Here is a 72,089-nt window from a genome sequence, read left to right on the forward strand (position 1 = left end):
GCAATACCTCGGGACTCGAGAGCTTAAGAAGGTAGAGGCGGTCCGTGAGTGCGAGAACGGGGACGGTTATTGTATCAATAAACGAAATAAGATTAATAGAGTTGTAATTTACTCATATAATATTCCACTTCCCTGTCCGCTGCTAGAGTATCAAAATCGTTGTTTGTAGGTACGTTATACGTCGGTAAACTGTCGGTAAATGACTTTCCTGCTACACCTGCGATCGAATTATAGGGGCTAACGTCGGCAGAAGTACTACACGTCGGTTGTACGTTGATAGTTGAGTTTCCTTTATTCGCGATTAAAGTATTATAAATTCCATCAATTACGCGGTCTGTCGTTTGGTTATCGGTGTGTAATTCTTCTATTATATCATCAATAGTTATTAATTGTGGAGTCGTCAATGTGAGAAGGACTTCTTGTAATTCGGATTCTAATGGATCGATTTTAATCTGACTTGTATGTTGTACGTAAGTAATCAAGTCGTCGTAATTTATAAATGCTGGCGTCGTAGAATCAAGTTTTAGTTTGGTATAGAAATCTATTTCAGCTATATTATCTTCAAGAGTTATCTGTTCGATTGTAGAGTTTATAATTATTTCCGATTTGATAATATTATAATGTTCCGATTTAATTATTTGTTCTTTCCTATCTCTGTCTTCGATGTCCCGTAAAATGTCATATGCGTTTGCTTGAATGGGAATATCTATCAATTCTGAAATTAATGCTTCGAAAGCTATTAATTGCTTCTGTGAAAGTTGACTCGATTTCCGATGTTTCTTTGCTACGCGGAGCTTAGATCTTTGCAATTTATAAGTTTTTCGTTTCTTATGGCGTCTAATTGTGTCGATAGTCTTTGTCATTTAGTAGCGCGTTAATATGTCAAACGGAAGAAAATAATGTATCACTTGGTTAACAGAAAATTATGAAAGTAACTTACTTGGTTCTCAATTCCGTGGCGTTGATCTTACTCGCTGTGATTGTAAGAATTTCAATTATCGTATATCGTGATCAAAATAAAAGGAATTTAATATATAGAAAAATTATGTTAGTCGGTGTAAATGCGCGTGTGCGTGCGTAATAAAAGATTAAAGTTAGATAATTTTGTCACTCGGTTTCTTGATGTAGAAATTTTATATTAACTTGTACGATTGGGTTATGTTCACCATTGATTCTCATGTTTCAATTAATTTGCATTTATTTGTTAGTGCTGATTTTACAATAAAGGATTCCGGACTTACAGATTTTTGATTTTTGATTCCGCTGTGTTCGCTCGGTTTCTTAGAGTACGATGTTCCTGTTGATCGGTCGTTGACTGACTCGTAGCTGCTTCCTGATGATGATGATCCGTCGGCTGAAAGGAGAGGTTCCCGTTCTGATGTGTCTTCTGTTGAGTTCCTTGATTTCTTGAAATTTAGTAGTGGCTTCGTAAGTTGTTGACTTGTAGATGGTATAAATTTTCCTTGCCAAATTCCCATAAATAATTTCGAGTTCCATAAATTTTATGTTAAACTTTGAAGTAGCGATTGGTTGATATAGTTGTAGTGGCAGTATGTCGATTAAATTTTAATGTTCAGCTTGAGTATGGTTCCTTGATTTCTTCTTTATGCACTTCTTGCGTTATTTTTCTATGTTCTCATTTCGCAATGCTCGCGAAATTCTATGTTCTTGATGTGTCGCTGATTTCTTCTAAGTTCTATTTCGCATTGCTCGCAAAATTCTATGTTCTTATGTAGTGCTTCGTAAAAATTCTAAGTCCTTAGATCGTGCCGCTCGAGTTTTTCTAAGTTCTTATTTCGCATTGCTCGCGAAATTCTATGTTCTTGATGTGTCGCTGAGTTCTTCTAAGTTCTATTTCGCATTGCTCGCGAAATTCTATGTTCTTATGTAGTGCTTCGTAAAAATTCTAAGTCCTTAGATCGTGCTGCTCGAGTTTTTCTAAGTTCTTATTTCGCATTGCTCGCGAAATTCTATGTTCTTATTCGTTGAATATGGCTTCCCGACACTGCTGATTCTTTCGTACTGCTCCCTTTTCCATACTGCTGCACTGCTGATTTTTTCCATATTCCTTCGCGGTGCCGTCGGGTACCCTTTTTATAGGCAAAATAGACGGGACTAAAGAAGACGTGAGGCGCGTGTCAAGGTTGATCTTTGTTCTTCGCAGTTCGATACGTGATCGGCGATGATATTCCTTTGTCGGCGAGTTGCATCAGTCAACCCTTCTCTGTGTTGAACTATATGCGTGATTTCGTAGAACGTCGCTGGACCTTCAATTTCTTTCGTCGCATCTCGGATGTTTTATCTTGCAGGTGTTCATGAGTCAACGTATTAGCGGACGTCGATGTGTTCGATGATCTATTTTATGTTCCGATGCGAAATATTTTATATCGTATTTCCTTATTTACAAACAGTTATTAACATTTTAACATTATCTCGTTTGGATATTAACATTGCTCATTTTCAGATTCACAACGACATATAAGTTTGATCTTGGAAAAATTCCGTATTCCGCACTTAAAATTAATTATTGTTTATAAATTGTTAATATTTAACTTATTTTAACGGAATTTCATCGCATACAACAAAGCGCAACACTACAAATATATAGCTGTAAGTGTGTACAATAATTATTTATTATATGCGAGAAATTTATATTTATACTAATAATTCGGAAGCATCGACAGTGTATCTTAATTAAGAATAAAAAGATATATAGTTCTAAGTAATAATATATATTAATTTCCTTATCCTATCTTATGCTCTATAATATATATATATAACAATAAATAATTATTTTTAATAATTTCATAAATATATTCTTATCTTATTCGCCTTCACTCGTTGGTTAAGTATTTCAAGTCAGTTGGTCGTTTAAAGTTAGCTGTGAAGGGGTCTATAGAGAGACATGTATAGATATATATATATATATATAGCATATGTGAAAAAGGCGATTTTGTTTCGAGGGCTACAGGTTAAGTGTTAGCACTTAGGTCGAATCTTTTCACGTAGGCAACTTTCATTTTACGTCTTCTGACGAAGGGAATTCAAATTGAGCCTTCATACAGGCTCTTTCATAGAGTTGCACTTTTAAGGTAGTACTATAAAGTTATACTACAGCTTTAATTAGTCAAGTTTTTAATTAGAGTTAATTAGTAAGATATTATTGAAGAATATTGGGTGATCCCGTATTTAAAAGTGGTTCTCAAAGTTTGAAGTCTGTAGTTAAATTCACTTTTGAGTTATTCGCGATTTTGTGTGAAATATGGATTTATAGATATAAGTGCGAAAATAATTTTAGATTCCGTTATACTTATCGTAGGACGTTCGGGATTGATTCTATTAAATCGGCGTCGTGAATTTACATATTATAGTCCTTTTACAAAAATCAAAATATTGTTTATTGTTATTTTTATACCAAAAAGGTGTTTATTTTATTTTTTAAATAATTAATTTAAATATTTTTTCTTAATTTTAATAACTAGTCCTGATATAGTTTGTCGACAAAATATTACTTTTAATTCAATTGTTTTAATAAATTTTCTATTCAACATTTTAAGTGTTCAGATGGGCTTACATATAAGAGTGAAATTATTTTTATATTTCTTTATACTCGTCGTAGGACGCTCAGGATTGATTCTATCAGATCGGCGTCGCGAATTTACATACTATAATTTATTTATAAAAATTAAAGTATTATTTATTATTATTCTCATACCAAAAAGGTGTTTATTTTAAATTTAAAATAATTAATTTAAACATTCTTTCTTGGTTTCAATAACTAATTAATATACAGTTCATTGACAAGATATTTTTAATCCAACTGTTCTAGTAAATCTTTTATTCAATAATTCAAATGTTCAGCTCTTGTGCTTGCATTCACAGGTACAGTCTGAGCAAGTATTATTTTTAACTAGTGTAATCGCTTATTTCTTGTTTGTTATTCAATTATTTAAAAGTTTTACTAGTTTATTAATTTAGAATTAATTAATTATTAATTTATTTCAGCAAATTTATACGGTTTATTAGGGTCAAAATATTAAATTAAATTATTTCTTAGCGGACACTTGTCGACCGGTTTTAAGGTAGCTGTACCTCGCTGCCAGAGGGCGGCTAGGTAAGTCACTTGTTGCTTGCGTGCATGCAGAGAGAAAGTATTAAGAAGAATATTATTTCTTTTGTAATTTTCTTGGAAACGGTAAGTTATTGAAAATTTTGACCTTTACCATTATTATTGTTATTTTTTATAGATTATTTTAACGCATAGTGGTTTTTAAAAAATGTTGATATCTCGCGAACGGGACGTCGTAGCGATGTATTATAAACACTAATAACCTTAATCCAGCTTGAATATTCGAATTATAGAGTTTTACTAAAAATTTTGAGTTTGCTATAAATCGGAAACGTTTAGAGATAACTATTTTGAGTTCGGTCCGTAAAGTTCGCTTGAGTCGCGAGATTATTCTGGCAATAAAAAGTTTTGAAAATTTTAAAAATTAAAATTTTTGAGTTTTTGTAAAATTTAATAATTCGTTTTATTTTTAGGTAAATTCAATCTAGAGGCAATACTAATTCATTTTTGACTGTTTTCAGATTATCAAGGCCATGGAACATCAGAGGATAAATTTAACGTTGACTGCTTACATTGGACCAGAGAAGGACAGAAGGGTGCTGTTAATTGGTACATTAGTGGATTTGGACGACAGATTCAGAATCGTGCTCCAGCTCCCTGAGGATGTACACCAAGGAGAGGCGCGACTATTCTTTGAGGCACTGGGAGTTTTTACACAGGGGCTCGAGGAGCAACTACGGTTCCCGGTGGAGGAGCCGGCGATACTTCAAGGGGCTGAGCCTGCGGGGGGGCTGATTATTCAGCCCAATTTCTGGGAATGCGCGTGGAACCTTATTAGACTTATTATTCGTTTTATCTTTTAATTTTATAATATATATATTTTGTTTACCTTTTATTGTTATTGTATTTTATAATTTTATATATTTTTTATATTAATTTTATTATTTTTATATTAGTTTATTATTATTTTATATATTTTGTAATTTATTAATTTTTATATTTTATATCTCATAATAATTTTTTAGAATATATATATATTTATTGTTTAAACCGATTAGTTCAATCACCTTTCTCCAATAATATTAATTTTGCGTTAATTTTTAAGCGCGTTAAAATTAAAATTCAAGTAATTGTAATATTGTTGAAGATCGTAAGTTGTAATTGCCTGCGTTGTACAATTTATATGAACACATAACGGTAGTTGCAGTGTAAGATTTTGTCGATGATTCGAATTGCTTCCTATACATTAAAACTAGAAATCTGTTATTAGAATTTTATAATTTTTCTCAATGTATTCCAATAGGTCTGTTTTACCGGCTTATGTTTCATAGTCGATAACTAAGTCTTTACTCTCCCGTCATAGTATTATAATTTAAATATGACTCTAAAGCGACTAGATTCATTATTAATGTATGAATATATTTATAGATTTCTGTCCTTAGTGTATTTATTACAAGGAAAGTAAATTTTAATAAACGAATAAGGTAAGGTTAGAGATCCGAGAATAAATTATATAGCTTTGAATTTACTGGATAATTAGCAATTGAGAATTTAACGTTTATAATCTATTGATGAAACCTTATGTTTCACGATAGCATTATTATTTAAAGATAATTAAATTTATTTATTCCGGGACATCCACCTTAAATATTATAATCTTAAATTACTAGATTATATTTGGTCATGCAATTTAATAATTGAGGATATATCTCTACTGACAACTAATTGATTATTTTATTTTTCAGAAATTTTACGGGACGTTACACCTCCCCCCTATTTTAGAACAAATTCCGATGCGATCGGAGGAATTTGTTCCATATTATCAAGACGGTCGCATAAGTCTTTATAAGAGTAAGTAGCGCTGTTTTTAATTATTGCTGACTCGATGTCACGTGAATGAGTTCGAAAAGTAGTAGGAGTAATTTGAATTACCGTTGGTTGTTCTGGTAAGGGCGGTGCGTTTGCGATTCTCTCGGGTGATGTTTCTGTGGCTTTGTTTGACTTTTTTTTCGTCTCTACAGGTCCTCTGGCGAGATGAAGTAGAAGATGAGTGAGTGAGCTCCATAATGCTCCCAACAAATGCATGCTGCATCCATAGACCGTGTGGAGGGCGTATCTGTGAATGGCGGTGTCGATTACAAGCTTCACGATTCGGGCTATCAGGAAGATACCAAAGATTCCGGCTGTTGCGGAGCCAAAGGTCAGGAATCCGTTCCATATTCTGGAAGCAGTAGTGTCAACAATTTTATTTAAAGATGCTTCGTCCAGTAGATTGTACATGGAGACGGCTTCGGAATTGAACGAATGACCCGTGAGTCCCCTGGCGACGGAATTAAGTAAAGCTGGCCTTTCAGCAGGGAACATGATATGTTCACGCAGTCGTTCAATATCCTTTTCAGAGTAGATTCCACTGACGGCTAATGGTCCAGGTGTCAAATATTTCCAGGATAATGTGGTCATAGGTTGCAATTGTTGAGGCGGAAGTTGCCTTATTTGTGGTTCTGGTGTGAACTGTACCCAAGTGTCTTCGATACGATATAACGTAGGAAGTTCGTAGCTGCAATCGCGTTGATTTCCATATTTGGTAAGTACATGCGATTTAGGCGTTAGAAAGAATGATTGATTATGCACCATTATAAGTAATTCGACGTAACATTCTTCTGTTTTTCTTACAGTGACGTCCACTGGTATGCATTTGATAACAAAGATAGCTTCTCCAGCTGTAACAGCCATGTAGCCTGGTCCTTTCATGAGACGGTACGCGAATTCGTCAGGTTGTAAGGTAGCAAAAGATAAAGTATTTGTGATTACTTGTCTCTCTAATTCGCATTTTTGTTGCATAACGTTGTGATATAGCGATGTCATCTGATGGCGTATATGTTTTTCAACATATACAAATTTAGAATTCATGTATGCAAAGATGTCTAAGTTGTCCATTGGAATCTGGCCTCGATTTGGAAGTGTGTCTCCCTTTTTAGTTTCCAGTATAAATAATTTTGGATGTTCGGTGCGATATAAGGTATATCCGCACAGAGGTTGCTCCTTTGTTTTAGTGAGAGCAAAGGTAATATCTTGAGTAGTTAAGGTGTAAACAACTGATGATGTAGCATTAATATTATCTTGAATTTTTGTAGCTGGTCCTTCGTAGAGGACATCATATTGATGAAAATCGCAGGATGTAGTTGGTACGGGTTTCCAATAAGTGTATCCGTCTTCGGAGTCGATGCAGAATCCTTCTTTCAACGGACAGATCGTACCAGATTTCAACATGATTTTTCCAGAATTTAATTGTACAGGTACGTGTGAAGTTTTTAGAGTTATTTTTACTACTCCTTGCACGACTACATCGTCCCATGTACCATAAGGATCCGAATATTGTACTCCTTTGCAACTACCGTCGTTGTTAATTCGACCGGCTAATGTAATACTCCGAGTTGTGGTTTGGTTGACTCGTATTTCATGTAGTGGACTGTCAGTTCCAAATGAGAAAACTCCGTCTTGGAAGAGTCTTAAGCACTGAGTATATCCGGTTTCGTGTAAATAATCAGCTCTTCCATTGTGTACCACAGATATGTGTGAATGCATTTCGCAATGATATATCGTTCTTGATATTTCCACCTTGCATTGTAAGACTTCGGCATAATTGTATTCCGAAAGTTGTAAGAGTTGCAAATATGTGTCAGTAACATCAGGATTGTGTACTCGTAATTCACATTCTCCGACATCGAGCAGCGATATCGTAGTAATGTTTAAGTGTTGTCCACTGCAATCAAATCCGATAAGGGAAGTGACAGGTCTGACGGACAATAAGACAGCGACGATTATGAACATGGTCTGTAACATGTATAAATAATCGAATCAGATATAGAATACAAGCATATAATTTCTGAATTAATCTTGGCAATACATATCTATATAGTATATGTATATAATTAGCAGAGATAGTATAATAATATAATAGTATAACGATACAATATAGCGGCGTTAAGTATAAGATACAATGGATATACGTGTTGCGTTATATATATGGTTCTAATTCTGGTATGGCGTTTACTTCATCATCTCTGTATATACTAAGTCCCAAAATAATTTCATCTTTTATACTGTACAGAAGATAAATAATTTTATCCACGGGAATTCCTTGAACTTTCAATGTCGTGATGCAACACATATATTCAACAGTACATTCGATACATCTTGAGCCTGGTCGTATTTGTGCTAGAGCACCTTTACAAATTATACAAGATGCAGAAATTACATTGCCGTCCACGAATCCGTGATTTATTTCTAATTGATAATTCTGATGATTTTGTATCATAGTTTCGTCCCAACATTCTAAACAAACACTGCCGTTTACGGAGTAATATTTAGAACTTTTCACACAAGACATTCTGTATAATCCCGGGTAAGCACGGATTAGTGGGTGTGGCTGAGGCCTATTTCTAGCCCTTGACAAACACATCTTGTAAATAGTATTATTATCTATATGGCTCGAATTCTGGTGTTGTGTCATTTTCGTTTTCTTTAGATAAAGTAAGTCCCGCTAACATTTCGTTTCTTATGTTATATGAAAGAAAAATGATTCTATCGCCTGGGACGCCCAAATCTCTCAGTTTAACAATGCAACGCGTGTATTTAATAATACATTGGACACATTGCAAGCTTGGTTGTAATTGTGCGAAAGTATTCTTACAGATCATACAAGATGTAAGAGGCGCGTTGCCGTACAAGATTCTGTGAAAAAGTAGATATTGAAAATCTCGGCGGTTAGGTATCTCAGCATTATCCCAGCAATTTAAGCAAATACTACCGTTTACGGACCAATATTGTGGTTCTTTTGTCACGTCCCGTGGCGACGGAACGCACAAATGGTGTATGATTCCAGGAGCAAGAGGCCCTTGTCGTCCAAGTTAATGGAAATGATGGTTACCCGTCTCCCGGTTACTATTAGGGTTGTTTTAGCCGCTGTCACTAGTTTTTTTTATGTGGTTTGCTCCACAGGTGGTCACTTCCAAGGTCGCGGGCCAACTGGTTCTGCAGAAGGTGTTCGGTCCTTGAAGGATATGGGTATGTTTTCCACAGGTCGAAATAAAGATCTCGATGAATGGTTATTTATTTATTATATATATATTTTTTATCTCATCCTTACTTTCTTTCCTTTTCTTTAATACGCTAATGGGGCGTTAACAAAATCCTAAAATTTATCTGTAAATGCTAAGTTCTCACGATATATATATATTTGTTAATATTACATTATGTTAATCTAAGAGTATTGATTAATGATTCTAATTCGAGATAATTATCACTAAAATTATTGGTTACTGCAATAGTTTTATTTTTGAATTGCGATATTAAGATAGGATTCTCATGTAATTGTTCATATATTATTTTTAGATGAGAATCTGGTTTATGATTAGCAAATTTATTGTAATATGCACTGCACAAAGCACATTCCCAGATGGATCTTGTTTCATTTAATATTGTTATACAATGGTCACACCTCTTTATGAACATGCGATGAGCTAATAGAAAAAAGTGAAACTCCTTATAGAGGACTTGACTGTCTTTGTAAAAGTTTGTTTTGCACGTGTTGCAAATTTCTTTACTTGTAGCCCTAATTATAAATGAGGAACCGCGATGGCACCTCTCTTTATATTTTAATAATAATCTAATTGATGGGTATACGATGCCGCGATGTTCTCCCATCTGCACAATAGTCAAACGATAGTTTATTCTGTGGGAAAAGTAGCCTGGCCGATAGCGATAACTGTTGGCTCTCCGTCAAATATCTCTAGGAGTTGCTCGGGGTTCTTGTTTGAAGAAATCCTATTGACAGACTGAAACATTGTACGCATGATCTAATGGTTCTGATGTAAGTTAATATGGAATTACAGGATGAACAAAATTCTAATTTGGGGGTAAATCCCAATACAACACTATGTCTACGGAATTTAAAATAATTAGTCGATTCGTAAGTCGGGTCAGCAGTCATACAGGTTAGACACAGTATTTCGTTTTGACTTTCTTTATTGACATAAATGGTGTCTAAAGTGCACCTTGCTATATTTAGTAAAATTAATCGCAGGGGATTAGTCATGGTAACTAATAAAATTTGAGAAGAATGTAGATAAAATATTCATTTTTATTATATTATATAAATATTAGTCTCGCCTCCGACCATTTCGCGGTAATCTAGGAACCTTAAATTTAACCTATCCTTAATAAATTTCAAGATGATTCTGGTTAATATAAGCCTGTGATATTGGTATGCGTTTCTTAAATCTACGTTTGTAACAGTTATAGACCTAAGGGTTATATTTTGGGAAGGAATATATTGATAGAATCTTTTAAGTTGGAGGTCAGAAAATAGGGTTAGAAGATGATTATAGTGATAAGTACACGCATGGCATTCCCTAATGTTCCTTACTTGGGCGAGGGATGATTAACAAATGGCACATACATAGACTCTCTTTTCAATATAAAATTTGACTTTGTGGCGCAGTTTTAATATGTGCCCTGCTCTAAATTCTGGAGTTTCTTTCGCCAAACAAGTGTAGCAGATCGCTGCTGCATCTCTGGGCGACTTTTGTGCATAATAAGACTTGACGCAATATATGAATCTGTCTATGAATATTCTGCTTAAATTTATATTAAACCTAGGAAATAACTCTATGATGGGATGTCTCTTATGATCTATGGTGATCTGCTGCGTCATCTATTAAAAAAAACAAAATTTGGAATCTTACTGTTTGCCTGTTCAATTTAATAATAATAATTGATATCATAAAAATATTGTTTATAAAAAAAAATTAATCAATAAAAATAATTGTTTATAAAAAAAATTAATCAATAAAAATAATTATTTATAAAAAAAATTAATCAATAAAAATAATTGTTTATAAAAAAAATTAATTAATAAAAATAATTGTTTATAAAAAAAATTAATTAATAAAAATAATTGTTTATAAAAAAAAATTAATCAATAAAAATAATTATTTATAAAAAAAAATTAATCAATAAAAATAATTGTTTATAAAAAAAATTAATTAATAAAAATAATTGTTTATAAAAAAAATTAATTAATAAAAATAATTGTTTATAAAAATTTTATTTAATAAAATTATATATATATATATAATTGTTCATATGAAGGAATTGTTTAAGGGAACACAATAATAGTTTAACCTTATTTCCTAAATTTCTATCTTACCTTTAAATGGAAATGGTTAATAATGATTATCAAGCTGACAATTAATTAGGATCTTCGTGCCCTTCTTAAATTGGGACCGTATACGTATGCTCCTCTTTCTTAATAGTGAGTAGCTGCTGGCTGATGTCAGTGGCAGATCTCGTTCGCTTACTGCACTTTTATTTTTTATTACTTTAAAATTCTTAATATAGGAAAAGAATCTAAATTAGTCAACTATACTTTATTCTGATTACACTTTATTAAAATTATAGAATAAAATGAGAACGTACACCTTTAATTCAAATTAAATGCTATTTCTATGCAATTATTACAATACGATTGACGTAGAAATTCAAGTTACATTTCTTTCTTTCAAATAACAATTCGCGGGACTCGAATTAGACTTAATAAGTCTTACCGCAATAAATGTCGTCGTCTTTTATAATTATTTCGCGTCTACGCGTACACTGGAGCGTGTGCTGAAACACGTCCGACTTCTACGACGTCTATCTTTTAAATGAAATATTTTAAGCGGAGCGTACTAACCGGCACGTCCGTACTATTCAGTAGTTAATTTTCGAGTGTCGCTACAGTGGGGGCCCGCGCTACTGCAGAGCTCTCCCGGCGCGTTCAGTGGAGGGGATCCCTTAGGCTAGTCCCCAAATTATGGCATGACTTATGCATGCGCTACATAGAGGGTGAACTCGCATCACCCTTTTTAATTAATTTTGGCATGACTTATGCATGCCTTACATAGAGTGTGCACTCACACTATTTTTTAATTAACTCTTTCTTGAGTCATGGAAAGAAGTCGAGACATATATGGGCGACTCTTAGTGAAATTCGATTTTTGTTCGTCCATTAGTTTTTTATAATATTAATAATTTTATCAATCATATTGTTGCACAGCGGTACTGCTATACTTATAATTAATTAAATTTTTATGTTGTTTTAACAATGTTAACTAAGGTTTCGCTTGCTCAAAATTATAAAGTCATGCATAAATGAACTAAACGATATTTCCATAATTGTTAATAATAATTAAATAATTTGTTTATAAAATTTTTATAAATAAACAAATTTTCGAAAATCTTAAAATTTTTATATTTTTTCATTTTTTGTAAATAAACATTTTTTGTAAACAAACTTTAAAATTTTCTAAATTTTTGTTTTTATTCTTTTAAACATGTTTTCAAAAATTTTGTAAACAAACTTTTTGAAAACTTAGAATTTTCATATTTTTCATTTTTTCATAATATCAACATTATTTGTAAACAAAGTTAAATTTTCCTAACTTTCCATTTTTATACCTTTAGGCATATTTTCACAACTTTTAATAATTTTTCATTTTTGTTCTTTTATACATACTTTCACAACCTTTCATAACTTTTCATTTTTCATCCTTTAAACAACTTTTCATAACTTTTCATTCCACATTCTTTACACATACTTTTATAACTTTTCATTTTTCATTCTTTATAACATTTTTCATAACTTTTCGTTCTTTGTCCTTTAAACAACCTTTCATAACTTTTCATTCCACATTCTTTACACATACTTTTATAACTTTTCATTTTTCATTCTTTACAACATTTTTCATAACTTTTCGTTTTTCGTCCTTTACAACTTTTGCTAATTTTTCTTAACGTTTTACTTTGATTAAAATTTCAAAAAATTTTTTGCGTTTTATTTTCAAAAAAAACTATATAAAATTTTTGCGGGACGTTACATTAACTTGTACGATTGGGTTATGTTCACCATTGATTCTCATGTTTCAATTAATTTGCATTTATTTGTTAGTGCTGATTTTACAATAAAGGATTCCGGACTTACAGATTTTTGTTTTGATTCCGCTGTGTTCGCTCGGTTTCTTAGAGTACGATGTTCCTGTTGATTGGTCGTTGACTGACTCGTAGCTGCTTCCTGATGATGATGATCCGTCGGCTGAAAAGAGAGGTTCCCGTTCTGATGTGTCTTCTGTTGAGTTCCTTGGTTTCTTGAAATTTAGTAGTGGCTTCGTAAGTTGTTGACTTGTAGATGGTATAAATTTTCCTTGCCAAATTCCCATAAATAATTTCGAGTTCCATAAATTTTATGTTAAACTTTGAAGTAGCGATTGGTTGATATAGTTGTAGTGGCAGTATGTCGATTAAATTTTAATGTTCAGCTTGAGTATGGATTCTTGATTTCTTCTTTATGCACTTCTTGCGTTATTTTTCTATGTTCTCATTTTGCATTGCTCGCGAAATTCTATGTTCTTATTTAGTGCTTCGTTAAAATTCTAAGTCCTTAGATCGTGCTGCTCGAGTTTTTCTAAGTTCTTATTTCGCATTGCTCGCGAAATTCTATGTTCTTATTCGTTGAATATGGCTTCCCGACACTGCTGATTCTTTCGTACTGCTGCACTGCTGATTTTTTCCATACTACTCTCTGCTGATTTTTTCCATACTACTGCCTGCTGATTTTTTCCATACTACTCTCTGCTGATTTTTTCCATACTACTGCACTGCCGTGCCATCGGGTACCCTTTTTATAGGCAAAATAGGCGGGACTAAAGAAGACGTGAGGCGCGTGTCAAGGTTGATCTTTGTTCTTCGCAGTTCGATGCGTGATCGACGATGCTTCGCAGTTCGATGCGTGATCGGCGATGATATTCCTTTGTCGGCGAGTTGCATCAGTCGACCCTTCTTTGTGTTGAACTATATGCGTGATTTCGTAGAACGTCGCTGGACCTTCAATTTCTTTCGTCGCATCTCGGATGTTTTATTTTGCAGGTGTTCATGAGTCATCGTATTAGCGGACGTCGATGTGTTCGATGATCTATTTTATGTTCCGATACGAAATATTTTATATCGTATTTCCTTATTTACAAACAATTATTAACACTTTAACATCATCTTGTTTGGATATTAACATTGCTCATTTTCAGATTCACAACGACATATAAGTTTGATCTTGGAAAAATTCCGTATTCCGCACTTAAAATTAATTATTGTTTATAAATTGTTAATATTTAACTTATTTTAACGGAATTTCATCGCATACAACAAAGCGCAACACTACAAATATATAGCTGTAAGTGTGTACAATAATTATTTATTATATGCATGAAATTTGTATTTATACTAATAATTCGGAAGCATCGACAGTGTATCTTAATTAAGAATAAAAAGATATATAGTTCTAAGTAATAATATATATTAATTTCCTTATCCTATCTTATGCTTTATAATATATATATATATATAACAATAAATAATTATTTTTAATAGATTCATAAAAATATTCTTATCTTATTCGCCTTCACTCGTTGGTTAAGTATTTCAAGTCAGTTGGTCGTTTAAAGTTAGCTGTGAAAGGGTCTATAGAGAGACATGTATAGATATATATATATATATATATAGCATATGTGAAAAAGGCGATTTTGTTTCGAGGGCTACAGGTTAAGTGTTAACACTTAGGTCGAATCTTTTCACGTAGGCAACTTTCATTTTACGGCTTCTGACGAAGGGAATTCAAATTGGGCCTTCATACAGGCTCTTTCATAGAGTTGCACTTTTAAGGTAGTACTATAAAGTTATACTACAGCTTTAATTAGTCAAGTTTTTAATTAGAGTTAATTAGTAAGATATTATTGAAGAATATTGGGTGATCCCGTATTTAAAAGTGGTTCTCAAAGTTTGAAGTCTGTAGTTAATTTCACTTTTGAGTTATTCGCGATTTTGTGTGAAATATGGATTTATAGATATGTTACGTCCTGATCAGACTACACGATTCTTTTCTTTTCATTAAATACCAGACCTAGTAAACGCGGAACCAACAAAACTCTTAAGAAATATTATAACGCCAGAGCTGTTTTTCTCATGAGACACCAGGAGCTCGAATCTTCTCACGGAGAAAAATAGCATGGATATTTCAAAATACCTTGGCCGCTCAGCGTGCCTATCGTCGCCAGAAAAACCGTAAAAGTCAAAACTTCGCGGTAGCTGGAGTCCTTAACCGACTCCAGACGGTTAGAGTAAGAGATAAAAAGAAAAAACTGGCACCAACTAGTCATACTCTTGGATTCCACCTACGGGAACTCTAGCTAGTAGATAGGGTTTCACCTAGTAACGATCGGGGAATGACCGCAGTCGTATGCCGAGAAGGCGCGACACCTGATACGGCGCACGTGTTTAGTAGGTCTGGGAAACCGAGATGCATTAGTCGCACTCTCCACGCGACACCAAGGGCACGCGACAGTCGTAAACTGTCAAATTTATTAGATCAGTGACCCAAGGCTTTGCGAAACTTATATACCGATTCTTAACCACCCAATCCGAAAGCCGAGAATCGGGGCAAGCACTTCTATAGACCACCCATCATTCCATCGTATGGTCTAAAGACTACGCCCACCCAGATCTTAAGACACTGAGATGCACCCCACCTATACTAATTAACACCAACCGGGTTACGCCACCTCAAAAACCTACCCCCATCATATATGGACCCGAAACGACGCTATTCCTTATTCGTTAGGGCCTCTTTCTTCCTATCTCATTTCAAGTAACTTAATCATCTAAACCCAATCCTATTAGCTAAAAATGACGCCATCCTCCCCCACATTAAAAATTTTCTCGCAAGACTAATTCCTATTCGATCCCCGCTCCAAAAACCTAAGATTTTCCAAAGGGATCTACCCCAAAGAAAAAGTATAAAAACCCGTGTTCTGGTGGCTCCGGACACAATCACACACAGTTTTTCAAGCAGTTTTGCGCAGTTATTCCGTTTAGCTCAAACAGTTTTTCGAGTAGTTCGGGGGCGCAAATCAAAGAGTAAAGTCAGTTGATACCTTGTCGCGATCGTCTCGTGGTGCATCTCAAGTAGAAGGCCCATCACCCTGACGACACCATCCCGCAGCAGGGTGCCCACGCGTTTACAAAAAAAGGGGTCCGACGCTCATATAACGCCTTCCCTCAACGGGGCGCCTGCTCAGAACCACCGAACATAGTCAACCCGACTTGAAACTATCCTACAACGAGTAAGTTAGTTCATTTGTTTTTTTTTCCTCCTCTCTTTAGTATTCTCTTATTTCTTTTTATGTAATCCGTCCCTATTTCGGTTAAAAATCTTTTTTGTGTTATTTGTCAGTGAGAACTAAACATTCGCCGCGACCCAACAATCGTCGGAACCGTTCGGATCTCTCGGCATTTGCTCTCTGTTTAGCTATATTCCTCCCGCCATACGTTAGATACGCTGCGAGGGTCACCGTAAGACCCATTAGAATTAGGCGACACACCCCATTTAATAACGCCCGTACAAGCACTCACACGCAAACAGACCAACCTCCTCCATTACCACCGATTCCTCAGGAATTTCCTCAACCACCTCCTCAACCCTTTCCCGTGTTCGACTTTCCTCTACTTCCTTCTCCTAGGTCTATCTCTCCGTCTCTTGAAGAGTTTTTGGAGTACAGACCCCCTTCGCCTGTTCGCTTCCATCCTCCTCCAGTAGAGGCTCAACTGGAGGAATTTCCACGAAACGATCCGGAGTTCGACAACATATCCGTCAACTCCGAAGCCACTACCATCGAATACGTCGCGGCTCCTCCCCATCTTCCAAACCCTGAATTCACAGGGTTTGATTTCCTAAACTTAGTCCTCTCCCCTGAGGAATAACACACACACACACACACACACACACTTGTGAAAAATACACTAATAGAAATATAAAACACGTGTGAATAAGAGTTGAGTTTTGTATCGTAATTATAAATTTAATCGAATTAAAATGTTGTCTTTAGTAAATTAAACTTTGTTCTTTTTTTTATTTAACCACACCCTCCTCGTTCGTCACCCCCTCACACCTTCCCTCTCAAATTGCGCACAAAGGTTCCGCCCCGGGTAATAGGGATTCAATTCCTTGACCCAAAAAGGGAACCACGAGCGGTTGACTTGTTGACGGAGTAAAAACGACTCTTCCAGTCGCTGACCCGTCGCAAGTCCTAAACGTGCCGCTCGGCTCGTGCGGTCAGGTCCGTTTACGTCGATCGCCGAGCCCAACGAAAAAATTCTACATCTATCAGGACGTAACAGATATAAGTGCGAAAATAATTTTAGATTCCGTTATACTTATCGTAGGACGTTCGGGATTGATTCTATTAAATCGGCGTCGTGAATTTACATATTATAGTCCTTTTACAAAAATCAAAATATTGTTTATTGTTATTTTTATACCAAAAAGGTGTTTATTTTATTTTTAAAATAATTAATTTAAATATTTTTTCTTAATTTCAATAACTAGTCCTGATATAGTTTGTCGACAAAATATTACTTTTAATTCAATTGTTTTAATAAATTTTCTATTCAACATTTTAAGTGTTCAGATGGGCTTACATATAAGAGTGAAATTATTTTTATATTTCTTTATACTCGTCGTAGGACGCTCAGGATTGATTCTATCAGATCGGCGTCGCGAATTTACATACTATAATTTATTTATAAAAATTAAAGTATTATTTATTATTATTCTCATACCAAAAAGATATTTATTTTAAATTTAAAATAATTAATTTAAACATTCTTTCTTGGTTTCAATAACTAATTAATATACAGTTCATTGACAAGATATTATTTTTAATCCAACTGTTCTAGTAAATCTTTTATTCAATAATTCAAATGTTCAGCTCTTGTGCTTGCATTCACAGGTACAGTCTGAGCAAGTATTATTTTTAAACTAGTATAATTGCTTATTTCTCGTTTGTTATTCAATTATTTAAAAGGTTTACCAGTTTATTAATTTAGAATTAATTAATTATTAATTTATTTCAGCAAATTTATACGGTTTATTAGGGTCAAAATATTAAATTAAATTATTTCTTAGCGGACACTTGTCGACCAGCTTTAAGGCGGCTATACCTCGCTGTCAGAGGGCGGCTAGGTAAGTCACTTGTTGCTTGCGTGCATGCAGAGAGAAGGAAAATATTATTTCTTTTGTAGTTTTCTTGGAAACGGTAAGTTATTGAAAATTTTGACTTTTACCATTATTATTGTTATTTTTTATAGATTATTTTAACGTATAGTGGTTTTTCAAAAATGTCGATATCTCGCGAACGGGACGTCGTAGCGATGTATTATAAACAATAATAACCTTAATCCAGCTTGATTATTCGAATTATAGAGTTTTACTAAAAATTTTGAGTTTACTATAAATCGGAAACGTTTAGAGATAACTATTTTGAGTTCGGTCCGTAAAGTTCGCTTGAGTCGCGAGATTATTCTGGCAATAAAAAGTTTTGAAAAATTTAAATTTTAAAATTTTTGAGTTTTTGTAAAATTTAATAATTTGTTTTATTTTCAGGTAAATTCAATCTAGAGGCATTACTAATTCGTTTTTGATTGTTTTCAGATTATCAAGGCCATGGAGCATCACATGGAATTAATTTCTGTAGTGTCTGTCGGAGAAGGGAACTCTCGAAGGGTCCTTCTCTATGGGACCTTCATTGATCTGAGGGACAGTGCTCGTGTGATTTTGCAGTTCACCGAGCCTATCGAGGCAGAAGATGGGCACCAAATGGTGCAATCGTTGAGGGTCCTAGCTCGGGAAATAGAGGAGCAATTTACCGAACCGGCGGATGAGCCATTTCTCGAGCCGGAGGAAGAGCCGATTGAGGGGCCAGAACAGCCAAATTTATGGGAGCGCGTGCGCGATTTAATTAGGATAGTAACACGTTTCATTTTCTAATTTTATGTTATATATATATATATATATATATATATATATATATATATATTCCTTTTTATATTTACTTTTATATTTTTATATTATTTTTATAATTTATTTAGTTCTTTTATAATTTTATATTAGTTATATATTTATTATTTGCATATATATATATTCGCTATTTATATATTTATCCCTTTTATGAAATTTTTATAATTATAATTTTATATATTTTCCTATTTTTATATATTTTGTATTTTATAATTTTTAGAATATATATATATTTATTGTTTAAACCGATTAGTTCAATCACCTTTCTCCAATAATATTAATTTTGCGTTAGTTTTAAGCGCGTTAAAATTAAATTTCAAGTAATTGTAATATTGTTGAAGATCGTAAATTGTAATTGCCTGCGTTGTACAATTTATATGAACACATAACGGTGGTTGCAGTATAAGATTTTGTCGATGATTCGAATTGTTTCCTATACATTAAGGCTAGAAATCTGTTATTAGAATTTTATAATTTCCTCAATGTATTCCAATAGGTCTGTTTTACCGGCTTATGTTTCATAGTCGATAATTAAGTCTTTACTCTCCCGTCATAGTATTATAATTTAAATATGACTCTAAAGCGACTAGATTCATTATTAATGTATGAATATATTTATAGATTTCTGTCTTTAGTGTATTTATTACAAGGAAAGTAAATTTTAATAAACGAATAAGGTAAGGTTAGAGATCCGAGAATAAATTATATAGCTTTGAATTTACTGGATAATTAGCAATTGAGAATTTAACGTTTATAATCTATTGATGAAACCTTATGTTTCACGATAGCATTATTATTTAAAGATAATTAAATTTATTTATTCCGGGACATCCACCTTAAATATTATAATCTTAAATTACTAGATTATATTTGGTCATGCAATTTAATAATTGAGGATATATCTCTACTGACAACTAATTGATTATTTTATTTTTCAGAAATTTTACGGGACGTTACACATGGACCTTGTGGTGATTGGTGTTTGGTAAATAAAAAATGCTCAAAAAATTATCCTAAACCATATATTGAGGAGACTAGAATAGATAACGATGCTTATCCTTATTATCGTCGACGAGATAATGGCAGGAGTTTTGAACGACCTGGAGGATATATAGTTGATAATCGTTATGTAGTTCCATATTGTCCTATTTTATCAATTATTTTTAATAGTCACATAAATGTAGAAGTAGTTTCAAGTATTAAATCGGTTAAATATTTATATAAATATATTTATAAGGGACATGATGTTGCTGCTATAACAATTGAGCCAATAACAGAAAATATAATTATTGATCATGATGAGATACACAATTTTATAGAAATTCGATATGTTGGACCTGTAGAAGCCAGTTGGCGTATTCTTGAAAAAAAATTACAAGATAAAAGTCATACAATAGTACGTTTACCAGTCCATCTTCCTAATGAACAAAATATTATAATTGAAAATGAAGATATTGAAGGAGCAATGACTAATGTTTTAAATCAAGTTACAATGTTAATTGATTATTTTTCTTTAAATTCTCGCGACGAAAAAGCAAGACAATATTTACAATATAGAAATTCCACGTTACTATACCTTTAAAAAAGAAAAAATTAATGGAAGAAATATATCGCGTTGGGTCAAACGCAAAAGTCATTATAATTGTATAGGACGAATGTATTCTGTTAGTCCAACACAAACAGAATTATTTCATTTACGTCTATTATTACTTACCGTAAAAGGAGCTACGAGTTTTGATGATATAAGAACTGTAAATGGAGAAGTATGTCAATCATTTTCAACAGCATGTTTAGCTTTAGGTTTGATTGAAGATGATGATGAATGGAAACGAGCTATGACTGAAGCTGTTGAATGGATGATGCCCCGACAACTTCGAAAATTATTTGTACGTATATTATTACATTGTCAACCATTGCATCCTGAAGAACTTTGGGAAAATTTCAAAGTAGCAATGTCTGAAGATTATGTTCAACATTTTGGTATAATAGAAGGACAAAAAAAAGCTTATACACAAATTGGCGTTATGCTTTCTGGTGAAGGTAAAAGTTTTGCTGATTTTCCACAAAGGAACAATTAATAGAAAATTATGAACTAGAAGATTATGTAACACTGGAAGAAGCTATGGAAGTTGGTACCAAACAATATCAACAATTAAATAACAAGCAGAAAGAAATAGTAGATCTTGTATTAAATAGATTAGATAATAATAACGATAATAATTGTTTTTATATCGATGGTCTAGGTGGTTCAGGTAAAACTTTCACATATACAACTATTTATTATTTAGCTAAAATTCATAATAAACGAGTATGTACAATGGCATTTACAGGCATTGCAGCAACATTATTGCCGTTAGGAAAAACGGTTCATAAAACATTTGGATTGCCAATACCATTATTCGCTGATTCATCATCTAGCATTAAAATCCAATCAAAGGAAGCTCAATATTTAAAAAAAACAGATGTTTTTATTTGGGATGAAGCGCCAATGGCACCACGATATGCTTTAGAGATTATGGATCGAACATTACGTGACATCATGAATAATAATTTACCTTTTGGTGGAAAAATTATTGTGTTAGGTGGTGATTTTAGACAACTTCTCCCTATTAAAATACATGGTACTCGAAGTGAAATCGTGAATCTTTCGATCAAGTTTAGTTCTACATGGAAACATTTTACAAGTTTCTCTTTAATAGAAAATATGCGAGTTCTTCCAGAAGAAACTGAATTTGCACAATTTTTATTAAATATGGGAGATGGTGTAACGTCCCGTAAAATTTCTGAAAAATAAAATAATCAATTAGTTGTCAGTAGAGATATATCCTCAATTATTAAATTGCATGATCAAATATAATCTAGTAATTTAAGATTATAATATTTAAGGTGGATGTCCCGGAATAAATAAATTTAATTATCTTTAAATAATAATGCTATCGTGAAACATAAGGTTTCATCAATAGATTATAAACGTTAAATTCTCAATTGCTAATTATCCAGTAAATTCAAAGCTATATAATTTATTCTCGGATCTCTAACCTTACCTTATTCGTTTATTAAAATTTACTTTCCTTGTAATAAATACACTAAAGACAGAAATCTATAAATATATTCATACATTAATAATGAATCTAGTCGCTTTAGAGTCATATTTAAATTATAATACTATGACGGGAGAATAAAGACTTAGTTATCGACTATGAAACATAAGCCGGTAAAACAGACCTATTGGAATACATTGAGAAAAATTATAAAATTCTAATAACAGATTTCTAGCCTTAATGTATAGGAAGCAATTCGAATCATCGACAAAATCTTATACTGCAACCACCGTTATGTGTTCATATAAATTGTACAACGCAGGCAATTACAATTTACGATCTTCAACAATATTACAATTACTTGAAATTTAATTTTAACGCGCTTAAAACTAACGCAAAATTAATATTATTGGAGAAAGGTGATTGAACTAATTCATTTGAGTAATGTAAACATATATATATTTTAAATATTATGATAAAAAATTTAGGAAATACTAAATATAAAAAATAGAAAATAATTAAACATATAATATAAAATATAAAATGAATATAATTAAAAAAGCAAATATATATATACAAATACAAAGATATATGAAAAAGTATACAATATAAAATATAAAATACAATAAAACGAGTAAAAGCAAAAATATATATATTAAAAAATAAAACGAATAATTATTCTAATTAAATTTCGGGCGCGCTCCCAAAAATTTGGTTGAGCCGGCTCAACGAGTCCCTCAGCAGGCTCAGGATTTTGGGCCCTCGCAAGTTCCTCCACCGGGAACCGGAGTTGCTCCTCAAATCCCCGTGTGAAGGCTCCCAGTGCCTCAAAAAATAGGCGCGCTTCCCCTCGGTAGACGTCCTCAGGGTGCCGGAGCTCCATTCGATATCTATCCTCCAGCTCCACGAGTGTGCCGACTAACAGGACCATTCCTTCCTCCCCTTGCTCGATGTAAGCAGTCAATTGCAAATTCACTCTCTGTTCCATGGCCTTGATAATCTGAAAACAATCAAAAACGAATTAGTAATGCCTCTAGATTGAATTTACCTGAAAATAAAACAAATTATTAAATTTTAAAAAAACTCAAAAATTTTAAAATTTAAATTTTTCAAAACTTTTTATTGCCAGAATAATCTCACAACTAAAGCGAACTTTACGGACCGAACTCAAAATAGTTATCTCTAAACGTTTCCAATTTATAGCAAACTCAAAATTTTTAGTAAAACTCTATAATTCGAATATTCAAGCTGGATTAAGGTTATTAGTGTTTATAATACATCGCTACGACGTCCCGTTCGCGAGATATCGACATTTTTGAAAAACCACTATGCGTTAAAATAATCTATAAAAAATAACAATAATAATGGTAAAAGTCAAAATTTTCAATAACTTACCGTTTTCTGGAAAACTACAAAAGAAAATTGATATTTCTTGACACTTTTTCTCTGCATGCACGCAAGCAACAAGTGACTTACCTAGCCGCCCTCTGGCAGCGTGGTATAGCCGCCTTAAAGCCGGTCGACAAGTGTCCGCTAAGAATTAATTTAATTTAATATTTTGACCCTAATAAACCGTATAAATTTGTTGAAATAAATTAATAATTAATTAATTCTAAATTAATAAACTGGTAAAACTTTTAAATAATTGAATAACAAACGAGAAATAAGCAATTATATTGGTTTAAAAATAATACTTGCTCAGACTGTACCTGTGAATGCAAGCACAAGAGCTGAACATTTGAATTATTGAATAAAAGATTTACTAGAACAGTTGGATTAAAAATAATATCTTGTCAATGAACTGTATATTAATTAGTTATCGAAACCAAGAAAGAATGTTTAAATTAATTATTTTAAATTTAAAATAAACACCTTTTTGGTATGAGAATAATAATAAATAATATTTTAATTTTTATAAATAAATTATAGTATGTAAATTCGCGACGCCGATCTGATAGAATCAATCCTGAGCGTCCTACGACGAGTATAAAGAAATATAAAAATAATTTCACTCTTATATGTAAGCCCATCTGAACACTTAAAATGTTGAATAGAAAATTTATTAAAACAATTAAATTAAAAGTAATATTTTGTCGACAAACTATATCAGGACTAGTTATTGAAATTAAGAAAAAATATTTAAATTAATTATTTTAAAAATAAAATAAACACCTTTTTGGTATAAAAATAACAATAAACAATATTTTGATTTTTGTAAAAAGACTATAATATGTAAATTCACGACGCCGATTTAATAGAATCAATCCCGAACGTCCTACGATAAGTATAACGGAATCTAAAATTATTTTCGCACTTATATCTATAAATCCATATTTCACACAAAATCGCGAATAACTCAAAAGTGAAATTAACTACAGACTTCAAACTTTGAGAACCACTTTTAAATACGGGATCACCCAATATTCTTCAATAATATCTTACTAATTAACTCTAATTAAAAACTTGACTAATTAAAGCTGTAGTATAACTTTATAGTACTACCTTAAAAGTGCAACTCTATGAAAGAGCCTGTATGAAGGCCCAATTTGAATTCCCTTCGTCAGAAGCCGTAAAATGAAAGTTGCCTACGTGAAAAGATTCGACCTAAGTGCTAACACTTAACCTGTAGCCCTCGAAACAAAATCGCCTTTTTCACATATGCTATATATATATATATATCTATACATGTCTCTCTATAGACCCTTTCACAGCTAACTTTAAACGACCAACTGACTTGAAATACTTAACCAACGAGTGAAGGCGAATAAGATAAGAATATTTTTATGAATCTATTAAAAATAATTATTTATTGTTATATATATATATATTATAAAGCATAAGATAGGATAAGGAAATTAATATATATTATTACTTAGAACTATATATCTTTTTATTCTTAATTAAGATACACTGTCGATGCTTCCGAATTATTAGTATAAATATAAATTTCTCGCATATAATAAATAATTATTGTACACACTTACAGCTATATATTTGTAGTGTTGCGCTTTGTTGTATGCGATGAAATTCCGTTAAAATAAGTTAAATATTAACAATTTATAAACAATAATTAATTTTAAGTGCGGAATACGGAATTTTTCCAAGATCAAACTTATATGTCGTTGTGAATCTGAAAATGAGCAATGTTAATATCCAAACAAGATGATGTTAAAATGTTAATAACTGTTTGTAAATAAGGAAATACGATATAAAATATTTCGCATCGGAACATAAAATAGATCATCGAACACATCGACGTCCGCTAATACGATGACTCATGAACACCTGCAAGATAAAACATCCGAGATGCGACGAAAGAAATTGAAGGTCCAGCGACGTTCTACGAAATCACGCATATAGTTCAACACAGAGAAGGGTCGACTGATGCAACTCGCCGACAAAGGAATATCATCGCCGATCACGTATCGAACTGCGAAGCATCGTCGATCACGCATCGAACTGCGAAGAACAAAGATCAACCTTGACACGCGCCTCACGTCTTCTTTAGTCCCGCCTATTTTGCCTATAAAAAGGGTACCCGATGGCACGGCAGTGCAGTAGTATGGAAAAAATCAGCAGAGAGTAGTATGGAAAAAATCAGCAGGCAGTAGTATGGAAAAAATCAGCAGAGAGTAGTATGGAAAAAATCAGCAGTGCAGCAGTACGAAAGAATCAGCAGTGTCGGGAAGCCATATTCAACGAATAAGAACATAGAATTTCGCGAGCAATGCGAAATAAGAACTTAGAAAAACTCGAGCAGCACGATCTAAGGACTTAGAATTTTAACGAAGCACTAAATAAGAACATAGAATTTCGCGAGCAATGCGAAATGAGAACATAGAAAAATAATGCAAGAAGTGCATAAAGAAGAAATCAAGAATCCATACTGAAGCTGAACATTAAAATTTATTCAACTTACTGCCACTACAACTATATCAACCAATCGCTACTTCAAAGTTTAACATAAAATTTATGGAACTCGAAATTATTTATGGGAATTTGGCAAGGAAGAATTATACCATTGTAACGTCCCGCTAAATTTTCATATAAACACATTAACCAGTTAATTATGAAAATTTTGAAAAATCTTAAGATAAGATTTTTACAGTAATAATTCTTGTAAAATAATATGATTATTATCAAATCCATCATTTATTCTTTTTACGACTTACGAATAATAAATTTGCTAAAATATATTCAATTAAAATTCAGACAATACTCGTTCAGAGGAGAAACGCTTACATAAAAATAGAACGCTTATTTGGCAAGGCATAAAAGGCCCCGAACTTCATCGACTTATCAAAGAAAATTTAAAGGAGAAATACATAAAATAAAATAAAAAGAAAAAACTATCAGTAACTATATCTCAATTAGTCGATAAATCAATAAGAGGAAGATAAATTGAAATAAAGTATATTGAGAGAACATCACACTTGACTAAAATTGCGATTAAATTGCTTAGGAATTTACTCGGCATAAATAGTCAAATTAATAGTAGATACGAGTCGGTGGCGAGAAACGCTGACGAATATTTGCTAAGTAAAGTAGCTGCGAGTATCAATCAGTGGCGAGAAACGCTGAAAGATATTCATGAGTCAGTGGCGAGAAACGCTGGCAAGCTACTTATCAAGCATCGATAAGACTAAATATCAATTAATGGCGAGAAACGTTAAAAGGTATTTGGTTACAAAAGTTGAGTATCAATCGGTGGCGAGAAACACCGACAGATATTCACACATTGGGCCCGAGGCCGCTATAATCACTTTTGTTAAAGAAATAATAAAAGGAAATATAAGAAATAATAATTGGGCCCGAGGCCGCTATAATAAAATAAAAGGTAAAGGAAAATAAAGTGGAGGAGACGTGAATCCTCTCTATTTTAATGATTGGCAGTTATTAAAATGCGAAGGTAACTCACTCCACTTGAATGCCGCTACAGGCAGGAAATATAATTTATGAAAGATAAGAACGAAAGGAAGAGATAATATAAAAGTCGTCGGGAGATATCTAGAACTGACGCATTTACTCATCCCATTCGCAAGCCGCCAAAGGAGCAAGAGGCGACGCGATGGCTAGACATATGAAGAGATAATAGGAGGAAAGTTATTAGAAGGTGACGTAGGAGGCGACTCGATGGCGACTCACCATTCCACTCCACTCACCTATCATCAGAGATAATATGTATTTCAAGAGATAAAGATAAGACGAGGAAAGTTATTAGAAGATAACCTTATCAGAGCTGATAAAGATAACAGCAAGAGGATAAGATATGACAGGGAAAGTACCGAAGAAGATAAGAACATGCAGTCATCGGAGGCGGTGCAAATGCCCCTACCAGTGACTCAAGAGATAGCAAGTGCCTATGTAACTAATATGCAGATAAGCGATAGGAGCCCCTTCCAATACACCTTCAACCGCTCATTGGAGAATCCCAACGAGATAGGAGGCGGAGACTCTCCCATCATTGAAACTTTAATCCAATCATTGTAAGCCAAGCGTAACACCCCTCCACTGAACGAGTGGGCAAAAGCCATATATGCGCGTGCCCCAGCACATTGCGGGCAGTATAGGGCAGTATAGGAGCACATTTCAGTCAATATTAGAGACAACTGCAACCAGTATTAGAAAGAGTTTCAGTACTAGGTAGATTTTCTATACTCGTGAATTATAAAGTATTAAAGTCAGTGCTTGTGCAGCTGAAGGAAAGACGAACTACAGGTTCAACATAAAGTACGGAAGAGTACTAAGAGAATAACTTTGAGGACAGGAAAGAAAACGTAAGTCTTACAAAGAATTAATTAACTTAATGTCCAATTGAGACATATTGAAACTGAACGGAATTAAATATAATTGACTAAGAGAGTTGAAACATATTGAAACAGAACGGAATTAAATATAATTGACTAAGAGAATTGAAACGATTCAAGGAATACGATTTGATGGAAATAATAGATCATATTATTATTATTTTGCATTTTGTTAATACCATTATATACGTTATTAACATTGTTACGAATACATTGATATTTTATGTAATACATTATATGCTTATATGTACTCACATTTAACTTGCATATTTAATTATTATTATTCTATAATTACTTAAGAATATTCAATATAAAACATATGTTATACCACACACATTTATACTGATACCCACATATATATTATACTCATATACTATACTTATTTGAATAAATATATTATCACTCTATATTAAAATATTAATGAGAATATTATTTTAATAATTTTATTTTAAGTGAGTGAAGATTGACTTCGAATCAGTGCGCGTTTATCTTATTAAGATTTTAGTTATCGCAAATAGAGATTACGGTTACCGGTCGGTCTGTCAATTTCTCTATCCATCCGCATACCTGATAGTGACTGAACGGTACAGTCTGTAATAAAAGTTTTTCGTGACCGTGGAAAATACAGTCAGTGTCAAAAGTTTTCCAACTATCCGATACTTACCTGATTCTCTTTAATGTAAAAAATACACACATATCCTAGGAAAACCGACTGCGACGTCCAAATCAAGAGACGGCAGCTCCGCGATTTTTCCAGTGACCACCTGTGGAGCAAACCACATTAATAAAACTGGTGACAGCGCCCCTTAGAATTATCCACATTAATAGTCTTCAAGAAACGGGTAACCATCGTCTCGACGACAAGGGCCTCTTGTTCCTGAAGACGTACGATACCGCGTTGCAACGTAACCTCTAGGAACGTGGCAGCGGCGGATTATATGTAACGTTGGTAACATCATCAGTGACGGAAACGGTAAAGTGCACTATACAGGATCACCTGAAACAAAAAGGGATTTCGTATGAAATTGGTGAGTCTGGTGGGAACCGCTCTCCTTCGGTTCATCGAACTCCTGAAAAGAAAAGGAATTAATAAATACTTACCGTTAACGTTACCTACTACGTCACAATATAAAATTGTCGACAGCGGTGGGATACATTATACAGAATTTCCTAAAAAAAAAAGGAAATTTATAAATACCCACCGCTAAAGGGTCACCAATCACATATAAATTTGGTGGCAGCGGTGGGATACATTATACAGAATTTCCTGAAAAGAAAAGGAAATTAATAAATACTTACCGCAAACGTTAGGACGTCACACCATCTACCAGTCAACAACTTACGAAGCCGTTACTAAATTTCAAGAAACCAAGGAACTCAACAGAAGACACATCAGAACGGGAACCTCTCCTCTCAGCCGACGGATCATCATCATCAGGAAGCAGCTACGAGTCAGTCAACGACCGATCAACAGGAACATCGTACTCTAAGAAACCGAGCGAACACAGCGGAATCAAAACAAAAATCTGTAAGTCCGGAATCCTTTATTGTAAAATCAGCACTAACAAATAAATGCAAATTAATTGAAACATGAGAATCAATGGTGAACATAACCCAATCGTACAAGTTAACATAAAATTTCTACATCAAGAAACGGAGTGACAAAATTATCTAACTTTAATCTTTTATTACGTACGCACACGCGCATTTACACTGACTAACATAATTTTTCTATATATTAAATTCCTTTTATTTTGATCACGATATACGATAATTGAAATTCTTACAATCACAGCGAATAAGATCAACGCCACGGAATTGAGAACCAAGTAAGTTACTTTCATAATTGTCTGTTAACCAAGTGATACATTATTTTCTTCCGTTTGACATATTAACGCGCTACTAAATGACAAAGACTATCGACACAATTAGACGCCATAAGAAACGAAAAACTTATAAATTGCAAAGATCTAAGCTCCGCGTAGCAAAGAAACATCGGAAATCGAGTCAACTTTCACAGAAGCAATTAATAGCTTTCGAAGCATTAATTTCAGAATTGATAGATATTCCCATTCAAGCAAACGCATATGACATTTTACGGGACATCGAAGACAGAGATAGGAAAGAACAAATAATTAAATCGGAACATCATAATATTATCAAATCGGAAATAATTATAAACTCTACAATCGAACAGATAACTCTTGAAGATAATATAGCTGAAATAGATTTCTATACCGAACTAAAACTTGATTCTACGACGCCAGCATTTATAAATTACGACGACTTGATTACTTACGTACAACATACAAGTCAGATTAAAATCGATCCATTAGAATCCGAATTACAAGAAGTCCTTCTCACATTGACGACTCCACAATTAATAACTATTGATGATATAATAGAAGAATTACACACCGATAACCAAACGACAGACCGCGTAATTGATGGAATTTATAATACTTTAATCGCGAATAAAGGAAACTCAACTATCAACGTACAACCGACGTGTAGTACTTCTGCCGATGTTAGCCCTTATAATTCGATCGCAGGTGTAGCAGGAAAGTCATTTACCGACAGTTTACCGACGTATAACGTACCTACTGTTAACGATCGAGCTTCGCGCTGCGTGCGTTATGTCGTTTTTATAATTTCTTTTTCGTCATATATTTCTATAATTTGTCTTTATAATTCGTTATCGTATACGTTGTAACAAATTCACATTAACAGGCAGAATATGACCATGTTTAGCGTTCGCCGCGGAAAAACATGCCTCGGTAAACAATCTCGAGTGAGCCGCTGCTATTGTTTTTATTTTACTTCTAACAGCGAAGGCCACGAGAGAAACGTTGAAAAGACGAAAATTTCAAAATCATCAGAGATAGCGTTCCCCTCTCTAGCGCTTGAGTTTAGATCTGCACGAATCATCATCGATCATCTGGCCCTCTCTCCGATGTGAAAAAGGCGGTCGCAAGCCGATCAACCGGACAGGCGTTTCACTCGGTCATTCTTGCAAAACCAGAAGCTTTCTTCAATTCCGCGTGAGAAGACGCTTCAAGTCGCTGAGTGCTAGTAATTAGTTTTCTCATTTTTCGTCTTAAGCATACGAAAGCTTAACTTCGGGCTTCGAAATCAGCTGTTTCTCGAATCTTTTCTTTTTTTGCGAGATTTAGACGCTTGTCGCGTGAACGTAATCGACGGGCTTAATCGCCAGCGAACTTTTGTTAATTTCGTTTGATTAATTATTGACAATAAAGTGCATTATTCTGCAAGTATCATCGCTCTACAAACATTTATCGCGCTCATACGATTTGATCCGTTTCCCCGCGTCTGCGGGTCCTCACTTTTCGCTTACTTCATTCCATTTCGCTCTTTTTCTCTCGCTCGGTTGCCGGTTCGTGCGACCGCCAGCGGTCTCTCTCCTTCTCGTTCCTTTCGCTGCTCCGTTCTTTCCTTGCCGCTAATCTTACCCTTCGCTCTCTCTGAGCGCACCCGGCACCTCTCTGTTCCGATCGGAGTCTCATTTCGATCGCGAACATAAATTTGGTCCTTCGAGCCGGATCAAGGGCAATCAGTGCGGCGCGTTAAAGTGACTGGACAAAGGGGAACAATTCGTATATCACCATGAGTGAACTGTTAGCGAAACAGCAAGCATTGTTTCATTCAATCTCCCGGTCACTTGACAATTTTCGAAAGGTCGGGAAAAACAATTACACACCCGCAAAAATACGATCGCGAGTGTCCGCCCTGAAAGAGACATGGGCTCAGTGCATTGATACGCATTCATCGTTGCTGCAAGCCGTGCCAGAAGCAAAGCGAGAGTCGGTCGACTACTTCCGGAGTCAGCTTTTCGACACACACGAAGACGTCTATCAGGAGACTCTGGACTACATGGCGGAGCGTCTCGAGGAGATCGAACCGCCGATGACTTCCACCTCGGCAAATCATCGCGCCAGTGAGTCTTCATCAGCCTTTTCGCTGTCTCATCTACCACCCATCAGCATTCCACCGTTTTCGGGCAAGTACGACGAATGGGAAAGTTTTCGCGATCGTTTTTCGTCGCTCATTATCCACAATAAGGACTTGTCCGCGTTCGCGCGTATGCACTTCTTATCCTCGAGCTTGACCGGGCGCGCTCTGGACGCGATTAAGAACATTCCAGTAACAGCCGACAATTTCGAGATCGCTTGGAAAACTCTGGTGTCGCGCTATGAGAATAAACGTCGCTTGGTCGATATTCATGCCGCGTCGCTGTGTAATCTCCCGAGTGTTTCACGCGAGTCAGCTTCGGAATTAAACGAACTACGAGATAAAGCCAATCAAGCTATCGCGTCTCTAAAAACACTCAAGCGATCATACGAAGACATTCTGAACGATCTCCTCGTGTATACAGTCTCTCAAAAACTCGATCCTGCTACGCGAAAAGCGTGGAAGCTCAAAGGGGGGGACGAAACGGCTATTCCGTCATACGCAGATCTCGATCGCTTCATCGCCTCTCGCGCTCGCGCTCTCGAGGAATTGGCGCCTCCAAGCGCTACGAAACAAGCACGGTCGCAAAGGACAACGAGCGCGACGGCGTCCGCAACGTCCGCAATCTCGTGCCCACTGTGCAAATCGGCTCATTTTATCAACAAGTGTCCGCAGTTTATTAAGAAAAACCCGATACAACGTGCGGAAATCATAAAAAGCAGCAACCGTTGCATGAACTGCTTGAGCGCAAAACACGCAGTAAAGTCGTGCCCCAGCAAATACGCCTGTCGCACGTGTCAGCAAAAGCATCACTCGATGCTACACCTTAATGCAGATTCTCCGTCAGTCGAGACAGCCAGCCCGCTCGATTCCAATGCGCAAGCAAAGACCGCTGAGACTGCTGCTGTATTAAATATGACGACCAAAACTCTTTCGCGACCTCACGTGTTGCTGGCAACCGCTAAAGTCCAGGCTCGGACAGCATCAGGTCGCGCCATCGTCGTTCGAGCATTAATCGACCAAGGCTCGGAAATAACTTTTATGACCGAACGACTCGCGCGGATCCTAAAAGTGCGCCGCGTTCGCGCACCGGTTGCCATTTCAGGCGTCGGAAGCTTCGACGCTGGCTCTTGTCGTTTCGCCGCAAAAATAATTCTTTCTCCCTGCGACAACTCGAAGCCGGCCCTCGAGATTTGCGCGTCTATAATGAAGTCGCTGACGAGCTACGCCCCGTCGCCTGCGGTCTCTCCCGTCAATTGGGATCATCTCGCGGATCTTTCTCTCGCGGATCCGGATCCTCTCAGCGCAGATCCAATTGATCTGCTCTTAGGCGCCGATCTTTATGCTAATCTAATTCTCGAGGGCGTGCGAAAGGGCGAAAGCGGCCAACCTGTGGCGCAAAATACCGTCTTTGGATGGATCATCTCGGGCTCGACGGCGACTCGTGAGGACTCACGTCACGTCACCGTCCAGCATTGCGCAAACAATCTATCACTCGATAAGCTTCTCCAGAATTTTTGGGAGATCGAGGAGCTGCCGCGCCAGACACTACTCAGCCCCGAGGAGCAGCAGTGCGAGGAGCATTTTGTGTCGACGCACTCGCGCGATTCGAACGGTCGGTACATCGTGCGTCTCCCATTCAAGCGAGGCCCTCCGATCGAAATCGGAAGCTCGCATGGGACCGCCAAGCGCTTGTTGCAAGGATTGCAGCGACGCTTCAATGAAAATCCGCAATTAAAAGCGGAATACAGTGATTTTCTTAGCGAGTATGAGCGAATGGGACATATGCGAACCATAACGTCTCCCGGGCACGACTCAGCGCAATGTGTTTACATTCCGCATCACCCGGTTATTCGCGAGAGCAGCGTTACCACGCACTTGCGCGTCGTGTTTAACGCCTCGAGCCGCACTGGGAATGGATCGACGCTAAATGATCATTTGCTCGCGGGTCCGAAATTGCAGACCGACTTAGCGGCGGTAATTCTACGATGGAGACAGTTTCGCTACGTTTATGCCGCCGATATCGCAAAAATGTATCGCCAAATACGAGTAGATCCTCGCGACGTCGACTACCAGCGAATCTTGTGGTTCCGTGATAACGACCACAGCGTACAAGCTTATCAGTTGCTCACGGTGACATACGGTACGGCTTCGGCGCCCTTTTTAGCACTTCGCGTGCTTCGTCAGCTTGCTCAAGACGAAGGAGATGCGTTTCCCTTGGCGGTCTCGGTGCTCCAAGATCATATTTACGTCGATGATGTCCTCTTCGGGGCGGACGACATTCCGATGCTTCGACAAATACGCGAACAGCTGTGCACACTGTTAGCCCGAGGTCAGTTCGAATTGCGAAAGTGGGTCAGCAACTCGTCAAAATTATTGAGCGACATCGCCGTCGAAAATCACGGGTTAGCTTGCTCTAAAATTCTACAAAATGATGAGCACATAAAAATTCTCGGTATCAGCTGGAATCCGGCGTCGGACGTCTTCGAATTTCGCGTGTCACTTCCTCTCTCGATTCCAAACACAAAACGGGCGATCTTATCCACCATCGCGAAGCTGTTCGATCCACTCGGTTGGAGCACGCCCGTGACAATTTCAGCCAAAATCCTTCTGCAAAAATTGTGGCAGCTTAAAGTGGACTGGGATGAAACTATTCCATTAACATTGGTAAGCCAGTGGGAGTCCATAAAAACGTCGCTGGTCGACCTAAACGGGCAGCGACTCGCTCGCTGGATACAGCAAGGATCCGATACAATGGAATGCGAGCTTCACGGCTTCTCTGACGCGTCTACCACTTCTTACGCCGCCGCCGTTTATCTTAGGCTCACATCCATCTCTGGGGAGATAACTTCCGCGTTGCTTGTCGGAAAATCAAAAGTCGCGCCGATCAAATCATTAAGTATTCCTCGGTTGGAGCTAGCCGCGGCCGTCCTTCTGTCTCGGTTGATGGAATTCGTGCGTAACTCTCTCCGTCTCACCACAGCTTCATGTCATTGCTGGACGGATTCAACCGTCGTGCTTGCGTGGGTGAATCAACCGCCGTCGAGGTGGAAAACTTTCGTGGCAAATCGCGTGTCCGAAATCCAATCCCGGATTCCATTTGCCTCCTGGAAGCATGTTCCAACCGGGGACAATCCTGCCGATTGCGCATCTCGCGGAATTCTCGGTAGCCAGCTCGCTACCCACAAACTTTGGTGGCAGGGACCAACGTGGTTGCGTCTTCCGGCATCTGAATGGCCCGCACTGGTTGACTCTTCGTCCGAAGCGCCTCTCGAACAGCGACTTTGCGCCGCCGCTCATGTAGTAAATCCACCGGAGCCGTGGGATCTATCGAAACGCTACTCCTCATGGCCTAAACTCATACGCGTTACCGCGTACATCATGCGCTTCGCTCATCGGCTTCGTCACCGGGCAACGCATCAGGTAACGATCAATGAAGCTCCATCCGCCCTTTCGGCGAGCGAATGCCGAACCGCGCGAGATTTCTGGCTTCAGCGCGTTCAGGAGGAATTATTTCCAGTAGATCGAAAGGCGCTACAAAATCAAAAGGCCCTGTCCTCAAAGAGCCGACTCCTCTCTCTTAATCCTTTTTTGGGCAGAGATAAATTAATTCGCGTTGGCGGGCGGTTGTCCAACGCTCTCATTGCCCTTCCACGCAAACATCCCGTCATTCTCGCGTCGCATCCACTGGTGACGCTCCTAGCTCATCACGCTCATCTGCGATCCCTTCACGCCGGCACTCAACTCACGCTCGCAACATTGCGTCGCGAATTCTGGATAATCCGAGCTCGAAGCGTGGTAAAAGCGGTGATAAATCAGTGCATAGTCTGCACTCGAGAAAAGGCGGCGACGCAAACGCAGCTGATGGGCGACTTGCCGACGGTGCGAGTCGCGCCTCCCGCACGCGCGTTCTTGCATTGCGGTGTTGATTACGCCGGTCCGGTCTCAATTCGAGCGATGTCCGGCCGCGGCGTTAAATCACACAAGGCGTACATCGCCGTTTTCATATGTATGGCGACTCGCGCTATCCACCTAGAAGTCGTCGAGGGCTATGCCACCTCGGCATTTCTAGGAGCTTACTCTCGATTTTGCGCACGACGAGGACTTCCAGAGTCCATGTACTCCGACAACGGAACTACTTTCGTGGGGGCCGAGCGCGAGTTATCTATAGCCTTCCGAGCGGCTCTTCGCGAGCCTGAATTTCTAAATCGCACGGCCACGGATAATGTAACATGGCGTTTTATTCCTCCATCGGCTCCACATTTCGGCGGGCTCTGGGAGGCAGGTGTCCGAAGCGTAAAACACCACCTCCGTAGGATAGTTGGGTCTCACACTCTGACCTTCGAAGAATTCGCTACCGTGCTCTGTAACATCGAAGCATGTCTAAATTCTCGGCCTCTCGCCCCGCTTACTGATACCGTCGACGATTACGAGCCGCTCACGCCAGGCCACTTTTTAATAGGATCGGCCTTGACTACGCCTCCGGAACAATCAGTACTGGAAATCAACGAGAATCGTCTGTCCCGATGGCAACTAGTGCGACAGCTGACGGAGCGATTTTGGAAAATTTGGCAAAATGACTATGTAAACACGCTTCAACAACGGGTGAAGTGGCGACAAGTAGCCAAAGATTCTGTTCAAGTCGGCAAATTAGTACTGCTAAAAAACTCATTGCTCCCGCCGTGCAAATGGGAACTAGGGCGCATTCTAGAGTGCCATGCGGGCCCTGACAACCTCACGCGTGTTGTCACAGTCAAAACCATCTCCGGCGAGTACAAACGACCGTTAGTAAAAATATGTCTTCTACCGATCGACATGGAGTCGACAAATTAGAACGCGCTAGTTCTTGAGATAACAGCTGATCGCCTCCATCAAATGATCATTCTATCTGTAAAATAACTTTTATAAAATTTTTGTTTGCTGCGATGTATAATTACCGTCATTCTTTCGAAACGATCATTTCAAGGCGGGCGGTATGTTAACGATCGAGCTTCGCGCTGCGTGCGTTATGTCGTTTTTATAATTTCTTTTTCGTCATATATTTCTATAATTTGTCTTTATAATTCGTTATCGTATACGTTGTAACAAATTCACATTAACAGGCAGAATATGACCATGTTTAGCGTTCGCCGCGGAAAAACATGCCTCGGTAAACAATCTCGAGTGAGCCGCTGCTATTGTTTTTATTTTACTTCTAACAGCGAAGGCCACGAGAGAAACGTTGAAAAGACGAAAATTTCAAAATCATCAGAGATAGCGTTCCCCTCTCTAGCGCTTGAGTTTAGATCTGCACGAATCATCATCGATCATCTGGCCCTCTCTCCGATGTGAAAAAGGCGGTCGCAAGCCGATCAACCGGACAGGCGTTTCACTCGGTCATTCTTGCAAAACCAGAAGCTTTCTTCAATTCCGCGTGAGAAGACGCTTCAAGTCGCTGAGTGCTAGTAATTAGTTTTCTCATTTTTCGTCTTAAGCATACGAAAGCTTAACTTCGGGCTTCGAAATCAGCTGTTTCTCGAATCTTTTCTTTTTTTGCGAGATTTAGACGCTTGTCGCGTGAACGTAATCGACGGGCTTAATCGCCAGCGAACTTTTGTTAATTTCGTTTGATTAATTATTGACAATAAAGTGCATTATTCTGCAAGTATCATCGCTCTACAAACATTTATCGCGCTCATACGATTTGATCCGTTTCCCCGCGTCTGCGGGTCCTCACTTTTCGCTTACTTCATTCCATTTCGCTCTCTTTCTCTCGCTCGGTTGCCGGTTCGTGCGACCGCCAGCGGTCTCTCTCCTTCTCGTTCCTTTCGCTGCTCCGTTCTTTCCTTGCCGCTAATCTTACCCTTCGCTCTCTCTGAGCGCACCCGGCACCTCTCTGTTCCGATCGGAGTCTCATTTCGATCGCGAACACCTACAAACAACGATTTTGATACTCTAGCAGCGGACAGGGAAGTGGAATATTATATGAGTAAATTACAACTCTATTAATTTTATTTCGTTTATTGATACAATAACCGTCCCCGTTCTCGCACTCACGGACCGCCTCTACCTTCTTAAGCTCTCGAGTCCCGAGGTATTGCCGGCCCAGCAGGTAGCCTCAAAAATTGAGAGCACCCTTATTCTGCGTGACTGAGGTACACTCAGATAAGAAGAATCTAACGGAGTCCGCCGAGGCACGACATCCGTGTAGGAAGTAACGGTCGAGCATCGAGGTGCATCGCCATCTGCAACATACAAAACAATAGATACATTAAAAATAAAATTGGTGGCAGCGGCATACTATCGCGAGACGTTACAATGGTATATTAAATGATTCTAATGATAATATACAACTTCCAGATTGTTGTGTTACAAACATTAATGCCGATATTGTAGAAGATATATATGGTGATTTAATACGCAATAAAGAATTTAATAAAATGACGAAATGTGCAATACTTTCTGCAAGAAATGTCGATGTTGATGAAATTAATAAAAGAGTTGTTGAATTATTAGATACGTTTGAAGAACGAATTTATACAAGTATAGATAGTACTGAAAATTGTGATAATGGCGATTTTAGTGAAATTTTATTACCAGAATATTTAAATACTTTATCTCCGTCATGTCTTCCTCCTTATGAATTGCGTTTAAAACCGAATTGTATCATTATGTTGATTAGAAATCTTAGTATTAATGAAGGTCTTTGCAATGGCACTAGATTAATGATTATAGAACTTGCTGATCATTTATTGAAATGTAAAATTTTAACAGGCGATAAAGTAGGAGATATTGTTTTTTTGAATCGTATAACGCTATATTGCGAAAATATATATCCTTTTACTTTTAAAAGAAGACAGTTTCCAATAAAATTAGCTTTTGCTATGACAATTAACAAATCACAGGGACAGACATTTGACAAAGTAGGAATAGATCTTCGCAAAGATGTTTTTAATCATGGGCAATTTTATGTTGTCTTTTCACGAGTACGTTCTTGGCAAGCATTGAAAGTTAATCTTGGTAATCAACGCGAAAATAAACAAGTTAAAAATTATGTATATAAAGAAATATATGTTTAATCTCTCTTTTCCTGTAAATTTTTAAAAAAAGATTATACAGAATATCCCATTTTAATTGTCGCAGGCAAAATATCTCGAAAAATATGCAAGATACGAAAAAATATTTTAAACAATAGTTATAGGGTTTGAAGGGAGACAGATAATGCTGATATTCATTTGATCTTTCAGTGATCTTGAAAACTTCTATTAAGTTAACTCTAAAATTTTAAATGAAACACTCTATTTTTGATTCCAGAATCTAATAACTGGTGTCAAGAGCTTTCCGAAACACTATGATAAAACATTTTTTCATGGAGTATTTTTCAAGTTATCATTATCCCTTATTTAACATATTTTGATATAAAATATAAAATATCTCGTAAAATATTTATTTTTCGATAATCTTACTCTAATACTTTTATGCACAGAATAATAAAACGAATTAATTGATGTAAAGCAAATGCTTAGTTGTCTTTAACACAAAATGTGTAATTTATAATGTACTTTTTGTTAAAAGTAACCATGTATTATCTTCATGATAACTTGAAAAATACTCAATGAAAAAATATTTTATTATAGTAATTTGGAAAGTTCTTGACACCAGCTATTAGATTAAAGATTAAGTATTTGGCCAATCAGAAAGAAGCAAACAAATATTGCTTCTTATTGATTGACTAAATTCTCAATCTTTAATCTCAATCTTCAATGCGTCGTCTGTAGCGGATTTTAGATGACTGCGATGATGTGTCTTGTTTTTGTTACCCGAGCAACATAACAACAATTGCATCATCCTTAAGAGAGTCCTCGAACCACGTCATTGTTCTTTGCATATTATTCGTGTTATTAATACATATTAATTAATTGATTAATATATAACAATTAATTTAAATTATTGGTCAATTTCTTATAACTTGCAACTTAATTACGATTCTATTGTAGACCAGGTATTACAATGAAAAGCTCAATGGCGCGCGCGAAGCGCGCGCTTATAATGTTCTAGTCTAAGCAAAAAACCTGTGATAATTCGTAGTAGCACTTTCTGCAGATAAAAGTTTTTTCGTCTTGGTGTCGATATCCCTTTATTTTGCAGCACCATGCAAATCGTAGAATATGATAAGAAGTCGTTGCTGGCGGCGGCTCAAAGTTAAGTTTATGAGGCCGTTGACGATGATAATACATCTGTAACAAAACATAATGTCTCAACATTCTTAATATTTCAAAACTATCCAGGATCAATATGAGCGACTTTTAATTTGTCCGTGTGTACTGTGCGAAGTTGGTTGCCAATCGTTATTCTAACATTATTGTGATCCAATATTTCTTTAATTTGGAAAGGTCCGACATATTGTGCAGAGAACTTTCCTTTTCGTGGTTCCTTCAACAAAAATACATAAGTTCCAATTTCAAATCTCTGAGGGTTCGTCTTTCTGTCGTAGTAATATTTATTTCTTTCTTTGGATTTGATAAGCTTTTCTCGTGCATCATTCTGTGTGTCGTGTAATTTGTTAAATAGATTTGTCAAATAATCAGAATATGTGAGTTCTAAATTTTCCTCAATGGGCGGGTGTGCTGAAAGTAATCTAGCAATCCGTCCGAAAATTAGTTCAAATGGCGAGTAATTTGTTCCTTCGTGAACGCTAGTATTATATGAGAACATAGTTAATTTAATGTATAAATCCCAATTTTCTTCCTTCTCTACTTGCGTTTTTAAATATTCCATTATTACGTGATGAGAACGTTTTATAGATCCATTTGATTGAGGATGATAAGCTGTAGTTTTAAAGTGTTGGATATTGAATTTGCGCGTAAGACTTCGCATAAGTGCGGATAGAAAATTTGCTCCTTGGTCAGTAAGAATTGCTTTCGGGGCTCCATATATACAAATGAATTCTTTCATAAAAGCATCGGCTATTGATTCCGATGTTGCTTCAATTAATGGAATTGCAACTAGATATTTAGTCAATAAATCTTGAATAGTTAATATGTATTTATTTCCTCTAGGAGTAACGGGTAATGGTCCCATTATGTCTAAAGAAATTTTGTCAAATGCAGAGCCAGGTGTATCCGTAATAACCATAGGTTGTTTAATCTTTATTCTAGTTAATTTTTTTAATTGGCATTTGCGACATCTTTGAATAAATTTCTGTATATCCTTTTTCATAGTATTCCAGTAATAATTTGTTCGTAAGCGATTGTAAGTTTTAGTAATTCCCTTGTGACCTCCATAAGCAGATGAATGATTTTCTATTATAAGAGCTTCTCTTTCTTTTTCAGTAGGAGTCTGTATCAAATTTCTACATACTGTAATACGTATGGATGTTTCCAATAAATGTGCCCTTATTCGAGATATTACGTAAGACCATGGCAAGTCATCAAAGTAATCTGTTTTACTAATACTGAAGGAGTTGAGTTCTAATTCTCTGATTACATCTACGAGGGATTGTATGCAGCTATCTAATGTTTGAGATTCTATAAGAGTTCTATCATTGAACTTTATAGGCAGAGAAATTAAGGTAAATTTTTTCTTGAGAATTTTTACGTTTGCTCTTTCAAAATTAAGATTTTGGTATTCAGGCAATTGGTTATTTTTAGCATATTCCTTGGCACCATTGTCAAAGGGTGTTCCGTTTAAATAAATAAAGATTACATGATTATCCAACTTATTCATTAAGCTTTCTCTTGTTTCAACTATATCAATTTTTTCTGTTTCAGGTTGATTATGCATTCGTTCATACGGCACGTTCCTTTGATCAAATATTTCTTGAAGAGGTTGAGTGTCATCGTCAACATTGTCAAGAGTTTCTTCGTCAATATCATCGTTATCATCTTCACTAGTGTCGTCATCGCTGTCCGCGTTATATTCTTGAATAGTTGTGTATGGGTAAAGAGATTGATTAGATTGTGGAAGATCATCAGAAGTAGTTATAGTTTTTTCTTGAGGAATATCCTTAACAGCTTCCTTTGTTGGTGCGGAAAATATCGATTCGTCGGAAGAAGATTCGTTTTCGTTTTCAATTGTTCTCAAAGGTAATGTAGGTTCTGTAGATGGATTCTGTAGATGGAGATAAAGCATCTGCATTGCTATTTAATCGTCCCTTTTTATATTGTATCTCATATTCGTATTCAGCTAATTTAGTACGCCATTTCCATAATCTGGAAGAGGGGTCTTTAATAGAGTGGAGCCATACTAAAGGTTTATGATCCGTAATAATTGTAAATTTCTTCCCGTATAAGTATGGTCTATAATGATTTACGCAATAAAGAATAGCTAAGCATTCTTTTTCAATAGTAGAATAATTTTGTTCCGCTTTATTTAATATCCGAGAGGTATATGCTATCGGCAAATCTTTTCCGATTTCTCCTTGACTAAGAACTCCACCGACTGCGTATCCAGATGCGTCAGTCGTTAAGTTAAACGGTTTATTAAAATCAGGATATTGAAGTATAGGTTCTGAGCATAAAGATTGTCTTAACGTGTCGAATGCTTCTGCATGTTTTGGTTGCCATGTAAAATCTGCGTTCTTCTTTAGAAGATCGGTCAATGGCTTAGCAATTTTTGAAAAATTTTCTATAAATCTTCTATAGTATCCTGCCAAGCCTAAAAACTGTTTTATATTCTTTGCGTTCTTTGGTCTGGGAAATTCCATTATAGCTTTAATTTTCTCAGGGTCTGGTCTGACGCCGTCAGAGCAGATTATATGACCTAAATAGCTTACTTCGCGACGCAAGAATTCACATTTATCCGGCTGAACTTTTAAGTTCGCTTCTCGTAATCGTTGCATGAGTCTGTTAAATTTTGCTCTGTGTTCTTGCAAAGATCTAGCGTAAATGACTATGTCGTCCATATACACGAATAATTCATTTCCTTGTAATCCAGAGAGTACGTTATCCATAAGTCTTTGAAAAGTAGAGGGGGCATTCTTTAATCCGAATGGCATTCTTTTGAACTGATAGTGTCCGTATGGTGTGGAAAAAGCAGTTTTATGTGCATCTTTCTGAGCCATAGGAATTTGATGAAATCCAGAAGCTAAATCTAGTACAGAAAAATATTTTGCACATCCAAGTTGGTCGAGAATATCAGATATGTTTGGGAGCGGATAAGCATCACCAATAGTTTTTTCGTTCAAATTTCGATAATCGATAACCATTCTCCATCGTTTATTTCCAGATGAGTCGGGTTTCTTTGGCACTATCCATACAGGGGAATTGTATGGTGATGTGGAGCCTTCGATTAGTCCATCAAGCAATAGATTATGTACTTGAGTATCGATTTCGGTTTTATGTATCGGAGGAAATCGATATTGCTTAGTGTGTATTGGCACTTCATTAACGGTTGGTATAAAGTGTTTAGCAGAATTAGTAGTTCCGAGTTTTTCATCGGGTAAATGAAATCTATCTGTATGTTCTGATATCAACGAAATAATGTTATGCCTTTCTTCGGCGTTTAGATGATCCAGTCGTAATAACTGAATAATGGAATGGAGGCGATTTTCTATATTGCTATCTCCATCGAAGTTGTATTCAAGATTTTGACGATTTTCCTTTTTCCTTTCGAGAGTATCGTCGTACTCAGAATGAGATATTGAGCCTACTACTGTACGTCCTCGGGTAACAGCAGTATCCAGATTAGTCACTTCAAGCCCTTGGGTTTCAGTGCTGCGAGATTCAAGATTCAGCGTATTTTCAAGATTCAGAGTTTCAAGATTCAGCGTATTTTTAAGATTCAGAGTTTCAAGATTCAGCGTATTTTCAAGATTCAGAGTTTCAAGATTCAGCGTATTTTCAAGATTCAGAGTTTCAAGATTCAGTGTTTCAAGATTATGACAATTTTCCTTTTCCATTTTGAGAGTATTGTCGCACTCATTTTTTAACGTAGAATTGCCTACTGTTTGTCCTTGGATAACAGTAGTGTCTGAGTCAATTACCGTGTGCCCATGGGTCTCGGCAATTTGATCAGCAGGAGGTTTTTCATGATTCAGTGTATTATTTTCAAGATTTCGTAGACTCATTAGATCTAATGGATCATTTTCAAGATGCAGTGCTCCCATTTCGACATGATCAGTTATCATATCGAAATTTTCCAATTCTATAGAGGGTATCTTTATCTTATAATTATTTTCAGATGTGTTGATTATCGGTAAATAGGCTCTACCGTTAATATTAGTAACGATTGCTTCTCCATAATACAAGCCATTTGTCAGTGTCGTGCCGGGTATGAAGCCATATTGTTTTTCAGGATTAGTAATATTTACGTAAAATGGAGATACAGTGCGTCCGTCGATATGAATGTTCACAATTTCAGTGAAAGGTATCAGATTGTTATCGTAACTGAGACAATTATTTTTGAAATCAATAGTTGCGGCGTGATCCTTGAGAAATTTGTTTCCTAATATGCCGTTTTGAGTAAATCTCACAGTGTCAGATATAACATGAAAAAGCGTCTTCTTCCCCATTAGCATTATAAATATAGAGTCTAAAGTTTCGACAGGATTCGATGATATTCCTTGAAGAAGATGTACTTTATCGTCTTCCCATAGAGAGAGAGGGTTGATACAGCTTTGTTTAATGAGATTCATTCTAGAGCCAGAGTCGATCATAAATACACAAGATTTCTTTAATTGCGGAGATGAGAGGGTCACCATTGGACAGTAATTAGTTTTAATTTCTGTATTCATTCGTGCGATGTATGTGGAGGGTTTGTTGGTTCCTTGAAGATAGTCAGATTCGCAGGAGGGCGCCCTGATTGATCCGCATCCCGGCGGGCACCGCTTGTTTCCGGGACGTTCAATGCGTTTCCCGAATTATTTCGAGGCGCTGTCTGGCCTCTCTCAAGAGCACGTCGGTAAGCTAACTTGCGACATTCGTTCATAAAGTGACCTGGATTCTTGCAATAGAAACAAATTTTTCCAATAGGCGCATTCGGTCCTGATTGTCCTGGGATCAATGGTTTTATAAAAGGTACTTGACGCGAACTAAATTGTTGATCCATAACAGGGGCGGTAATATTTACTGGCCTTGGTTTATAAGGAATATCTGCACGAAGAGGGGTATTAGTTTTAGGATATTGAGCGCGCTTTCGCATGTTTTCGGCTTCCAAGGTTTTAGAGAGTTGAATCGCTGTAGTAATAGCATCTTCTAAAGTAAAATATTGTTCCAATTTCACTCGAATTAAAAGATCAGATGGAAGTCCGTTTACGAAACTGTCTCTTGCACTTAATTCAATTGAGTCTTTTATTGATTCATCTATAAATCCAGATTCTGTGGTCTCTCCATCGAGAATTGCAGTTCGTAATTCTTTAATTCTTTCAATATAATCGAAGAGGCTTTCGTTCGGCTTCATATAAATGTTGGCTAATTCACCGCGGTATTGATCTGTAGATTTATTCGGACCGAAAATTTTTCTTAATCGTCGAGTTATTTCAAACACAGTTATGTATTCGGAGCCTTCAACAGCAGCGTAGGCGTGTTCTTGCAATTTGTTCATTATTAATTGTACCAAATGATATTCTTGTTGTGGCGGAATTAATTTAAGTGCTCTCTCGCATATTTTACAAAAATGAAATACTGACATTTTATGTCCATCGTATTTCGGAATGGAATCGATGACATCTTTGAGACGAATGGGGAACGAGAAATCCGTCGGCAAATTTTGATTCATTCGCGCGTGTTGACTTGATGGAGAAAATAATTGTTCGATATTTCTGTTAATTTCTCTGGGTGGACTCTTGTTTCCTGATACAATTGGTTTTGTATGGTCGTTTTGATTATTTCCTGAAATTTGGAGAGCAGAAATATTTCGGCTTAATAAATTCACTTGTTCCGGTAATCGCGCCAGTGAAGCTAAAGCTTGTTCTATTTGTTCCATTCTATCTCTCAAAGGTGATTCGATAGTATGTCTCCTCTGTTCGACTTCGCGTCGCATCAATTCTAATTCTTCATGTCTCTGTCTCACTGCTTCGGCCTGTTCTTGAAGTAATTTTGTCTTTTCAGCTAATCGTTGATTTATAAATTCTGTTTCGGCCGCAATCATTCCTTTCGCTCCTCCTTCTGTTTCATGGCCACCTTCCGACGGAGGGTTCGAAGAATGTGATCGCGTAATAGGCATCGTTGTATATATATTTTCAAAATTTTCTTTCAATTTCACCTGTCATGCACTCCCACCTGTCAAGCACTCTCAGCCTTAACCTTTCTTAATTTTTTGTCATCCCACCTGTCAAGCACTCTCAGCCTTAACCTTTCTTAATTTTTGTCATCCCACCGCTGCCACCAATTTTATCTTTAACCCGGCTGTAACGTCTCGCGATAGTATGCCGCTGCCACCAATTTTATTTTTAATGTATCTATTGTTTTGTATGTTGCAGATGGCGATGCACCTCGATGCTCGACCGTTACTTCCTACACGGATGTCGTGCCTCGGCGGACTCCGTTAGGTTCTTCTTATCTGAGTGTACCTCAGTCACGCAGAATAAGGGTGCTCTCAATTTTTGAGGCTACCTGCTGGGCCGGCAATACCTCGGGACTCGAGAGCTTAAGAAGGTAGAGGCGGTCCGTGAGTGCGAGAACGGGGACGGTTATTGTATCAATAAACGAAATAAAATTAATAGAGTTGTAATTTACTTATATAATATTCCACTTCCCTGTCCACTGCTAGAGTATCAAAATCGTTGTTTGTAGGTACGTTATACGTCGGTAAACTGTCGGTAAATGACTTTCCTGCTACACCTGCGATCGAATTATAAGGGCTAACATCGGCAGAAGTACTACACGTCGGTTGTACGTTGATAGTTGAGTTTCCTTTATTCGCGATTAAAGTATTATAAATTCCATCAATTACGCGGTCTGTCGTTTGGTTATCGGTGTGTAATTCTTCTATTATATCATCAATAGTTATTAATTGTGGAGTCGTCAATGTGAGAAGGACTTCTTGTAATTCGGATTCTAATGGATCGATTTTAATCTGACTTGTATGTTGTACGTAAGTAGACAAGTCGTCGTAATTTATAAATGCTGGCGTCGTAGAATCAAGTTTTAGTTCGGTATAGAAATCTATTTCAGCTATATTATCTTCAAGAGTTATCTGTTCGATTGTAGAGTTTATAATTATTTCCGGTTTGATAATATTATGATGTTCCGATTTAATTATTTGTTCTTTCCTATCTCTGTCTTCGATGTCCCGTAAAATGTCATATGCGTTTGCTTGAATGGGAATATCTATCAATTCTGAAATTAATGCTTCGAAAGCTATTAATTGCTTCTGTGAAAGTTGACTCGATTTCCGATGTTTCTTTGCTACGCGGAGCTTAGATCTTTGCAATTTATAAGTTTTTCGTTTCTTATGGCGTCTAATTGTGTCGATAGTCTTTGTCATTTAGTAGCGCGTTAATATGTCAAACGGAAGAAAATAATGTATCACTTGGTTAACAGACAATTATGAAAGTAACTTACTTGGTTCTCAATTCCGTGGCGTTGATCTTACTCGCTGTGATTGTAAGAATTTCAATTATCGTATATCGTGATCAAAATAAAAGGAATTTAATATATAGAAAAATTATGTTAGTCGGTGTAAATGCGCGTGTGCGTGCGTAATAAAAGATTAAAGTTAGATAATTTTGTCACTCGGTTTCTTGATGTAGAAATTTTATATTAACTTGTACGATTGGGTTATGTTCACCATTGATTCTCATGTTTCAATTAATTTGCATTTATTTGTTAGTGCTGATTTTACAATAAAGGATTCCGGACTTACAGATTTTTGTTTTGATTCCGCTGTGTTCGCTCGGTTTCTTAGAGTACGATGTTCCTGTTGATCGGTCGTTGACTGACTCGTAGCTGCTTCCTGATGATGATGATCCGTCGGCTGAAAGGAGAGGTTCCCGTTCTGATGTGTCTTCTGTTGAGTTCCTTGGTTTCTTGAAATTTAGTAGTGGCTTCGTAAGTTGTTGACTTGTAGATGGTATAAATTTTCCTTGCCAAATTCCCATAAATAATTTCGAGTTCCATAAATTTTATGTTAAACTTTGAAGTAGCGATTGGTTGATATAGTTGTAGTGGCAGTATGTCGATTAAATTTTAATGTTCAGCTTGAGTATGGTTCCTTGATTTCTTCTTTATGCACTTCTTGCGTTATTTTTCTATGTTCTCATTTCGCATTGCTCGCAAAATTCTATGTTCTTATGTAGTGCTTCGTAAAAATTCTAAGTCCTTAGATCGTGCTGCTCGAGTTTTTCTAAGTTCTTATTTCGCATTGCTCGCGAAATTCTATGTTCTTATTCGTTGAATATGGCTTCCCGACACTGCTGATTCTTTCGTACTGCTCCCTTTTTCATACTGCTGCACTGCTGATTTTTTCTATACTACTTCGCGGTGCCATCGGGTACCCTTTTTATAGGCAAAATAGGCGGGACTAAAGAAGACGTGAGGCGCGTGTCAAGGTTGATCTTTGTTCTTCGCAGTTCGATACGTGATCGGCGATGATATTCCTTTGTCGGCGAGTTGCATCAGTCAACCCTTCTCTGTGTTGAACTATATGCGTGATTTCGTAGAACGTCGCTGGACCTTCAATTTCTTTCGTCGCGTCTCGGATGTTTTATCTTGCAGGTGTTCATGAGTCATCGTATTAGCGGACGTCGATGTGTTCGATGATCTATTTTATGTTCCGATACGAAATATTTTATATCGTATTTCCTTATTTACAAACAATTATTAACACTTTAACATCATCTTGTTTGGATATTAACATTGCTCATTTTCAGATTCACAACGACATATAAGTTTGATCTTGGAAAAATTCCGTATTCCGCACTTAAAATTAATTATTGTTTATAAATTGTTAATATTTAACTTATTTTAACGGAATTTCATCGCATACAACAAAGCGCAACACTACAAATATATAGCTGTAAGTGTGTGTACAATAATTATTTATTATATGCGAGAAATTTATATTTATACTAATAATTCGGAAGCATCGACAGTGTATCTTAATTAAGAATAAAAAGATATATAGTTCTAAGTAATAATATATATTAATTTCCTTATCCTATCTTATGCTTTATAATATATATATATAACAATAAATAATTATTTTTAATAATTTCATAAAAATATTCTTATCTTATTCGCCTTCACTCGTTGGTTAAGTATTTCAAGTCAGTTGGTCGTTTAAAGTTAGCTGTGAAGGGGTCTATAGAGAGACATGTATAGATATATATATATATATATATAGCATATGTGAAAAAGGCGATTTTGTTTCGAGGGCTACAGGTTAAGTGTTAGCACTTAGGTCGAATCTTTTCACGTAGGCAACTTTCATTTTACGTCTTCTGACGAAGGGAATTCAAATTGGGCCTTCATACAGGCTCTTTCATAGAGTTGCACTTTTAAGGTAGTACTATAAAGTTATACTACAGCTTTAATTAGTCAAGTTTTTAATTAGAGTTAATTAGTAAGATATTATTGAAGAATATTGGGTGATCCCGTATTTAAAAGTGGTTCTCAAAGTTTGAAGTCTGTAGTTAAATTCACTTTTGAGTTATTCGCGATTTTGTGTGAAATATGGATTTATAGATATAAGTGCGAAAATAATTTTAGATTCCGTTATACTTATCATAGGACGTTCGGGATTGATTCTATCAGATCGGCGTCGCGAATTTACATACTATAATTTATTTATAAAAATTAAAGTATTATTTATTATTATTCTCATACCAAAAAGGTGTTTATTTTAAATTTATAATAATTAATTTAAACATTCTTTCTTGGTTTCAATAACTAATTAATATACAGTTTATTGACAAGATATTATTTTTAATCCAACTGTTCTAGTAAATCTTTTATTCAATAATTCAAATGTTCAGCTCTTGTGCTTGCATTCACAGGTACAGTCTGAGCAAGTATTATTTTTAAACTAGTGTAATCGCTTATTTCTCGTTTGTTATTCAATTATTTAAAAGTTTTACTAGTTTATTAATTTAGAATTAATTAATTATTAATTTATTTCAGCAATTTTTACGGTTTATTAGGGTCAAAATATTAAAATAAATTATTTCTTAGCGGACACTTGTCGACCGGTTTTAAGGTAGCTGTACCTCGCTGCCAGAGGGCGGCTAGGTAAGTCACTTGTTGCTTGCGTGCACGCAAAGAGAATATTAAGAATATTTCCTTCGTGATTCCTTGGAAAACGGTAAGTTATTGAAAATTTTGACTTTTACCATTATTATTGTTATTTTTTATAGATTATTTTAACGCATAGTGGTTTTCCAAAAATGTCGATATCTCGCGAACGGGACGTCGTAGCGATGTATTATAAACACTAATATCCTTAATCCAGCTTGAATATTCGAATTATTGAGTTTTACTAAAAATTTTGAGTTTGCTATAAATCGGAAACGTTTAGAGATAACTATTTTGAGTTTGGTCCGTAAAGTTCGCTTTAGTTGTGAGATTATTCTGGCAATAAAAAATTTTGAAAATTTTAAAAATTAAAATTTTTGAGTTTTTGTAAAATTTAATAATTCGTTTTATTTTCAGGTAAATTCAATCTAGAGGCAATACTAATTCATTTTTGACTGTTTTCAGATTATCAAGGCCATGGAACAACGCGGGGTTGAATTGACTTTAATTGCGTCGGTCGGGGAGGGGGACTCCAGAAGGGTCCTCCTCCTTGCCACGTACATTGACTCGGAAGACCGGGGCATGCTGGTACTCCAGCTCCCGGAGACAATCGACAATCAAGAGGGAGTCACGCTGGTAGAGGCCGTAAGGACTCTTACACGGGGTATTGAGGAGCATTTTGAAGATCCGATGGAGGAGCTGCTGATCGAGCCAGTGGAAGAGCCGTTTATCGAACCGGCGGAAGAGCCGATCGCGGGGCCAGCAGAAAGGCCGAATTTTTGGGAACGCGTATGGCGCTTAATCAGGAGATTTCTACTGTTTTAAAGAGAGAGAAAGAGAGAGAGAGAGAGAGCTATTTGTATTATATTGTTATTCGCTTTTATATTTTTATAGTTTAGTTTTTTTTTTGTATTATTATTTTATATTGAATATTTAATTTTATTACTCTTTTTATAAAATATATCGCATGTATTTTTATTATTATTTTTGTTTATTTTGTATTATATATTTTAGAATATATATATATATTTATTGTTCAAACCGATTAATTTAATCACCTTTCTCCAATAATATTAACTTTGCGTTAGTTTTTAAGCGCGTTAAAATTAAATTTCAAGTAATTGCGATATTGTTAAAGATCGTAAATTGTAATTGCCTGCGTTGTACATTTTATATGAACACATAACGGTGGTTGCAGTGTAAGATTTTGTCGATGATTCGAATTGCTTCCTATACATTAAGGCTAGAAATCTGTTATTAGAATTTTATAATTTTCTCAATGTATTCCAATAGGTCTGTTTGATATTTAAGTTGATTATGCATTTTTTATTTTAATTATTACTTCTAGTTATCTTGAGTTACCGCGTTTACATGTATTACTGCGCGCCACTTTGTTTTGTTTCCGTCACGCGTCGCGCACGGCAAGAAGAAGAGCCGAGTCAGTCGGTCGCACGTAGCCAGCCATAACATAATAAAGGCAGCTATCAAGCATTCATAACCAATAAAAAAGTGTTTTTTTATTTCGAACCAGTGCATATATACATACTGTTCTCATTACGGAACATGGTCCTTCGAGCCGGATATCTTGTCAAACAGTGATATTCGGTAGAAAATACAGAAAGTTGCAACGAAGTGCAGCCTACATGGCGGCCGTATAGCACGTCAAGCCTCAACGGGCACGTGTTCACAAGCATCGCATATAATTGAGTACGATCAAGAAAATTGATCGTCTGCTTGCTTTCTTCACTCCGTCAAACGTCGTGGACAGGATTCAAGCGAATCATAGCAAGCGTGAAAAAGAAAAGGACGCCGAATAACGAATGTCGGCAACGAACAATCGAGCGACTTCCACGTGGATCGCGGCACGGACAATAGCTGTAAAGGGTAAGTCTCCAATCATTCGTTACCTTTACCTTTCCTTATCTCCTGAATTGAGTATTGCATGATGACGGAATTAAAAAGACTCAAGCAAACGCGAGGCGTATTGAGATCAACGCTAACACGAGCAGCTACATTTTTTGATTCAGATAACGCACGACAAGTAATTTTGCCACAATTACGCGAACGTAAGGACAAAATTGCGCGAACATGGGATCAATTTAATGACATACAGACGATGATCGAATCAATTGAAGAGGAAAACGATGCATCACAAGATCGTAGTGAATTCGAGGAAACATATTTCGATATTGTATCCAGGTTCGATCAATTGATAATCGAGCGCGAGGTTATGGACGCACCAAGACAAGGACCTCAACAACCGACGAATAGTTTACGATTACCAAAAATCGAACTGCCTACATTTTCCGGAAGTTACGAGGAATGGTACACTTTCCACGACACCTTTCAGTCGTTGATCCACAACGTTCCTACAATATCAAGTATTCAAAAGTTCCACTATCTTCGATCCGCACTTCGAGGCGACGCCGCGACGGTCATACAATCCCTCGAGGTATCTGCAGCCAACTATCAGGAAGCGTGGCAAATGCTCACAGCTCGATATGACAATAAACGATTAATCATTCAAAAACATATTAAAGCAATTTTTGAGCTAGCTATCATCACAAAAGAAAGTCATGTGGCTCTACGGGCGCTCTGTGACGGCGTTCTAAAGCACGTACGCGCATTAAGGGCATTAGGCCGCTCAACCGATCAATGGGGAGACTTATTAGTCTACATAATCACAAGCAAACTTGACACCAACACCAACAAGGAATGGGAGAACAGCCTTTCCGAAGCAGAATTCCCAACCATGCAAAATTTAATAGAGTTTCTGGAAAGACGATGCCACACGCTCGAAGTTATTCAAAAAAGGGCACAACCTGCTATTGCAGCCAACGTTGATCGAAATCGACACTCTAGAGTCTCATCAAATGTCTCTACGCAAAGAAAGGAGTGTCCCATTTGCCACGGCGAGCATCTCGCATTCGCATGCGAAACGTTTTTAAAAATGGCAGTTCCCGATCGCATAGCTTCGGTCAAAAATAATAAATTATGCCTCAATTGCATCAGGTCAACGACACATCAAGCTAAAGATTGTACTTCGGGAGGATGCAAGAAGTGCAACAAGAAACACAACACCCTGCTGCATTTGATGGCCGCTGAGACTACTCGAGAGACATCGGACAAGGAAAGGAGCACGGCTATCAAACCTGCAAATAATAAGATAACTCTCACTTCATCTTTGTCATCAGGCACGCCGATTTGCGATAGTCTTAAGAAGCACACTTGGTTATCTACAGCTGTCGTCTGGGTCTTAAATTATAAAAACGAATGGTCAACATGCAGGGTCTTATTAGATGCCGGCTCTGAAGTGAATTTCGCGACAAGGAATCTAAGTAAAAAGCTGGGACTCACACGGCACAACGTTAGCGTCCCTGTGGTGGGCGTCAACCAGATTATTAGCCAAGTTAAAGACATGATTAAAATATCAATTCGTTCGAGATTTTATGAATATCAAAAAAACATTAATTGTTTAATATTACAGCGAATAACTGATCCTATTCCTTCGATTTCAGCTGGCGAGCACAATTTTAACATTTCGCCAAACCTACGTCTCGCCGATTCAGATTTTCATGTCTCAGCAGATGTGGACCTACTGTTGGGCGCTGAAGTTTTTTGGAACATTTTGTGTGTCGGCCAAATCAAAGCCACAATAGAGCATCCAGTCCTGCAAAAGACTCTTCTTGGTTGGATTTTGGGTGGAACGACCGCTCAATTACAATTTCGCAACGAGAAGCGCACGTTATGTCATTTAATCACAAATCAAGAACTCGATGAAAGCTTAACCAATGTAACGTCTCGCGATAGTATGCCGCTGCCACCAATTTTATTTTTAATGTATCTATTGTTTTGTATGTTGCAGATGGCGATGCACCTCGATGCTCGACCGTTACTTCCTACACGGATGTCGTGCCTCGGCGGACTCCGTTAGGTTCTTCTTATCTGAGTGTACCTCAGTCACGCAGAATAAGGGTGCTCTCAATTTTTGAGGCTACCTGCTGGGCCGGCAATACCTCGGGACTCGAGAGCTTAAGAAGGTAGAGGCGGTCCGTGAGTGCGAGAACGGGGACGGTTATTGTATCAATAAACGAAATAAAATTAATAGAGTTGTAATTTACTTATATAATATTCCACTTCCCTGTCCACTGCTAGAGTATCAAAATCGTTGTTTGTAGGTACGTTATACGTCGGTAAACTGTCGGTAAATGACTTTCCTGCTACACCTGCGATCGAATTATAAGGGCTAACATCGGCAGAAGTACTACACGTCGGTTGTACGTTGATAGTTGAGTTTCCTTTATTCGCGATTAAAGTATTATAAATTCCATCAATTACGCGGTCTGTCGTTTGGTTATCGGTGTGTAATTCTTCTATTATATCATCAATAGTTATTAATTGTGGAGTCGTCAATGTGAGAAGGACTTCTTGTAATTCGGATTCTAATGGATCGATTTTAATCTGACTTGTATGTTGTACGTAAGTAGACAAGTCGTCGTAATTTATAAATGCTGGCGTCGTAGAATCAAGTTTTAGTTCGGTATAGAAATCTATTTCAGCTATATTATCTTCAAGAGTTATCTGTTCGATTGTAGAGTTTATAATTATTTCCGGTTTGATAATATTATGATGTTCCGATTTAATTATTTGTTCTTTCCTATCTCTGTCTTCGATGTCCCGTAAAATGTCATATGCGTTTGCTTGAATGGGAATATCTATCAATTCTGAAATTAATGCTTCGAAAGCTATTAATTGCTTCTGTGAAAGTTGACTCGATTTCCGATGTTTCTTTGCTACGCGGAGCTTAGATCTTTGCAATTTATAAGTTTTTCGTTTCTTATGGCGTCTAATTGTGTCGATAGTCTTTGTCATTTAGTAGCGCGTTAATATGTCAAACGGAAGAAAATAATGTATCACTTGGTTAACAGACAATTATGAAAGTAACTTACTTGGTTCTCAATTCCGTGGCGTTGATCTTACTCGCTGTGATTGTAAGAATTTCAATTATCGTATATCGTGATCAAAATAAAAGGAATTTAATATATAGAAAAATTATGTTAGTCGGTGTAAATGCGCGTGTGCGTGCGTAATAAAAGATTAAAGTTAGATAATTTTGTCACTCGGTTTCTTGATGTAGAAATTTTATATTAACTTGTACGATTGGGTTATGTTCACCATTGATTCTCATGTTTCAATTAATTTGCATTTATTTGTTAGTGCTGATTTTACAATAAAGGATTCCGGACTTACAGATTTTTGTTTTGATTCCGCTGTGTTCGCTCGGTTTCTTAGAGTACGATGTTCCTGTTGATCGGTCGTTGACTGACTCGTAGCTGCTTCCTGATGATGATGATCCGTCGGCTGAAAGGAGAGGTTCCCGTTCTGATGTGTCTTCTGTTGAGTTCCTTGGTTTCTTGAAATTTAGTAGTGGCTTCGTAAGTTGTTGACTTGTAGATGGTATAAATTTTCCTTGCCAAATTCCCATAAATAATTTCGAGTTCCATAAATTTTATGTTAAACTTTGAAGTAGCGATTGGTTGATATAGTTGTAATGGCAGTATGTCGATTAAATTTTAATGTTCAGCTTGAGTATGGTTCCTTGATTTCTTCTTTATGCACTTCTTGCGTTATTTTTCTATGTTCTCATTTCGCATTGCTCGCAAAATTCTATGTTCTTATGTAGTGCTTCGTAAAAATTCTAAGTCCTTAGATCGTGCTGCTCGAGTTTTTCTAAGTTCTTATTTCGCATTGCTCGCGAGATTCTATGTTCTTATTCGTTGAATATGGCTTCCCGACACTGCTGATTCTTTCGTACTGCTCCCTTTTTCATACTGCTGCACTGCTGATTTTTTCTATACTACTTCGCGGTGCCATCGGGTACCCTTTTTATAGGCAAAATAGGCGGGACTAAAGAAGACGTGAGGCGCGTGTCAAGGTTGATCTTTGTTCTTCGCAGTTCGATACGTGATCGGCGATGATATTCCTTTGTCGGCGAGTTGCATCAGTCAACCCTTCTCTGTGTTGAACTATATGCGTGATTTCGTAGAACGTCGCTGGACCTTCAATTTCTTTCGTCGCGTCTCGGATGTTTTATCTTGCAGGTGTTCATGAGTCATCGTATTAGCGGACGTCGATGTGTTCGATGATCTATTTTATGTTCCGATACGAAATATTTTATATCGTATTTCCTTATTTACAAACAATTATTAACACTTTAACATCATCTTGTTTGGATATTAACATTGCTCATTTTCAGATTCACAACGACATATAAGTTTGATCTTGGAAAAATTCCGTATTCCGCACTTAAAATTAATTATTGTTTATAAATTGTTAATATTTAACTTATTTTAACGGAATTTCATCGCATACAACAAAGCGCAACACTACAAATATATAGCTGTAAGTGTGTACAATAATTATTTATTATATGCGAGAAATTTATATTTATACTAATAATTCGGAAGCATCGACAGTGTATCTTAATTAAGAATAAAAAGATATATAGTTCTAAGTAATAATATATATTAATTTCCTTATCCTATCTTATGCTCTATAATATATATATATAACAATAAATAATTATTTTTAATAATTTCATAAAAATATTCTTATCTTATTCGCCTTCACTCGTTGGTTAAGTATTTCAAGTCAGTTGGTCGTTTAAAGTTAGCTGTGAAGGGGTCTATAGAGAGACATGTATAGATATATATATATATATATATATATATATATATATATATATAGCATATGTGAAAAAGGCGATTTTGTTTCGAGGGCTACAGGTTAAGTGTTAGCACTTAGGTCGAATTTTTTCACGTAAGCAACTTTCATTTTACGTCTTCTGACGAAGGGAATTCAAATTGGGCCTCCATACAGGCTCTTTCATAGAGTTGCACTTTTAAGGTAGTACTATAAAGTTATACTACAGCTTTAATTAGTCAAGTTTTTAATTAGAGTTAATTAGTAAGATATTATTGAAGAATATTGGGTGATCCCGTATTTAAAAGTGGTTCTCAAAGTTTGAAGTCTGTAGTTAAATTCACTTTTGAGTTATTCGCGATTTTGTGTGAAATATGGATTTATAGATATAAGTGCGAAAATAATTTTAGATTCCGTTATACTTATCGTAGGACGTTCGGGATTGATTCTATCAGATCGGCGTTGCGAATTTACATACTATAATTTATTTATAAAAATTAAAGTGTTATTTATTATTATTCTCATACCAAAAAGGTGTTTATTTTAAATTTAAAATAATTAATTTAAACATTCTTTCTTGGTTTCAATAACTAATTAATATACAGTTCATTGACAAGATATTATTTTTAATCCAACTGTTCTAGTAAATCTTTTATTTAATAATTCAAATGTTCAGCTCTTGTGCTTGCATTCACAGGTACAGTCTGAGCAAGTATTATTTTTAACTAGTGTAATCGCTTATTTCTCGTTTGTTATTCAATTATTTAAAAGTTTTACTAGTTTATTAATTTAGAATTAATTAATTATTAATTTATTTCAGCAAATTTATACGGTTTATTAGGGTCAAAATATTAAATTAATTATTTCTTAGCGGACACTTGTCGACCGGTTTTAAGGTAGCTGTACCTCGCTGCCAGAGGGCGGCTAGGTAAGTCACTTGTTGCTTGCGTGCATGCAGAGAGAAAGTATTAAGAAGAATATTATTTCTTTTGTAATTTTCTTGGAAAGGGTAAGTTATTGAAAATTTTGACTTTTACCATTATTATTGTTATTTTTTATAGATTATTTTAACGCATAGTGGTTTTTAAAAAATGTCGATATCTCGCGAACGGGACGTCGTAGCGATGTATTATAAACAATAATAACCTTAATCCAGCTTGAATATTCGAATTATAGTTTTACTAAAAATTTTGAGTCTACTATAAATCGGAAACGTTTAGAGATAACTATTTTGAGTTCGGTCCGTAAGGTTTGCTTTAGTTGTGAGATTATTCTGGCAATAAAAAATTTTGAAAAATTTAAATTTTAAAATTTTTGAGTTTTTGTAAAATTTAATAATTCGTTTTATTTTCAGGTAATTTTAATCTAGGGGCATTACTAACTCGTTTTTGATTGTTTTCAGATTTTCAAGGTCATGGAGCAACGCGGCATAGAACTGACGATAATAGCATATGTCGGGGAGGAGGGCTCCAGGAGAATCCTCCTCTTTGGCACGTACGCGGATATGGGAGACAGGGCGCGAGTAATCCTTCAACTTCCCGAGGCTGTTGCATGGGAAGATGGAAATTCACTTGTAGAGGCGATGAGGACCTTTACAAGAGGAATCGAAGAGCAATTCGAGGATCCGATGGAAGAGCCGGCTGAGGCTCAAAATCCTGAGCCTGCCGAGGGGCTCGTTGAGCCGAATTTCTGGGAGCGAGCCCGCGTTTTAGTTAGATCTATTATTCGTTTCATCTTCTAATTTTATTATATATATTTTTTCGTTTACATATATATATATTTACTTTTTTCTTAATTCTTTTATATGTAATTTTATATTTTTATATTTGTATATATATATTTGCTTTTTTAATTATATTTATCTTTGTTATTCTCGTTTATTTTGTATGTTTTATTTTATACTGTTTATATTTTGTAGTTTTTTAGAATATATATATATATATATATGTTTATATTACTCAAACGAATTAGTTTAATCACCCTTCTGCAATAATATTAATTTTGCGTTAATTTTAAGCGCGTCAAAATTAAATTTCAAGTAATTAAGATATTGTTGAAGATCGTAAATTGTAATTGCCTGCGTTGTACAATTTATACGAACAGATAACGGTGGTCGCGGTATAGAATTTTGTCGATGATTCGAATTGCTTCCTATACATTAAGGCTAGAAATCTGTTATTAGAATTTTATAATTTTTCTCAATGTATTCCAATAGGTCTGTTTTACCGGCTTATGTTTCATAGTCGATAACTAAGTCTTTACTCTCCCGTCATAGTATTATAATTTAAATATGACTCTAAAGCGACTAGATTCATTATTAATGTATGAATATATTTATAGATTTCTGTCCTTAGTGTATTTATTACAAGGAAAGTAAATTTTATTAACCGATTAAAGTAAGGTTAGAGATCCGAGAATAAATTATATAGCTTTGAATTTACTGGATAATTAGCAATTGAGAATTTAACGTTTATAATCTATTGATGAAACCTTATGTTTCACGATAGTATTATTATTTAAAGATAATTAAATTTATTTATTCCGGGACATCCACCTTAAATATTATAATCTTAAATTACTAGATTATATTTGGTCATGCAATTTAATAATTGAGGATATATCTCTACTGACAACTAATTGATTATTTTATTTTTCAGAAATTTTACGAAACGTTACACTCTATCCATCCGCATACCTGATAGCAACCGGACGGTACAGTCAACATCAAAAGTTTTCGTGACTATAGCAAGATACAGTCAGTGTCAAAGGTTTTCCATTTATCCGACACTTACCTAACATTTCACGAATTCCTTTCGTATTCCGTTGGAAGTAAGCACGTGTTTAGAGAATCTGCTGTGCGGACAGCCGCACGTGGACTATCGAGACACAGATCCGTAATATTTGGTGCGGACAGCCGCACATTTATCAACGGATCATATCGACCAACACTTTCCTTTGATAATCCACTCCTATGCCCAGGACACGACGAAGTGGAATTAAATACCGCGCGCGTAAAACATTAAAAGAATATCGTGTAGCTTTATCGAATATATGTATTACTGCAAATCTCGGAGTTAATCGTTCATATGACCCCGAGTACGAATCGTTGTTTAAATCAATCCCGTTTTCTATAAAGAATTTTGAAAACAATAAATCAGATAAAATCTGAAATATTATTCACATGAAAGAAATGTTAATAGATACAATTTTGACATTGTTCAATATACTTCTATATACATACATGTATATACATTACATACATCTCCACAAACAGAGACAATTAATGGACACAGAGAATTTTATTAACAATATTACATTGTTAAATTAACATTATTTAATTATTGTTTTCTTAGATAATTTCTTTAAAGAAGGAATTATACAAGTGCAAAGAAATTTGTTTCTTGCAAAGAAAGGAAGTAAATCCGATACTAAGGTAAGACAAAGATATTATATTATATAATGGATCTTTGTTAAAACAAATGATGAATTTTTCCTTAGATGTCACATCAATTGATCATAAATGAAAGACATCGCCCGTCCATCGAATTATTCCTAGGATATAGATTAGATTTAAAAGACATTTTTATCAGAAAGTTTTTGTTTTGCGTTCGACTTTACTATTTTCAAGAGCGAGGTAGGAGTTCAAATAGAATCTGCTACCAATGCTTAGCCTGGTTGGAAAATGATTTAAGACAGAATAAAATCTTAAAGTTGAGACATAAGTTAGTATTTTGCATAGACTTAGATAAACTATCTAACAAGTATAGGTGTTCCATGTGCGGCGACACTCTAAGTTACATTAGAGAAGTTACATTACAGGGTTGTCATGCATGCCAATATAGATTGAACAACTTTTTGTCTTCGCTTGACAAAACCGAGTTGAGAGATTTTTACCATAACATAAAACCTCAATCATATTCTTTATATACTTTCATCCGTTCGGACATAGATGTCTCTAGCGTATATAATCATAGCGCTAATACTATTATAAAAGTTATTCTTAGTCTAGTTCACCACGAATTAAGGATAAAGCTTAGAAACTATCGGGAACATCCTGTGGGAGATGTCATTTATATTACTATAGATTAGGAATGCAAAATATTCTAAGTATTTTTAAAAGTCATTTATCCATTAAACTAAGAAATATACATTTATATATATATTTCATGATAAAGATGGAAATAAAATTTAAATAATGTCAACTCTTGTAAAACTCATTTTATTAAATACAGCCCGTTGTACATTAGATACTATTTATGTTCACAAAGACAATCCATACGATAAGTTGTGCCAAACCTGTATGATCCAAGATCCAGATTTTAATTCAATTAATTACTATAAATATCGTAGACATAGTGTAGTAATAGGAATTACCCCACGTCTAGAATTTTGCTCCAAATGCAATAACGTTTTATCTTATATAAGAAATGTTAGATCATGTGTGGCTTGTTTTAGTCACTCTGTAAGTTTCTTACAGATAAGAACTGAACAACAAATTCAGGAAATATTTAACGGAGAACCAGCCGTAATAGCAATAGCACAACTAACATCTGCTATCCAATAATTGTCAACTTGAGGGTCTCCACGGATCAATGGCCGACAACAGATGTTCACTGTGTCAACCAGTGAAATCATTATTGAAACAACAAGCGAAATGTCAACGAGGATTTTCGTACATATTAAAGACAACCAGGAAGGAAATTTGCGGAACTTGTAAGGAAAGATATCATCAAAACGAATCCGCCCAACCAAATCAGTTTCACCTGTTGACCTTATCGTACAAAACACTTATAAAACGTTGCGAAGTTTGTACTACAGTATTGAATGATACATATTCATTCTCCGAATGTTTCTTATGTAAGAGTCTATTCGACCAGTATACAAGGAACAAGGGTGACACACAATTAAGAATCACCTACCAAGAACTGAAAGAACATCCGATTCTAGTAATCCGATATAATAATAGGACAATATCAATGTCTGATCACTACAGCGAATCATATCTAAAGTTAGAATCCTTAAGAGATAGCATTAGATTATTAATCTAATCTCTCTACACTTGTACTAAAATAAGTTTCCATATTGTTCTTGCCATGAAAGGAAGGAAATAAATAATGAAATTGTGAAAATCAGAGAAACAATTTTATTACCCCATTACGTAGAAAATACATACATATCCTAGAGAAAACCGACTGCGACGTTTAATTCTAAGACGGCAGCTCCGCGATTTTTTCAGTGACCACCTGTGGAGCAAACCACATTAATAAAACTGGTGACAGCGGCCTAAAACATCCACATTCACATCCACATTCATGGTCTTTGGGAAATAGGTTATCATCGTTCAGACGACAAGAGCCTTTCGTTTCTGAAGATATACAATACCGCGTTGACACGAACCACTCCTGGAGCGTGGTAACGGCGGATTATGTAACGTAGGTAACATCATCAATGACGGATCTCCTGAAATAAAAGAAAATAATAAATATCCACCGCTAAAGGGTCACCGGTGATATAAAAATTGGTGACATAAAATTGGTCAAGCGCGGTGGGATCTGCTCGCCTTTGGGGTCGTCATTCTCCCGTGCAATCGTTACCTAGGACGTGACATACCCGTGACTGCCATCCGCCGGCGGGAAACGCCACACGGGCCGGGGCAACGACGGCCGCCGACCGGTCCAATTAGAAATCATTTACCGGCCGCGACCGCACTTAGAGATCTCGTGCTGCGGAAAGATCATATTGGCCCTCCTCGACTCGGGCTCCGACCGATCGTTTATTAACGACACGCTCGCTGGGTATATCTCCGAGAAGGGCTATCGCTCTCGCTCGATACTCGAACACGTTACGGTAGCTGACGGCGGATCTGCCCCTATCACCAAAAGCTACGAACTAGAAATAGGCCTGGGAGGGAGAAAATTCTCCCACGAGTTCCAGGTCCTACCAGCGCTCGGGAGCGACATGTTGATAGGGGTGGATTTGTGAGCCCACCTGGGAATCGTGCTTCCGCCCCCACCACTACCGACACTCGCACCGATATCCGGCCGTACCGGCACCATTTCAAACGGCCTAACCCCGCGCACCGATTCCGAGACGCGGCAATTACGCGTTTCCCTAGAGCGGGAGCTTGCACTCTTTCAAAACGTCACCGGACCCACCAATCGCGTAGAGCATCACTTCCGACTAACGGACCCGCGGCCAATCAAACAGCGTTACCGCCCCCGCAATCCGGCCATGCAAGGAATCATCAACGAGGCCGTGGAAGAAATGGAACGAGAAAGGGTGATCGAGCCGTCGCAGAGTGCCTGGAGCTCACCGGTCGTAATTGTGAAAAAGAAGGACGGCAAGCCCCGCTTCTGCATAGATTTTCGGAAAGTCAACGCCGTGACCGAACGCGACGCGTACCCTCTCCCTCACATTACGGCCACACTCGACAAATTAAGAGGCGCGAAGTACCTGTCAACACTTGACCTCAGGAGCGGGTACTGGCAAGTGCCACTAATGGCCGCAAGCCGGCCAATCACCGCTTTCACCGTACCCGGGAAGGGGTTGATGCAGTTCCGAGTAATGCCGTTCAGACTGCATTCCGCCCCAGCAACCTTTCAGCGGTTGCTCGATACCGTATTGGGCCCCGCGTTGGAGCCCAACGTGTTCGTCTATCTCGACGACATCATTGTTGCCAGCGCTACGTTTAGCGAACACCTACAACATTTAGCTGAAGTATTCCGCCGCCTTCGAGAAGCCAGACTACGGCTAAATCCAGATAAATGCCACTTCTGCCGGACCGAACTCACATATCTCGGACATGTCATTTCGCGGGAAGGCATTCACACCGATCCCGCAAAGATAAGCGCCGTATCTCAATGGCCGGCTCCTACCACAATTAGAAAGGTACGCCAGTTCCTCGGCATGGCCTCGTGGTACCGCCGGTTCATTAAAGACTTCTCCGCCGTATCCGCACCACTTACAAAGCTAACGCGAAAAAATGCGCGCTGGCAATGGGGACCAGAGGAAGAAAGCGCCTTCAACGCACTTAAAAACGCGCTCATAACCGCGCCCGTGCTCGCTTGCCCCGACTTCCGGCTACCGTTCGTATTACAAACAGACGCAAGCACGTACGGACTCGGGGCCGTTCTAACGCAAGATTTCGCCGAGGGCGAACGGGTAATAGCGTACGCGAGCCGCACTTTAAATCCGGCCGAGAAGAATTACAGCGCGACCGAATTGGAATGCCTCGCGGTCGTCTGGGGGATCCGCCGGATGCGGGACTACTTGGAAGGATATTCCTTCACGGTGATCACCGACCACCAATCGCTCCGCTGGCTAATGAGCCTAGAAACCCCCACCGGCCGCCTCGGACGCTGGCTTTTCGAGCTGCAGCAATACAGCTTCGACATCCGGTACCGGCGCGGAACGTTAAATAAAGTTGCCGACGCGCTTTCCCGGGAACCGGAAACCTGCGCCGCCCAGACGGCGAGATGCGCGTGGTATGACAACCTCCTGAAGAAGGTAAGAAGGGAGCCTGCGAGCTACCCCGATTACACCATCCAAGGGGGGAAACTTTACCGCCACCTCCGACACGATTTAAAGTTTCGCGAACACACCGAGCAAGTGCAATGGAAACGCTGTCTCTCTCGCCCCGAACGGGAGGGGGTCATGCGTCGATTCCACGACGAACCGACCGCGGGACATTTAGGCGTAGCAAAAACAATTCACCGCGTGACCAGGCGATACTACTGGCCCGGAATGTTCCGCGATATCGCTCGCTACGTGCGAAGTTGCGAAAACTGTCTCGCCCATAAAGCGTACCAAGGTAAGTCTGCCGGACGCGCCCACGCGCACAATGTCACCGCGCCGTGGCAGCAAGTCACGATCGACTTAGTGGGGCCGCTACCACGCTCCACGAACGGCCACTCGTGGCTTTTCGTCTTACAAGACCGGTTCACCAAGTGGGTTGAATTGCAACCCCTGCGCAAGGCCACGAGCGAGTCAATATGTAAAACAGTAGCGGAGCGAATCATATACCGGCACGGTTGCCCCGAACTTATCGTCTCGGACAACGGCCGGCAATTCATATCCCGCCAGTTTAAAGACTTATTAAAGTCATTCGGGATAGCGCACCGCACCACACCGATCTATACGCCGCAATGCAATCCAGTCGAGCGGACCAATAAAACGATAAAGACCATGATCGGACAATTCGTCGGACGCGACCACCGCCAATGGGATCGCCACATTCTCGCGCTCCAATACGCATACAACAGCGCATGTCACGACGCAACCGGACTCACGCCCGCGTTCGCCAATTATGGGCGCGAACTATCACCACCGCATCCCGAAGATCGAACACACCCGCCTGTACCGATTCCGACGACAGCCTGGCGGCGCCACCTGGACGAGGCCCGGGAGCTAATTACTGTCAATCTCGCCAGAGCTTTTCAGAGGCAAGAGCCGTATTACAATATGCGGCGACGGGATTGGCGGCCGAAGATCGGCGCGACAGTGTGGCGCAGAGAACACCCTCTGTCAAACAAGGCCGCAGGCGTGAACGCCAAACTCGCGCCAAAATACGCCGGTCCGTACGTAATAGGCCGAATTGTCACCCCCGTTATCTACGATTTAAAAGATAAGAGGGGACGATGGCTTAGGCACGTACATGTGCAGGACCTGAAGCCAGGGAATGGGGAAGATGCCCCTACCAAATAGGCTGACCAGACCACCGTGACGGGGATGCTAGAATATAAGGAGCGTTTTTGAGAATCTCGGCCTAGAAAATCTAGAACTCGTTCACGATGGCTAACTCGTGGAATATCCTCGACGAAATCGAGATCCTGCTGGCCGACGAGCCAGCACCGAAGCCAGCGCCGAAGCCTGCTCCGAAGCCGTCACCACCGGCACGCGTGATCCCCAAGGTGGGGACCACGATCCAGCAATCCGACCGGCAGCAGCAGAGGAAGGCTGCTTTCTTGGCCTCGCCAAGACCGCCGCCAAGACCGCCGCCACCACCCAAGGGGCGGAAACGAGGGCCACCGAACCCCGCGTGCACCATCACGCACACGGCGCTGCAAGAACGTAGGCCGACCAGACCGGCGGCCATGCCGACCACCGCACCGCCGGGACCAGCCGCTACCAGCAGACGGCCATCTTGGGCCGTTGAAACTCGGCCGTCAACGGCCGCCGTCGCACCGCCGACAACACCAGCCGCCGCACGACGGCCGCTACCAGCCGCTGCACGGCCGCCACCAGCCGTAGCACGGCCGCCACCAGCAGCTACCAGGCCACCGCCAGCAGCTACCAGGCCACCGCCAGCAGCTACCAGGCCACCGCCAGCAGCTACCAGGCCACCACCACCAGCCGCCGCACCACCTGCGCCACCAGCAGGAAGGGCACCGGATCCGCCATCTTTCATGGTGGAATTCGCGCCAAAGGAATTCGCGGCGATTCCTTACTGGTCCGTTGTAGTCTCGCGTGGCTACAAGTTGCGAACAGCGGACGGACGGCGCTACAAGCTCCGCTTCTCGCGAGACGGGCGGCTTATCAAGAGCCGTCCACAGCCGCCGCAGGCATCCACCCCCGAAAACCGGGGGGTGATGTAACGATGCAGCATGCATCGTCACGGCTACGGACCGAACATCGTCCGTAGCCAAAAAGGGCGCATCGCGCGCCGATAAACTTTTCATATAAACACCGACGGTCAATCGCCGGACGGCCCCCCACACCCGACCGTTTTCGAAATTTACCAGGTGGGGGTCCGCCGGCTAAACCGCCGATGCTTGCCGATCCTTCGCCAGTCGGGCGGCAGCCGGGTATAAAAGAGGCCCGGCTGTACGCTTTTCCACCAGATCCCGTTCACTGCTCGCCAGTGAACGTCCTGTTGCGAGAGCACTCGTAATCCTTCGAGAATACTCGAAGTCTATGTCCAGCAGCCTCACGAGCACGAGCATACTCGTGCACCAACCGAGCATACTCGGCCCCAGGAACCGCTTCCACGTTACGGGCACACCCGTATCCTCGCCGAGCATACTCGGCTCTAGACCGCGATACGAGAATACTCGTATTCCTGCCGAGCATACTCGGCCGCCAGGAACCGTCCTCCGTTCCGTCATGCGAGCATACTCGCACGTTACCGAGCATACTCGGTTTCGTTTCCTCGCATACGAGCGTACTCGTATTATAACCGAGCATACTCGGTCTCGTTACCTAAATACGAGCACACTCGTATATTACCGAGCGCACTCGGCTTTATTCTTACATACGGGCTTACCCGTATACCACCGGGAATACTCGGCTCCACGTTAGAACACCAGCCATTTCGAGACGCGGGCAATACGCGCGTCTTCGCTCCCGTCTTCATCCTTTTAAAATCGGGTCCTCAAATCCGGCAGGCAATCGCGAACTAATCGAATCAACAGCGAACATCGAAATCACCACGCACGCGCCCGAGCATATCGATCAGTCGATCGACCATCGACGCCGCTCGAACGTATCGATCCACGCGCTCGCAGTCGCTTAGAGACAATTGCGGCACCCGCGCTTGCGCCGACACTTGCTCATCACCGCACGACCACCGTTACACATTGTTCGACACCACCGAGATAAAACTATAACCCGCGTTCAAACAAAGATATCAAACGCTCTGTATCCACACGCGCATTTGTATATAGCAGACTTCATCAGTTGAGAAATAAATCTTATTTTATTTTATTCTTTCACTTTACTCATTTCATCCGAGCATTCTTTTACGTGCCCCCAACCGACCGAACTCCTGACTCCGACGAGTTATTCCGCGTAAAACACCGTACCGTTTCACAATAATTTTTATTAAATAATTTTTTTTTGTAAACAATAATTTTTATTAAATAATTTTTTTTTGTAAACAATAATTTTGTTAAATAATTTTTTTGTAAACAATAATTTTTATTAAATAATTTTTTTTGTAAACAATAATTTTGTTAAATAATTTTTTTGTAAACAATAATTTTTATTAAATAATTTTTTTTTGTAAACAATTATTTTTATTAAATAATTTTTTTTTGTAAACAATAATTTTTATTAAATAGATAAATTTTTAAGATTTTATTAGCGTTCATTAGCGTATTAAAGAAAAGGGAAAAAGGGAAGGATAAGATAAATAAAAAAAATGAGTAACCATTTGTAAAAGATTGAGATATTTATTTCAACCTGTGGAAAACACATCCATATCCTCCAAAGACCGAACACCATCTGCAGAATCAGTTGGCCCGCGACTTTGGAAGTGACCACCTACATGGAGTAAACCATCAAAAATCTGGTGACAGCGGCTAAAACTCACCTCATAGTGTCCGGGAGACGGGTAACCATCGTGCAAGCGACAAGGGCCTCTTGCTCCTGGGATCGTACAAAATTTGTGCGTTCTGTTAGCACGGGACGTGACATCATACGTTAATCATGAATCTAGTCACTTTGAAATCATATTTAAATTATAATACTGTGACGGGAGAGTAAAGACTTACTTATCGACTATGAAACATAGGCCGGTAAAACAGACCTATTGGAATACATTGAGAAAAATCATAAATTTCTAATAACAGATTTTTAGCCTTAATGTATAGGAAGCAATTCGAATCATCGACAAAATCTTACACTGCAACTACCGTTATGTGTTCATATAAATTGTACAACGCAGGCAATTACAATTTACGATCTTCAACAATATGGCAATTACTTGAAATTTGACTTTAACACGCTTAAAAACTAACGCAAAATTAATATTATTGGAGAAAGGTGATTAAACTAATCAGTTTAAATAATAAATATATATATATTCAAAAATTATTATGTGATATAAAAAATTAAGAAATTATAAAATATATAATATAACAATTAAACAGATGATATAAAATAAGAAAAACAGGAATAACGAAAATGAATATAATTAAAAAAAAAAAGCGAATATATATGCAAACAAAAAATAATAAAATTAATATAAAAAAAATATATAAAAGTACATAAAAAAAAGGGAATATATATATATAATATAAAATTAGATGATGAAACGAATAATTGATCAAATTAAGTCCCGGGCGCGCTCCCAAAAATTTGGCTGTGCTGGCCCCTCGATCGGCTCTTCCTCCGGCTCGAGAAATGGCTCTTCCGCCGGTTCAGTGAATTGCTCCTCTATTTCCCGAGTCAACATCCCTAACGATTGCACCAATTGGTGCCCATCCTCTGCCTCAATAGGCTCGGTGAATTGCAGGATCACACGAGCACTGTCCCCCAGATCGATGAATGTCCCGTAGAGAAGGACCATTCGAGAGTTCCCTTCTCCGACAGACACTATCGAAATTAACTCCATGTGATGATCCATGGTCTTAATAATCTGAAATCAATCAAAAACGAATTAGTAATGCCTCTAGATTGAATTTACCTGAAAATAAAACAAATTAATAAATTCTACAAAAACTCAAAAATTTTTAAATTTAAATTTTTCAAAACCTTTTATTGCCAGAATAATCTCAGGACTCAAGCGAACTTTACGGACCGAACTCAAAATAGTTATCTCTAAACGTTTCCGATTTATAGCAAACTCAAAATTTTTAGTAAAACTCTATAATTCGAATATTCAAGCTGGATTAAGGTTATTATTGTTTATAATACATCGCTACGACGTCCCGCTCGCGAGATATCGACATTTTTGAAAAACCACTATGCGTTAAAATAATCTATAAAAAATAACAATAATAATGGTAAAAGTCAAAATTTTCAATAACTTACCGTTTTCCAAGGAATCGCGAAGGAAAGAAATATTTTTATAACACTTTCTCTCTGCATGTGTAACGTCCCGTAAAATTTCTGAAAAATAAAATAATCAATTAGTTGTCAGTAGAGATATATCCTCAATTATTAAATTGCATGACCAAATATAATCTAGTAATTTAAGATTATAATATTTAAGGTGGATGTTTCGGAATAAATAAATTTAATTATCTTTAAATAATAATGCTATCGTGAAACATAAGGTTTCATCAATAGATTATAAACGTTAAATTCTCAATTGCTAATTATCCAGTAAATTCAAAGCTATATAATTTATTCTCGGATCTCTAACCTTACTTTAATCGGTTAATAAAATTTACTTTCCTTGTAATAAATACACTAAAGACAGAAATCTATAAATATATTCATACATTAATAATGAATCTAGTCGCTTTAGAGTCATATTTAAATTATAATACTATGACGGGAGAGTAAAGACTTAGTTATCGACTATGAAACATAAGCCGGTAAAACAGACCTATTGGAATACATTGAGAAAAATTATAAAATTCTAATAACAGATTTCTAGCCTTAATGTATAGGAAGCAATTCGAATCATCGACAAAATTCTATACCGCGACCACCGTTATCTGTTCGTATAAATTGTACAACGCAGGCAATTACAATTTACGATCTTCAACAATATCTTAATTACTTGAAATTTTATTTTGACGCGCTTAAAATTAACGCAAAATTAATATTATTGCAGAAGGGTGATTAAACTAATTCGTTTGAGTAATATAAACATATATATATATATATTCTAAAAAACTACAAAATATAAACAGTATAAAATAAAACATACAAAATAAACGAGAATAACAAAGATAAATATAATTAAAAAAGCAAATATATATATACAAATATAAAAATATAAAATTACATATAAAAGAATTAAGAAAAAAGTAAATATATATATATGTAAACGAAAAAATATATATAATAAAATTAGAAGATGAAACGAATAATAGATCTAACTAAAACGCGGGCTCGCTCCCAGAAATTCGGCTCAACGAGCCCCTCGGCAGGCTCAGGATTTTGAGCCTCAGCCGGCTCTTCCATCGGATCCTCGAATTGCTCTTCGATTCCTCTTGTAAAGGTCCTCATCGCCTCTACAAGTGAATTTCCATCTTCCCATGCAACAGCCTCGGGAAGTTGAAGGATTACTCGCGCCCTGTCTCCCATATCCGCGTACGTGCCAAAGAGGAGGATTCTCCTGGAGCCCTCCTCCCCGACATATGCTATTATCGTCAGTTCTATGCCGCGTTGCTCCATGACCTTGAAAATCTGAAAACAATCAAAAACGAGTTAGTAATGCCCCTAGATTAAAATTACCTGAAAATAAAACGAATTATTAAATTTTACAAAAACTCAAAAATTTTAAAATTTAAATTTTTCAAAATTTTTTATTGCCAGAATAATCTCACAACTAAAGCGAACCTTACGGACCAAACTCAAAATAGTTATCTCTAAACGTTTCCGATTTATAGTAGACTCAAAATTTTTAGTAAAACTCTATAATTCGAATATTCAAGCTGGATTAAGGTTATTATTGTTTATAATACATCGCTACGACGTCCCGTTCGCGAGATATCGACATTTTTTAAAAACCACTATGCGTTAAAATAATCTATAAAAAATAACAATAATAATGGTAAAAGTCAAAATTTTCAATAACTTACCCTTTCCAAGAAAATTACAAAAGAAATAATATTCTTCTTAATACTTTCTCTCTGCATGCACGCAAGCAACAAGTGACTTACCTAGCCGCCCTCTGGCAGCGAGGTACAGCTACCTTAAAACCGGTCGACAAGTGTCCGCTAAGAAATAATTAATTTAATATTTTGACCCTAATAAACCGTATAAATTTGCTGAAATAAATTAATAATTAATTAATTCTAAATTAATAAACTAGTAAAACTTTTAAATAATTGAATAACAAACGAGAAATAAGCGATTACACTAGTTAAAAATAATACTTGCTCAGACTGTACCTGTGAATGCAAGCACAAGAGCTGAACATTTGAATTATTAAATAAAAGATTTACTAGAACAGTTGGATTAAAAATAATATCTTGTCAATGAACTGTATATTAATTAGTTATTGAAACCAAGAAAGAATGTTTAAATTAATTATTTTAAATTTAAAATAAACACCTTTTTGGTATGAGAATAATAATAAATAACACTTTAATTTTTATAAATAAATTATAGTATGTAAATTCGCAACGCCGATCTGATAGAATCAATCCCGAACGTCCTACGATAAGTATAACGGAATCTAAAATTATTTTCGCACTTATATCTATAAATCCATATTTCACACAAAATCGCGAATAACTCAAAAGTGAATTTAACTACAGACTTCAAACTTTGAGAACCACTTTTAAATACGGGATCACCCAATATTCTTCAATAATATCTTACTAATTAACTCTAATTAAAAACTTGACTAATTAAAGCTGTAGTATAACTTTATAGTACTACCTTAAAAGTGCAACTCTATGAAAGAGCCTGTATGGAGGCCCAATTTGAATTCCCTTCGTCAGAAGACGTAAAATGAAAGTTGCTTACGTGAAAAAATTCGACCTAAGTGCTAACACTTAACCTGTAGCCCTC

The 72,089-nt window shown here is 37.1% G+C and overlaps 3 protein-coding genes across 7 annotated transcripts; 2 read left to right on the plus strand and 1 right to left on the minus strand.

Moving 5' to 3' along the window:
• Positions 1–5,407: 5,407 nt before the first annotated feature.
• Positions 5,408–12,301, minus strand: LOC136997375 (uncharacterized). 3 transcript variants are annotated; one of them, XM_067348088.1, is made up of 3 exons: positions 11,677–12,301; positions 11,280–11,429; positions 5,408–10,784 (listed from the first exon to the last, which is right to left on the minus strand). In XM_067348088.1, the coding sequence occupies exon 3, from the start codon at positions 7,910–7,912 to the stop codon at positions 5,843–5,845; it is 2,070 nt and encodes a 689-aa protein (XP_067204189.1). In that variant the 5' UTR covers positions 7,913–10,784; positions 11,280–11,429; positions 11,677–12,301; the 3' UTR covers positions 5,408–5,842. The 3 variants fall into 3 exon arrangements, with proteins under 3 accessions (XP_067204189.1, XP_067204188.1, XP_067204190.1); XM_067348087.1 differs by having other exon boundaries at positions 11,280–11,460; XM_067348089.1 differs by having other exon boundaries at positions 11,280–11,460; positions 11,549–11,686.
• A 13,623-nt stretch (positions 12,302–25,924) lies between these two features.
• LOC136997977 (uncharacterized) lies at positions 25,925–46,546 on the plus strand. Of its 3 annotated transcripts, XR_010888531.1 has the most exons (4): positions 25,925–27,828; positions 28,562–29,386; positions 41,139–41,377; positions 46,226–46,546. XR_010888531.1 is itself a non-coding variant. In XM_067349597.1 (2 exons), the coding sequence occupies exon 2, from the start codon at positions 31,483–31,485 to the stop codon at positions 36,658–36,660; it is 5,178 nt and encodes a 1,725-aa protein (XP_067205698.1). In that variant the 5' UTR covers positions 25,925–27,828; positions 28,562–31,482; the 3' UTR covers positions 36,661–39,471. The 3 variants fall into 3 exon arrangements, 1 of the variants encoding a protein (XP_067205698.1); XR_010888532.1 differs by lacking the exon at positions 41,139–41,377; XM_067349597.1 differs by lacking the exons at positions 41,139–41,377; positions 46,226–46,546 and having other exon boundaries at positions 28,562–39,471.
• An 18,921-nt stretch (positions 46,547–65,467) lies between these two features.
• Positions 65,468–66,271, plus strand: LOC105668586 (uncharacterized). Its single transcript, XM_012361036.2, has one exon. It carries the CDS (start codon positions 65,468–65,470, stop codon positions 66,269–66,271), a length of 804 nt encoding a protein of 267 aa, XP_012216459.2.
• The last annotated feature ends 5,818 nt before the right edge of the window (positions 66,272–72,089 follow it).

Source organism: Linepithema humile, chromosome 1, assembly GCF_040581485.1.
Source record: "Linepithema humile isolate Giens D197 chromosome 1, Lhum_UNIL_v1.0, whole genome shotgun sequence".
Taxonomy (NCBI): Eukaryota; Metazoa; Arthropoda; class Insecta; order Hymenoptera; family Formicidae; genus Linepithema; species Linepithema humile.

What these genes read in the sequence shown, in the direction of transcription:
- LOC136997375 (XM_067348088.1), bottom strand. Translation starts at nt 7,912, where the DNA reads ATGTTACAGACCATGTTCATAATCGTCGCTGTCTTATTGTCCGTCAGA.
- LOC105668586 (XM_012361036.2), top strand. Translation starts at nt 65,468, where the DNA reads ATGGCTAACTCGTGGAATATCCTCGACGAAATCGAGATCCTGCTGGCC.
- LOC136997977 (XM_067349597.1), top strand. Translation starts at nt 31,483, where the DNA reads ATGAGTGAACTGTTAGCGAAACAGCAAGCATTGTTTCATTCAATCTCC.